This window comes from Lactuca serriola, chromosome 6 (assembly GCF_051521515.1).
Source record: "Lactuca serriola cultivar US96UC23 chromosome 6, Lser_US96UC23_V15, whole genome shotgun sequence".
NCBI lineage: Eukaryota > Viridiplantae > Streptophyta > Magnoliopsida > Asterales > Asteraceae > Lactuca > Lactuca serriola.
In genome coordinates this window covers 76,751,280-76,823,368 of record NC_136413.1, presented here as the reverse complement: position 1 = coordinate 76,823,368, position 72,089 = coordinate 76,751,280, and the positions used below count along the sequence as shown (strand labels likewise).

The window sequence follows — 72,089 nt, the reverse complement described above, 5'->3', positions numbered from 1 at the left end:
CCATGACTTCACTATACTGTGCATGACTGGGAAGGTCATGGGATCCTCTATTATCCTCACTATTAGTAATATACAAGGAATACTCTACAACTACTCTAAAATACTACACTAAATGCTAAACCACACCTCGAAGTAAGTAAGTATCTATCACTAAAAGAAGCTTGTACCTCTATCACTGATTACAGGCTTAACCTATTCTATCACAATTATTGTTTGGAGATTTCTCAATATACGTTTACAATAAGCTGTTTCAAAGAAATGAAGAATGCATATTTCTTACAAATTGTCACTCACAATGTATTTTCTGGAAAACACGAGATTTTTCTAAGTTTTTACTGCTTCAGAATTTAAATGACGCATTTTTCGTACTAATGCTTTGTATACAAAACTCACACTAAATTCTTATGAACTCACCAGCTTTATGTTGATAATCGTTTTCAAAATAACTTGTATCTTCAGGTCAAAGATAGACAGGTACAGACGCAACATTTTGGAGAAGGTGGAGCACACAAGACCCATCTCTTATTTTTGATTTACTTTTGGGTGACTGTTAAACATTACAAAACACACTTGTAATTAAATTCACTATGTAAATGCAATGGTTGTATGTTTCTTGTTTTTACTATTATGCAATTGTGATGATACTGTTCACTACGTCATCCACCCCGAAACGTATTCCGCCGTTATTGGTTTTGGGGTGTGACATTTGGGCTTAGAACTCTTAAATGGGCTCTAATTGGACCCACTTCCATTTATTTTAACATTTTGGGCTATATTGGGCCTAGAATGAAATAAAATACCCTAATGGACCTTATTGGGCCATAACTAATCTAATTAGCCCTAATGGGCCATAAAAACTCATACTTGATGAATATTGGGCCGTGAATTTCTCTAAAAGGGCCAATGGGCCGAAAATCATCAAAATGGGCCCATGATATGGACTTAAGAACAAAAGGGCCCAAAATCTTTCCTTCTTCTCTCTTTCTCGGCCCAAGAACAAAAAAAAGAGAATAATAAGGGTTGACTTCTATGTGCCACCTTTCTATTATACACCAAATAAACATGCATGGTCCAACATACATCCAAGACCAATCTCATGTTCCCATGCACTCATCTCACTCTTCCCCTCTCTCCTCTTATTTCGGCCGAGACCATCACACACACCCACACTCTTCCAAATTCTCTCAACCACTCACAAGAATACTCTACATTTCCTCTCTAATTTTCGAGAGTTTTCACATCTTCAAGAAGAGTTTCATCATCAAAAATCATCAATTCATGGTAATTCCTACCACACTTAAGTTGTATAACTTCATTTTCATGTTAGATCACTCATTCTAATTAAGTTTTTCATTATCTACTCCTTAGAAGCTTCTTAAGTTCGAAATCAACCCAAGAAAGCTTGCTAGGGCTGAAAATAGCATCAAACTTCTTTCATTTCTTCTTCAAAACCGAGATCCACAAGAAAAGGTGAGTTCATACCCTTCTATTTTCGGTTTTCACATGTTTTATGGGGGAGAATACAAGTAAAATGTGTAGATCTATGTGTATGTGCATGTTATGTGTGATATCATGTGTTTATGTGGTAGATGTGTAACAAAAAGAATAGAAATTCGAGACCTTTGGCTCTAAGAGGAAGATAAACATGATCTAAGAAGTATTACACTAAAACAAGTCAAGAAAAATTACCCTCTAAGATTAAAATATACATATTGCAACATAAAACCCATTTTTGGGCTAAAATTGTCAAACAAACAAAAGTTGGGTTGAAAAATTGCTATTCACGGTTTTCTCAAGGATTAAAAGAGTCAAAACAGTAAAAATAAGTGTTTTTATGAATATCATACTATTTTAAGGGCTAGAAGTGTAAATTGTAGCTTAATGGGCAAAATTTGGGCTTTTCGACCCATTAAGCCATAACTTGCGAAAATCTCAACTTTCATGGGGGTGAAATGATAAACTTCTCAAAACAAGGGGTAAAAAGGGTAAATAAAACTATTTCAGGGGTTAAAATGATGTATTTTCCAAACAAGGATAAAAAATGTAAACTTTTTGGATTTTGGGCCAAAATTGTAAAAGTTGCAAAAAGTTTGAGCTTTAACTGAAAAACACTTTTTTGGAAGGGATGAAACTGATAAAATTAAAATTTAAGCTAAAATCATCACTTAAACAAAGTCTATGGGTCAAAAATGACAAGAAAATGGTTTTAGGGCCTAAAATGTTTTTTTTTTTTTTATATATATATTTAAGGGACTAAAATTGTCATTTTTATTAAAGAAGGGCTGAAAAGGTCAAACCAATATTTTGAGTCAATTATTTATTATTAAGATATTTGGGTTAAAAATACCAAACCACAACTTATGAAAAATGAAAAGATGAATATACATAAATTTCCAAATATCGTTATAAACGACCGACCGGTCTCGTACCGATACAAATTTAACAATTGTTCAATCAAACATTCCTACAACTATACTATACCTAAAACAACTAAATATTCAAATCGTTGGGTTGAAAGTCTCCAATCATGCTTATTGGGCTTTCGTGACCCATTAACATAACTTTTGGGCCCAACGATAAAAGTAAATGTTTATTGGGCCTCCAGCAACCCGATTACATACTTAAGGGACCCTCAATGGCTTTTATGTGCTATTGGACCCCACTGGTCCATTAACATTGCTAGTAAGGTCTAAATAAATCATATGCGAAATAGAGCAACGCGTCTGTCGCATACTCGACAGTCTTGAATAACAAATGTGATTAGTAGGATCTCGTGGTCCTCTTCTTCTCGTCTGTTGGGCTCACTATCAATTCAAGTAATCAAATACAGGTCGATAATCAATAGTAAACAAATTGAGTTGGGATTTAGTGAGTAATAACGGGTGGCACCAACATGTGTTGGTCGTCTGTAGTTATAATCAAATCTCCTAGAGGGAGAGCGAGAGTTTGTGTATAGATCTATACGGGGGTGACTCCCCCACACCTCAACTGTTCGCTACAGTTAGACTCGGCCAGTCTAGGGTGACAAAATCTTAAAATCAATTCTGGCATTCACCAGAGTGCCAAGACAGACGAACTAGTCATTATAATGCATGGTTATAATGACTCACATAAATAAATCCAATACTAATCAAGTAATCAAGATAAATCAAAATCATTCAAGGGATGGGATAACAATACGAACAATTATACGATATTTTTCTTTATATTCGGAAAACATTGGGTTTTTCCGGGGAAGTTCAACATTTTTCACTGGTACTTTTAATACTAAGTGTTTCAGTTATACATGTTTTGAAATCATGATGCATATATTTACGGATCTTCACACTTTTATACTATTGGATTAGTGTCTAAGTTCATAACTATTTTGGTATGTACTTGACCCGACTATGAGCATGATCCTTTTGGGTTGCGTTCACCATAACAATATGTAGGATGAATTAAGGAGAGAAAGGTTTAAATATGATTTATTAATATATTATGAGAATAATATATTAAAGGAGAAATCATATTGTTTAATTAATATTAGTCAAGAATTAATTTTGTGGCTAAAAGAGATTAATTAAACTTAGGGGACTTGATTTGTAATTATAAGATAATTGCAATTGGACTATGGATTAGCTAAATAATATAGGTTGGACAAATTCTATGGGAAGCCCATTAAGAATTCGTCCAAGGGATATGTTAAAGGAGTCCATGGGCTGCTTAGGGCTTAAGCAGCCAGATTAGGGTTTCCTAGTTGTAAACCCTAATAGCCTACATGTATATCAAGGACCCTTATGCACCAAAAACGTGGTGAACACTTGGATTAGGGTTTCCAACCGTTTTTGGTGCCTCCCCTCTCTTCTCTTCTTCATCTTGTTGCTTAGTGGTGTTTGTGACTCCATTAGAGGTGCAACACTAGAGGCACTAAGCTTTCTGAAGCTAATGATTGATTGTTATTGCTATATAACAATCAAAGGTCAGATCTTAACCCTATTTTATGTTAATATGATTAATTGTATGCTAGATCTAGGGTTTATAGCTTTGGATATTCAATTGCATGTTCATTAGACAAACTAGATCCAAAAGCTATTAGGGTTTGCATGCACACCATAGGATTGATGTATTGCTCAAAACCCATCATATATAAACAATGGTCTTTCCAGAAAATATCAGATTTTCTGGGTTGTTTTCTTACAAACTACACAAAACATTTTCATATCAAACCTGCTTATGAACTCACCAACATTCCATATGTTGACCGTTTTCAAAATAACTTGTATTCTCAGGTAACAGGTAAGCTGCGGAGTAGTACCAAGTTATGTTAGGGTGTTGTGCTTTTGAAAACTATCAAACAATTTATGTTATGGATTTGTAATGTTAAAACAATGTACTTGATGTGAACAAAGCCAGTTGTAATATATTGACGCATGGTGATGCTTATGTTATGATTCATGTATAATCATTGTGATGATATTCAAATTTAGTCACGTGAGCCCTCAGACGTTTCCACCGTCTGGTACGGGGGTGTGACAGTAAGATATCATGGGAGGAATTCCTTATGCAATTGAAGAGATAATATTTCTCTAAGCAAGACCTTTTGGAGATTAACAATAAATTCCAGAATCTGAAAGGAGCAAGATTAGTGTAAACAAGTATGTTGTAAGTTTTACATAGAAGATGAAGTTAGTTCCTTACTTAGTTCCAACCGAACTCTCAAAGAACAAGTTTACTAGTAGACTACCAACAAATTTTGGTCTGACGGTGAAGCTTGCAACCACTTTGAAATCTGACATTTAGGAAGCTAAGATTGTTGAGACCCAAATAAGAGAGAAGGGTCTGGAGAGAGCTGAGTCAGGAGAAAAGAGGAAGTTTAAAGGGTCTTCAACATCCAACAAGAAGAGCATATTTTCAAATTTTGGCCCCAATAACAAGAGGTTTGGGGGTAACACTAAAGCAAAATGGTGCAAGAAGTACAAGAAGAAGCACTCTGGGAGATGTAGTAAGGAGGTGACGCACTACAAGTATAGAAGAACTAGCCATTACTCCAACGAATGTACATTCAACAAGAGAGTGTGTTATGGCTGTGGAGAGGATGGACATATTCCGAAGGATTTTCCGAATAAGAAGAAGGCTAAAAAGCCAAATGTGCCACCTAAGTCAATGGTGAAAGAATTCCAAATGACTCTGGAAGCAACAAAGGAAGAAGTGAATGTCACTTCACGTACTTTTCTAGTAAATGAATTGCCTGCCAATATATTAATTGATTTTGGAGCTAATTACTCCTTTATTTCGCATAATTTTGGTAGAAGACTAGCGTTGCTTGTAGATAGACTTGATAGTGCTCTAGTAGTAGAAGCTGCAAGTGGCAAGTTTGTACTTGTTAGTGAATGGATGAAGAACATCGTCATTAAATTGAATGGGAATAAGTTTCAGGAGGTATTATTTCCCATTGAGTTAAAAATATTCTACATAGTGTTAGGAATGGATTAGCTTAGTACGAACGCCGTCAAAATACTATCAAAGAAGAAGATAGTGAGAGTGAACCTTCCTAGAAGAGAGCTATTTTTTGGTGTACGGGGACAAACTCAGAGTAAATTCTGGAATCATCTTGATGATGAAAGCCAGAAAGTGTTCGGCCAAAGGATGTACATGATATCTAGCATTTGTAATCAATGAGAAGAAGGAAAATAAGGAGATACAGAGAATACCAGTGGTGTGTGACTTTCTTGAAGTCTTTCTCAAAAATATTCCTGGACTGCCTCCTGATAGACAAGTAGAGTTTGAAATAGACTTGTCTCCAGGAACCACATTGATAGCAAAATCATCATACTGATTAGTACCAAAGGAGATGAAGGAACTTGTGATGCAACTTTAGGAGTTGTTGGACAAAGGTTTCATCAGACCTAGTCCTTCACCCTAGGGAGCTCCGATGTTATCCGTGAAGATGAAAGATGGGAGCATGAGGTCATGTATTTATTATAAAGAGCTGAGTAAAGTACGGTAAAGAATAAATCCAGATTGCCTAAGATTGATGACCTGTTTGATTAGCTGCAAGGCACAAGCTACTTTTCAAAGATTGGTCTCAAGTTAGGGTATAACCAATTGAAGGTAAGAGAGAAGGATATTGAGAAAACTATGTTCAGAACGAGATATGGACATTACAAGTTTTTGGTTTTGTCATTCGGACTAACCAATGCTCCAACATTATTTATGGATCTGATGAATAGGGTTTGTAAACGTTTCCTTGATAGATCTGTAATAGTGCTCATCGACGAAATTTTGATTTACTTGAACAGCCAACAAGAGCATGGAAAGCATTTGTAAGAAGTGTTAGGAGTCCTGAAGAAAGAGAAGTTGTATGCAAAGTTCTCCAAATGTGTTTTTTGGATCTGAGAGGTGCAATTCTTGGGCCATGTGGTTAACCAAGAAGGCATAATGGTTGACCCAACCAAAATTGAAGCCATAATGAAGTGGGAAGTGGGAACAACCAAAAGTTCCACAGAGGTTCATAGTTTTCTGGGATTAGATGGATATTAAAGAAGGTTTATCCAAGGATTTTCTACAATAGTTGCTCCAATGACAACATTGATCCACAAAGGAGACACCTACACATGGAGTGGAAGCACGAAAAAGCTTTCAAGAAGCTAAAAAGTGATTGTGTGAAGCACCGATCCTTGCTTTACCCGACGGAGTTAAAGACTTTGCAATTTATAGTGCTGCATCTGGATTTGGGTTAGGTTGCGTTCTTACCTAGAGAGATAAAGTGATAGCATATGTATCCAAACAATTGAAAGATCACGAGAAGAACTACCCCACTCATGATTTGGAGTTGGCAGCGGTGGTTTTTGCGTTAAATATACGGAGACATTATCTTTATGGCACTAAATATAAGCTTTTCACCAATCATAAGAGTTTGCAGTATCTCTTTAATTAGAAGGATTTGAACATGAGACAAAGATGTTGACTAGAATTACTCATGGACTATGATTGTGAGATACTTTACCACCTTGGTAAGGTGAATTTCGTGCAGATGCTTTGAGTAGAAAAATAAACCTAGAGAGGAAAAGGCCAAGAGCATTGGGAGTTAAAATTGTCTCGAAAATTGTAGAAAGTATCAAGAAAGCTTAGGAAGATGCTTTGAAATAAGATAACCAAAAGGAAGAATGTTTGGGCAAAACATTAGTGTTCAGAACAAACAGTCAAGGATTGAAGGTGATCCAAAACAGAATTTGGATGCCTAAGATGGGAGGAATGATGGATATTCTTTTGGAAGATGCTCACAAGACCATGTATGCTATTCATCTAGGCAACACCATGATGTATAAGGATCTGAAACCTTATTACCGACGGCTGACAATGAAGCTTGATGTTGCTAAGTATGTGGCTAAGTGTGTAACCTGTGAAAGAGTTAAAGCGCAACATCAGAAACTGTAACATCTTATTTATTAAATAAATAAATAGATAAAATTGATTAACGAATATTCGCCCTAAATCCATATTATTTAGTGGAGTGTTGGTTTTAGGGAGCCGAATGTTATAATTTGGATTATCGGGGGTTAAAGTGTAATTTCGGGACTTATTTTGTAAAAAAATTTAGAAGACAGGCTGTGTTTGGTATCATTTGGACTTAATATGAAAGGATTTTGGATGGCTGGGGCTAAAAGGGTCAATTATGTACCTAAGTGGACAAGGATTTGTCATGGAGGGGCTATATGGTAACTTCTTGGACTTGAATTGTTATGAATCTTGGATTCTAGGGGCTGCTTTGTAAATTTAGCCTTAAATTGAAAAAGATCTCATGGGGAGGGACTAAATGTGTTAAGTGTTCATTATTTTTGAATGGACCGGGACTTTAAACCCGTCACCTCCCATTCTCATTGTTAGGATGCAAAGTCATGCTTGGATGTAATGTTTTAGGCTTTCCTCTTTGTATGTGTAAGTGGGTTGAGTCTTTTCCTATAAATAGGAAGTGAGTGACTCCCATTATGTAAGAGTCCATTTTGGAGTGTTAGACTAGAGAAAGAAATTGTATACAAACCCATTTGTATAATCTTTCTAGATCTAATAAGAGCTTACAAAGATTTATTTACTCCTTGTGTTCTTGATTTTGTATGATGAATCACTAGATCTTTCCTAATTCCGCACATGCCATCATAATCAACACCACTATAATTGGTATCAGAGCGGGTGTTTTTGATTTCATCAAGAATTGATCCTTGGGGCTTTCTTGATTTGGTGATTCATTTTATGATCTTGGATCTTCGTGTTTTAGAGAGTTTTTGGATTCTAGAAATCGAATTCATCTTTGATTCTATTCATAATTCGATTTTCTTCACTAGAATTCAAGTGATTTTTGCTTTCTCTCTCTAGAAAACCCATTCATAATCACTTTCTCTCTCTAGAAATCTTCAAGTTCTAGTGATAAAAAATGACGGTTTACTTGGAGCATGCTTCTTGGATTGTGATCGTTAAAGATGTCAAATACAAAATCGGTTTAGAACAATTCATTGGATTAATATTGAAAGGCTTAATGATTTCATGGGATACTTTGATTTCTGATGGAGGTTTGAAGGATGATCATGGAGGATTGATTTTTCAACCACTTTCAAAGATTGAATGCTTGACTAAAGTTTGCCATAACCTGAAGAATGAGAGAGATAAAAAGGAAAGAAAGGAAAAAGAATTGTTTGATGAGTATTTCATTTCTCTTGTTGAAAACCCAAGTGATCTTCATGCTCTTATGTTTGTTGAAGATGTTCTTGATGATCATCATGTTCTTGATGTTCAAGAAAAAGGAGTTCAAGTTTATTCTCATGATGAAAAAGTTTTTTGCTCGATTGGAGTTCAAACCGATGATAATTTTGTGTTCTTGTGATTCGTTTGAATGAATGATTCCTTATCGGAAGCCGGTGGTTCAAGAAATTCACAAATATCAAACTCCAAAAGATTTGATTCAAACTCAAAATGTTCATGTTGTTGAAAGTGGGTTTGCTCATGAAGTCAAGTCTTCAAGATGCAAAAAGACGAGAAAGAAAAAGAAGAAGAAGATGAATCGGAAGAATAAGCGGGTTTACTCACAAAAATCGTCATATGTTGTGAAGCCGAAATCCGTGAAGCAAATTTGGGTTCCAAAGCAACAATCTCCAAGTGTTGAATTGAATTTGAAGTCAAAACCCAAATGTGTTGGTAGTTCTTTTGAAGATGTTCTTGGATCGACGAAGAACACGAAGAACGAGTTGTACATCTCGCATGGTGGGTGGTACAATGTTCAATTTGGAGATTTTCTCATTCTGACAAAAGAACCAAGATCTTCCAAATTTGATTCGTTTGTTGAAAACGGAACTCGATTCGTCAAAAAGGTAACTCAAATTCTCAAATGGATTCCAAAACATCCATGATTTCGATTCGTGCTTTGCGTTTTTCAATTTTGATCGATTTGTCTCATTGGATCTAATCAGTTTCAAACCCCATTGATGATCCAATACATTTTTTTTAAGATTAAAGCCCAAATCTCAACACAATTTGTAAGCCTTTTATTGTTAATTTCAAGTCCAAACAAAATTGATCCAAATTTCTTATTTGTTACAATTCACGAAAAATCAAGCCCAAAATTTCACTGTTACTGTTCATAGATCCGATGACTGAGCCCAAATCAAAGCAAATATTAGATCCACTCACTGTTCATTTGTTTTATTCTTGTTTTTGTGTTCATCGTTCTTGAATTCAACTTTCACTTCCTCGTTCATAATAATCGATTCAAGTTGATCGATATTTTTTTTTCTCAATCGTTTGTTTTGAGTATCAAATGCTTGATTGAAACTTTTTTGTCGAACTAATTTTACTGATGTTGATTTCGATTTTGAAAGTTCGTATTGCTTGGATGATTGTTGAATCTTAATTTGAGTCTTAGTCGAAACTGAAGCTGTTATCAATGGTATTAAGTTCAAGTCAAGTATTAAGTTTGAATGATAATACATGTTCACGTTAGGATCGATCTGTGATTGTTCTCTTGGAATCGATTCAAAAGAGAAGTCAAACTTGAAAAAGTCAAAATCAGACTTTCAAGTGTTGATCCAAGGGATTAAAGTCTTGATGTTTCGTTGGGTTTGATATTGGTGTCAAAAAGCGAAGTCGTTGTTCACTAGAAATTGTTTGGTGAATCAATCAGGTTGATGACGATTTGAAGGTTGGTGAATCGAATCGACTTGGAAGATGCTGTTCGCAAGTTTAATTTTTGCGAGTTCGATTGATGATTGGGAGTCGATGGAACATGCTTAGGGTGAATGAAAAACGAATCACTTTGAGTCTGGGTGTGATTTTGTGTTGACGAAACGATTTTGGAGTTGCGAATTTGATTTTGAAAATCGATTGCTTGGTTTGAAGTCAAAAGCGATTGTTGATGTAAGGAAAACGCGAAGTATGGAATTTGTTTTGAGGAAGAAGAACTGTGATTTGTTCAAATTAACTGATTTTGAGGAAATCGATTGCTTGGATTTTGCATATGAGTGAATGCGAAATTTTTTTTAGCAAAGACAGTGAATTTCAAAAGCAGTTCACATTTAAGGTCAAACCGGATTCGCATTTGTGTAAATCAAAATTCAAAATGCGAAGGAGATAATGATTCGCATTATATGAGAAAATGAAAATGCGAATGGTTGAAGAAGATCATTGTTTTGTGTTCGCATGGGTGTAAGATGCGAAGTCTTTTACTGTGAAACATTCGTGAATTGGGGAAGAAAACAGAAGTTTCGAAAAGAGTCCCTGCAGTTTTGCATTTTTGGAAGTAAATACCCAACTTCGCAATAAGCTGAGAAATTGCAAAATTTTCAGTTCTGGTCCCTGCAGTTTATGCGAATTTACGCTTTATGCTCGGTTTCGCAAATGGGCTAGAGTTTCGCATATTTGACTGTTTTAGGCGCAACGGGTCCCTGCATGTTTCAGAAAGTGTGAATTTCTACCCGGTTTTTGAAAAATTTTCCAACTTTCACCCAAAAAATCAAAATTTTTCATAAATTGAAAATTTTTATGGCTTTTTCGTGATTGTTTTTCCGTGCAAGATTTTTAGTGATTCATTTTTGGTACACATCAAGGGGGAGTATTGTGAAGACTATTCCTCGGGCGCTTCTCATCCTTAGTGGGTTTTATAATCATTTTTTGATTATAAAAAGGGGGAGAATGATGGGTATTCGAAGCTTCTCGGGTTTATCGAATATTCATTTGCGTATTTGAAGACCGGTGTTACTTCGAGGGGGAGTTTGGTCTTGATCGCGCTAGCTCGTTGGAGATTAAAGCCGGACATCCAATCCTAACTTTGAGGGGGAGAATGTTAGGGTGCAAAGTCATGCTTGGATGTAATGTTTTAGGCTTTCCTCTTTGTATGTGTAAATGGATTGAGTCTTTTCCTATAAATAGGAAGTGAGTGACTCCCATTATTTAAGATTCCATTTTGGAGTGTTAGACTAGAGAGAGAAATTGTATACAAACCCATTTGTATAATCTTTCTAGATCTAATAAGAGCTTACAAAGATTTATTTACTCCTTGTGTTCTTGATTTTGTATGATGAATCACTAGATCTTTCCTAATTCCGCACATGCCATCATAATCAACACCACTATACTCATTCAGACCTTAACCCTACTTCACTATTCTCATCCGCCATCATACCATCCCATATCCTCCAGCCGCCGCCCCTCCACCATTGAATCCGGAAGCCGCCAAATTTTACCTTACCGATGAAGACGAAGAGCCACGAACCAATGCGTGTTAGTCGGGAAAAACGGGAGAGTAAGCAAGTTGGGTCGCCGACCTTCTCCTTCTCCATTTATTTTCCAGTTTCCACCGTTGCGCCATCGCTATTCTTGGCTGATGACGCGCCGCTATTGTCCCCTACAGTGGTTTTCTGCCGTGTTCAGTCGCCACCATAGCTCCAAGTGGTCATCTATTGCTCCGCTTCCGGCCCCACGCGACTTTTCTACTTTATTGGCTGCTCCGGTCAACATCCGCCACCCCGAGGGAGGCTGTTGTATGCGTTTCATCCGAGTATCGCAAGTATATGTATGTATCTGGTGTGCTGTTCATAGTGGGTGAGCTCGTTTGGCCAGAAAAACCCTGAGAAGACAACCATGGCTGCCGACCATGGTGGCTGCCGCATCTATTTTTGTTCTGCCACCACCAACCACAGTGTGGTGGTGGCTATGTGTGTGTTACATTAAGTGTGTATTTATTTGATATATTAAGTTGTGTAATTGGATTTTTGGCCGGAAAAACCTGTCACCACCACCTCACGTCGCGATGCTGCCGCCACCAGCTGCCACTGTGGGTGTCTATGTGCTGTTGTGTATGATTAGACTACTTCTTGAGATGTTTTGATGTGTTTTGATTTAGAATCATAATCACCACCACCACGAGGTAGTGTCCGCCACCGTGTGTCGCCGTTGACCACCACTACCCGAGGTGGTAGTGGGTGGTGCCTGACTTATCGAACCCTAATTGACCTAGTGAAACCCTAATTTGACCCAAAACTTCACAAATTGACTAATTGGAATGCTATTGGGTTGGAAACCCTAATTTTGGAAATGTGAGATTAGGAATTGTCGACACCCGCATTTGGACTGTTAGATTGGATTTTTTAATTATGTCCGACTAAATCATATGAATGGCCTAGTAGATTGATAGACTTAATGGATTAAGTCCTTAATGGGTTAATTAAGAAGCACTTAACCCTAATCGTCATTTTATGTGAAAAACTCTAATTGGGTTTTGGTTCTTGTTGGGCCATTTATTGGACTAAGCTATTGTGAGCCTTTGTGCGCCAATTGGGAACATGTTTATGGAGTAAGGAAATTATTCGGCTTTAGGATAAGTCCCATTAGAGAGGCTTGGGCCCAATTTGGAAAACTAGGCCATAAGTGGGCCATAATTAGGCCTTGATGATTATGAGATATTGGACCATCAGAATGCCAATTGTTTGGACTAGAATAAATGGTTGGGCCTCAAGATAAGTCCATGTAGAGGTTTGGGCCCAATTTGGAAAATTGGGCCATATGTTGGGCCTTGGATGATTATTGGGATTTTGGGCTTTCAGAGTGTGTGTTTGAACTTTAGTTTTGGACCAAGTTAGGTTAAGGGTAAAATAGTCTGTTTACACCAAGCATGGACTTATGGTTATATATTGGAAACCAATTATTAATTGGGTGTTGTTTTAATGTTGACAGATCAGGAATCTGTCAACTAACAGCTAGAGTTTTATCTGCGGGACTTCAGCAGGGCGAGGTGAGTCTTCTCACCATACCAATGGGTCTAAGGCACCAAGGCTGGCCCATTTTGTGATATGTGATACACTTGTTGATATAGTGATATATGTGCTATGCTATTTTTTTTATGTGATGTTTGCATGAAAGACCATTGGGGGGGGGGGATGCCTGTGGCACTTGGATATAAGACCATGTGGGGGAGCCCATGACTTTCTAGGTAAAGACCATGGGGGGAGCCCATGGCACTTAGGTGTAAGACCATGTGGGGGAGCCCATGGTATCATGGAGTAAGATCCTCGGAGGAGCCCACGACATCCTTATATGTTTATATGCATTGTTTTTGTGATATGTGGTATACTAGTCATTTATGTGATATGTGGTATACTAGCTGTTTATGTGATGTGTGAAATGCTAGTTGTCTTTGTGATACTTGCATGAAAGACCATGGGGGGAGCCCATGACGCTTGGATGTCAGACCATGTGGGGGAGCCTATGACTTTCCAAGTAAAGACCATGAGGGGAGCCCATCGCACTTAGGTTTAAGACCATGTGGGGGAGCCCATGACATCCTGGAGTAAGACCCTGGGAGGAGCCCACGACATCCTTGTATGCTTATATGATTGATATGGCTTATGTGATTGATATGGTTTATGTAACTGTTATAGCCAGTATGGATTATGTGGTTATGTGGATTGTGTGGGGTATGCCCTGGGGAACTCACTAGGCTTCGTGCTTACAATTTTGTTTATGGTTTCATGTATCATCTGTTTGGAAAGAAAGGGACCGGATTGATCGTAGCGCACACACCCATGTTTTCCGCAATGATGATTTTGGGATGAACTTTGATAAATGTTTTATCAGCGATGTTTTGGAATGTTTGGAAAAATGATATCTACGTTTTGGCTATATTAAAAATGAAAATTTTACCCTTGGTTTTTGGGTCAATACAGAAACCATAAGGGAATTTTGAACGTTTACCAGTACCCATGGGTAAGTGGGAGGACATCACCATGGATTTTGTGACCAAATTGCCCAGAACAAAGGATGGTCATGACATGATTTGGGTAGTCATAGACCAATTAATGAAGAGTGCGCATTTCATAGCAGCCAATGAGAGATGGTTTGTGGAAAAGCTCACAAAAGTTTACATGAAAGAGATAGTGAAAGCTCACTGTGTTCCTTTGACAATTGCGTCAGACCGTGACAATCGTTTTTCTTCTCGATTTTGTAGGAGTCTACACGAAGATATGGGTACAAAGCTGTGTTTGAGTACTGCTTATCATCCGAAAACTGATGGTTAAAGTGAGAGGACGATTTAAACACTAGAAGATATACTGAGAGCTTGTACTTTGTATTTTATGGGTAATCGGGATGAGCATCTACCATTGGTGGAATTTTCCTACAATAATAGTTACCATTCGAGCATTAAGACGATACCTTATCAAGCCATGTACGGACAAAAGTGTTGTACGCTGTGTTGTTGGATTGCATTTGGAGAGAAGAAGTTTATGTAAATAAGAAGCGACAACCGATTATATTTGAAATTAGAGACCAAGTGTTGCTTAAAGTCTCTCCATGGAAGGGACTTATTAGATTCAGAAGGCGAGGTAAGCTGAGTCTAAGTTCCATTGGACCTCCAAAGTTCTTCAGAGAATTGGAAACCAAGCCTACAAGCTTGAGTTGGCAGAAGAACTGGAAGGTATTAATAACACTTTTCATGAGTGTTATTTGAGGAAGTTGACGGGAGAAGTTACTGATGTGATTCCACTTATGGAGATGAGGATTGATGAAAACAAAAAGGCTAATTGAAGAGACCGAAGTGATTTTTGAACGTAAGACAAAGAAGTTACGAAGTAAGATGGTTGAACTAGTGCTTGTGAGATGGAAATATACATCTGGGCCGAACCTCACCTGGGAGACACAAAGCGAAATGAGGAGTCGCTATCCAAATCTGTATGCTGATGCATCATTCTAGGGCAGAATCATGCTAAGGGGGAAAAGAATTGTAATGCCCGCCTTTCCCCCTAGGCATTAATAAGATGATATACTTGTAATGGTCAACAATTGTAACCTTTTTATGAAATAAATAAAGAGAATCATTGAGTATTATGTGTTTTATGTGTAGTTATATGTAGTATACGTGCTTAAAGCGATATAATAAAATAGAAATAAAATATGTGTCTTAAATAGAATAATAGATAGGCTGAATAACCTTGATGAAAGAAGAAGTAGTCACGATGAGGATTCCGAGGATATAAGGAACACTTAAATCTAATAAGTTATGCTTGTTTGAAATTTCGTGTTCATACCCGACGATATAAATAGATGAGAGTGTTATGATTTTTAAACAAACTTTAACAGTCTAATTCTGTTTAAAATATAACTTTAAAAATAAAGTGAGAATTCGCTTACGAAGTCTATATGAAAGTTGTAGATCTAACCGATAGCTACGCGTGGATATAAACAACGTTAAAAACAAAGTTCGCATGAAGAAATTACGAATTTTTGAAGGTTCCTGAGTGCACCTTGTGCAAAAAAGACGTGACACACATGTTTCTATAAGGGCCACATCACACCATGTAGAATCGAACACATGTCAGCACCTCAGCGGCCGACCAGAGCCAGGGGTGGCGTACACCTAGTCTGGGCGCAGCGTACAATGTGGATTTTCAGCTTATAAATACTAAATTCGCTCATTTGATCTGCACACCATTTACAAACTTCTCACTCGAGTTTCTCTTGATTTTAGCCAAATTTTCCTTTAATTTTTAGTATTTTGGCGAACCCTGAGGTCCCTGAGAGCCCGACATCTAGTATCTAGCAGGTCAGAGTTCTGCCAGCGCAATTTCTATACTTTTGTCAGGAAAATCTCTATAAGTTAAGTTAAACTCAACTTTATCTTAGTGTAATTTATATTTATATTCATAGTCCTTATTATGAATCTATAAATAAGATTTATCAGTAATTCCAAGTCGTTATACTGATTAATCTACTTACATGGATGATGTCTAGGCTGGATTTAGTGAGGTGTTTAAAATGAGATTTCCAAACAGTATACTCTATACACCAAACAGACCCTAACTAGTTGTTCATTATTTGATAGATCTTGATGTAGACATTGGGATTGTTGAGAAATCTAGACTATCATTGTTCATAAGAAATGATAAACTAACAGTACTTAGAGATAATTGAACCTAAGTCACGTCAAAGGAAAGGCTAAGTGCTGAAGCCAAGTGCTGCCCAACTTTCCAGTCATCAACTTTAACAAGTGAGTGCATAGTTACTTTCAGCTTACACATAGATATAAAATACCTAGATGATTAAATGCTATGTGTGCCTATTACCTGAATTACTTGATATTTGTGTTAAAAGAATTATATGATTTCTACTTGATTTAATCATATATGTATTTTCATATATTATATGAAATATATTGGTAGTGATGGGTGATGAAAATGATAATATGATGATGAGAGGACTTGACTATTGATGAAACCAGTCATCTAGTTGATTATAGATAACTGTCACAGACTATTCTAGACACTCCAGTGAAACACTGGAAGACTCTCAACCTCTAGGTGTTAATGAAATATTTGTTTATTTGATGTACTTTATCCCCCCATGGCTGCCTTATTAACATATATTGCTAAGGGAATCCCCCAAGCAATATTGTCTACTAGGATAGGTCTCTTGAGATCAGTATTTTAGGATTAGTATGTAAGAATAACGGGAATAGGTAATCAGGTAAAATATTTGATGTAAAATTATAATTAAAGAATTTAATTATTATGAGTTGAAAACTCTATATGCTCACCAGGCTCCCAAACCCGACCCACTTAGTTTCTTTTTATTATGGGTAGCAGTACGACAACACATGGATGTTACATCTGATGAGAGATTTATGTAGATGTAGGCCATTAATATAATAAGATGTTGTAAGGCCTACTCAGTTTCTTCGGAAATGCTTTGACAATGTTATTATAATGTTTTGGAAACAAATTTCGCATTAATTTTTATTGTCTGAAATAAATAAAGCATAAAAAAAGTTTTCAATTGGTCGTGAAAATGGGGACACCACAATAGACCCTTCAACCATCGATTGATTTCCGACCGATCGATACTTAGCTACCCACGAAATCAATTCGGTAGTGGTAAATTCTCATTCTTTTTTTGTCGCTCTTCGGAAAATAAGGAACTCATGATTCATTTTCTGAAACCTAAAAAGCTAAATCCCATTTTTCAATTCCCCCTATTTAACGATATATGCGTTGTACCAAGCATCAAAGATATTTAATGTCAAAAAACTAATCCCTATAGAATGGCATATTAAACATATATTTAGGCCTGACAATCGTGTCGTGTTCGGGTTGGCGTGTCGCGGGTTGGCGGGTAAAAATATGCCAACCCAAACACGACCCATTTAAATATACAGGTCACAGGTTGGCAGGTTTGGAAAATAAACCCATATATGACCCGCCAACCCCTTTATTTATATAGGTTCACAGGTTGGCAGGTTCGTGGGTCAGATTCCATAAATAAAATTGACAATTAAACATGAATAAATTCTTGATGGTTGATGCAAACATATACGAATTTTAGACACTTAAGTCTTAAACATCCAAATGAAAATTAAAAACATTCATAGAAACATGTTCAAACTAAACATTAATACAAACATAGATAATTCAAGTGCTAAAGTAATAGCCACAATTTCCATTTTTTTTCTCCCAAAAAACAAAGTCAATTCTCCAACACCATTTCAATACCTGATTTCGATCATATAGTAATAAAGGGGAGGGTGGGACTGTGGGAGACCGGGAAAATGGAAGCCTGGAAGAGGGTTATACGCTCATACGCAATTTAGCCATACAAGTTACGACTTACGACCTTAGGCCATCCACCACGAGTCAAAATGTCAAAACAGTCAAATGGTCTATGAATCCATGGTACATATATTATATCTTATATCTTATACTATATATAAAACATGTTAGTCATATCTTGAATTTTAAGGGGTACAAAATACAAAACTTTTTGTACAAATCAATTATGCATAACAAACAATTAATACTTACCAAAATTTTAAAGACTTGAATTAATGAAGGTAAATAAAAGATTAATTTGGATCAAAATAACAATTTTAAAATATTATTTTTATCAATATAAGTTAATTACATTTCTTAAACTAGACACATATAATAATTAATTTATATCAAATGTGTAAACATATAATATAAATATAAGTTCTAAACATAAATATTTTAATTAAAAATGGTAATTTTTCTTATTACATAATAACTAATAACAAAATCTAATAATTATTTTCCCGTAAGAAAACTATTCGCCAAAATAACTATTTATCGCCGCTGCTTTGCGTGGGCACATATCCAGTTATATAATACTTATTAAATATTAATACTTGATACATAAATATATTTAAAAATAAAATAATTTTTTTATTAAAAATATAAACGGGTTGGCGGGTCAACCTGTTTACTTTTTGAGAAACCTATTTATGACCTGTTTAATAAATGGGTTGGCGGGTTAGCGGGTTGAAAAACTCAACCTAAACCTATTTATTTCGTGTCGTGTCGAGAATTATCAGCCCTACATATATTATCTTTTAGGTCCTTTGCAAGACTATCTATTGACTGTATAACCCGTCCACAAGATACATTTACTGCACGCATATTATCTTTTAATATTATTTCGATAGACTAAAAGTTTATTCTTTTTAAACAAGATACAATGATTAATAGTGAAAATGCAATTTGATGTGTACAAAACAATTTATATTTAGTCGCACATTAATATCCAACATAAAATATTTGTGGCTATATTTTTTTGGACCAACAAATGTAATATAATATTTGTTTCTATATAATCGTAATATTTATGGTATTATTATCGTTGCATAGTAACCATTTACCAAAGAAATTCTTTTTATCTTGATTAAATTTACATCAACATGTAAATTTAACAACAATGCAAGCTTGAAAAGGAATCAATTGCAATATGTACAAATGTTTGTCTCCACACAGGTGGAGCTTGCTCCTGTGACATAGTTTCTGGGCAAGTTTAACAGTCTCTTGATTTTGTAGGTTTTATAGTCGGAATCCAACTATCCCTATGAACATATGAGCTAGACGTAACAACCGGATAGCCGATTACAAAACCTGACGTAGCAACAGGTACATTAAACATAAAACTTTTATATATATATATATATATATATATATATATATATATATATATATATATATATATATATATATATATATATATATAATTGGATCCCTTTTTAACATGGGTCGTACAAGTGTACGGTCGCCCACCTAGCACACATTTATAGACGCTGCTGCCCTTATACTGTAAGGTTATACCTAGCATAATAGTGCAGTGCAAGTAAGTTGGATTATAGGCCTAATCGAGATGATATGCATGGAAACACATCGACTAATCGGGGGTTCTCTCTTTTGATTTTGTATTCAAACAGTTTTAGATACCAGTCTAAGAATCACTTAAATTATTAGAAATTAAAGGTTTCTAAAAAAATCAAACTAGTACTTTTTTCTAAAACAAGTTTCGGCGTAAAAGATAAAAGTTAAATGTTAAAACAATTCAAAATTTGCATATTTTGACTTTTAACCAGTAATTAATCAAGCTCTGACGGGTTATTTCTCCAAACACATTCTATATCGCGTAACCAACAAAAGTGCGGATCATGAGAATGGGCCCATTGAATTCATCTGAAATTCTGTTTTACCAAAACTTTCTGCACCTTTTCTTTCTCCCGCCACCGCCTATTGCCGCCCGTGCACGGTGTTTGCAGGTTGCTGCCGTCACCAGCTCTCGGTATCTGTTATGGTAACGCCACCACCATCCTTTTTACTTTTCTATTGCAATATTATTAGAGTTTGTCAGCAGTAACCGTTGGTATCATAATTCTTTGTTAAGGTTTCTTAGATGTTACTAGTAAAAAAAAGCAAATTAATTGCGATTTTTGATAGGGTTTTCGCAATGGAGCGACTATGGAGAATCTCCCAGGAGTTCTTTTATTAAACATATTCATCCGATTGCTTGCGAAACAGCTTGCTCAGATAAGGTGCGTTTCTAAATCTTGGAATGCACTTTTATCTCATTAAATCCCATCTGAATCATTCAATCCAAAACAACAACGACGATGGAATTCTACTCCTCTTTCCCCGCTTATTTTCTTTTGCTTCCAAACCATTCACAGCACATCCCTCTCAATCTCCCCATCTAGAACTCACCAGTGTCATCAAACTCCCGATTAAGTCTCAATCTGATAATTGTTGTGGTAAAGTCATTGGATCTGTTAACGGCTTAAAATGCTTTAAATACGGATCAAACCATGATTCTCAAGTCATTTACGGATCAAATCATGACCCTGAAGTCATTTACATTTGGAACCCTTCCCTTTCCACCTTGTTAACTCTCCCACCATATTATAATCCCTCCCATTCGATCCAACAGTTTTTTCGGTTTGGATTTGATCCCAAAACTGATGACTACAAAGTTGTTAAGATTACACGACGCATTGATCCGGTTGCAGCCAAGACTAAAATCTTCAAGAATTGTGGTGAACATGATGATGATGTGTTGATCATGATGATAGTACTTTTAAACTTGTTAGTTATGTCGACAGTCTTGTTTGGGTCACACCTGACGAGCAGCATGAGATGAGCTGCTGCAGCATCTCTCAATTTCAATTTTAATGTTTTCATTTGAGTTCATGTTTTTGATTTCCATTAAACTGTGTAGAAGGCAGATGAAAGGAGGTATAAGATCGAGAAAACGATGTTTAGCAATACGTATGTGTTATATATACGTTTTTATTAGAACTACATAACATCACAATGTTTAAGTTTCTGGGATTCAAAACTGAGAGTCAGTCCATTCAATGTATATAAATTCTAAGTGATCACTATTAGACCACATTGAGGATACATATAATTATAATCCAAAATGATAACAGATTAATAATTATTTGTAACATTTTATCTGAAATATTTGTTGTTATCGACAATCGACATAACTTAATAAGAGCAGTTTTATGGTGGTATACAATTTAGAGGGTATGATAAAAGCCAAACCTTTATATTAAGACGCTTAGAAAACACACCTTGTGTAGAACAAACATAACATATATAAAATACTAGTTGTTTGAACTTATACGGGTAAAGTAAAATATATATAAGAAGGTTTAAACAAAAATTTATTTAAATTTGAAATTTAAAATTTAAAATTTGAATTTAGAAGGAAATATATTAAATACAATATATAAGTAATAGTAATATTATAATTTATTGATTATTTTTAATTAAGACAATTATTAATTGATATGTAAATTTGATTTGTTAATTAAGAAAAGATAAAATATGAGAAAATGACAAATGGAAAAAACATTTATTAAAAAATACCAAAAAATGACATGTGTCGAAATTAATGTAAGAGTGACATTTGGCAAAAAGCCCTTCATTTATTAGAGATGATGGTTTGAGAATTTCACTAATACTACAAATGGAGATCCATTATATTACCGTTTATATGGTTAACAATAATATAATCGAGAGGGTATCATAAAAGCAATTGAGAGGGTATAACGTTCCAGTCATGCAAACCCTAATTTTTAGGGTTTGGCTCCTATTTAAATCCCCTTATAGCCTCATTTCCCCTCACCTCGATCATTAGCCTCCATCCTCTTAGAACGTTCTTGCAACCCTAATCCATATTGTGAATCATTTCTAAGCTTGAGTGGGGGTGTTTTGTGCCTTGGAAGAAGGAAAGGAGTGGAGACCATCTTGGAGGAGTGAAACTCTTTAGATCCAGAATCTCACCACCTTTTGGCATCATTTAGAGGTACAAAGTTCTAAAATTGGTGAAGTTTCATTTACATCTTGTGTTGGGTCGGTTTTTGGTTCCTTTTTGTCCCACATTGGTGATTCATGAACATAGCATGTTCTTGACCCATTAAGCTGTCCTTTCAGACCTTAGGAGGGGTCTTAAGTCATAAAAATGGGATCTAAGTGGTTGGTTTTGCTCCATGCATCATTTAGAGGGTCTTAAAGGATTAAGAAGTTGAGTTAAGCTCTTAATGGGCATGTAAAGCCAAAAAGTTGGAAACTTTATGACTCTAGAGGGAATTTTGCCTTGGATCTGGAAGTTGGACGAAAGGACTTATGACATTAAGCACTTAATGAAGTTTGGAAGATCTGGGCGTACGCCATGCGTAATCTGAGTACACAGCGCGTACGTGGTCAAGGCCCCTAATGACGGTCAATGATGGAGTACGCCCCACATATATCTGGAGTATGCCCAACTTTCGTGCTCTATGTCAACTCAACTTGGTTGACCCGGCTGGGTTGACTCAGTTGACTTATGGATTTTTGACCAATTTGACCTTAGACCTTGACTTTTGTTGACTCCGTTGACTTTTGACCAAGTTTTCCGTTAGGTTAAACTTGAGGGTTTGGTTTGGTGAATAAGGTTTTATATGGTTCTGATGTTAGTGGATCTGCAGGAGAAAGTAGTGTAGCAGGGAACGGATCACGGGATTCTCGGGTTTCTTCATTTCAGGTGAGTGTCACCTCATTATACTGTAGGTCGAAGGCACCAATGCCGACCCACTTGTTTTCAGTTATCTGTTAGTAGAAGGATGCCATAGGGACTGTATATAGTCATGTAGGGTAGACTGATGACTTTTGATCTAGGCTCTCTTACTTGTTCCTTGTTTGGTTGTGGTTCTAGGGTAGGGCCATCTATCCGAGTGGCTATTTCACCTTTGATTATATACGATCATACATTTCTTAGATTGTTTCTACTTAGTATGACACGATGTTGTAGTGATCGATTAGATCTGTATTCCGGTATCGAGTATGCTGATATGCTTTAGTGATAAGTTAGATTTGTATTCTGGTATCGAGTATGCTGATAGGCTATGGTGATCTGTTAGATCTGTATTCTAGTATCGAGTATGTTGATATGTTGTATTGGTCTAGTAGAACTGTATTCTAGTATTGAATATATTGTTATGTTGTAGTGATTTGTTAGATCGATATCCTGGTATGTAGGATGTTGCTATGCTATAGTGCACAGTTGGATCGATATGTTATCTGTACTGGTTATCATCTGGTGGAGTGCCCTAGGGATTGTCTATGGTTATGTAGGATAGCCTGAGAACTCTTGGTCTAGGATCTCTTTCTTGTTCCTTGTTTTGTTGTAGCTCTAGAGTAGGATCATCTTTTCGGGTGGATGTCTCACCTCTAGCTACTTATGGTTACGCATTTCATGGAGGTTAGCTGGTAGTGGGACTTTGTGCTGTGAGAGGACTAGTAGGCGGGAGTGATATGTATGATTGTTGTTTTCCTGTTTTATGTGCCTGCTTGATCCTTGTTTGTTTATATGTCGACATATGATGGTGGTGGGTTGAGGCGGTCGTGCTTTGTGCTGTAGGCCAAGATACCCTGTGCGGGCACCTATAAGCCGAAGGCATGGAGGCTTGGGAGGAGCGGTTAGGTTGAGGTGGTAGGCCAACAAACCCTGATATTCTAGCCCAGATAGACTGAAGGCTTGCGAGGCGGTCCAGTCAGGCCGAAGGCCGAAGAGCAGCATTTATGTATGCTTGTATATTTACCGTATAAGGTATTTTGAGGGAAACTCACTAAGCTTTACGCTTACCCAGTTGTTTATGGTTTCAGATATCATCGGTGGTTACGGGAAGGCGAAGATGGGACTGTACACACTCATCAACAATATTGAAGATTCCGCGTTTTCTACGATACTCTGATTTTTAATAAATATAATTTGGAATAAACGGTTTTCTTAAATAATGGGTTAATAAATTGGAAAGTTTTACCTTAATAAAAATGAAAAATTTTGGATTTGAAAATGGGACGTTACACTTATCCCAAGATTTTTGCTTTTATTAACATTTTTTAAACACTTAGGTTTTCAGGGAGTTGAGATTATTTCATGTATCTTGTTAATTTTTGAAAAAGCCTTGGAAACATAGGATCTATTATTAGTACGACATGGTGTGGAGATAAAGGGCTGACGTGCTGATGTACACCGAGATTTATCAGTGTCAGAGGAAGAGGGGTCATTAGTGTCATAATTGCTAACAATACAATTTGGGGAAGTACAAAGCATTTCATGTGTGGAGGGAAACTCACCATTTGATATAGGAAATTTAAGATACATGTTAGTAGTAGGAGTAGGAATATCAAAAGTAGGATTTCGAATTGTATGATCCAAAGTAGTTAAACAGGTAGTACACTCAGTGAGACCATCTTGATTAGTTGTGCAATGTTTATCAATGAAAGTTTGATTTATGTAACAATTATTGACAAAGATTGATCTAAAGTCTTCTTCAAGTTCACTGAGAGAGGATAATTTTGGTTAAGTTTCAACCCGTTTATAGATTTCTACAACTTCATCTATGTTTCCACCAAGAATTTTCTCATACTGATATATGGTGGCTGGGCATTTATTATTTCTTTAGCTTATGATGAGAGTGAGACCAATTATTTACAATGCATTGTAACTTATTTGCATGTAGTTTAGTGTTAACTTTTTTAGAGTGAAGATCAATATTGTTGAGAGATAGATTCGTGATCTTAATGTGAAGGGACAATATATTTGGTTTGGGCTAGGCATTAATGCATGGATGGTTTAGGGTTGTGATTAATGTGTTTTGGACATCTTTTGTGTTTGTTTGAGTTTTCGGTCTAGGTAGGTTTTCGGTCAGGCTGTGACCGAAAACCTGTTTTCGGTCTGATGTATGTTACTATATATTTTTGTCAGGTTGTCAGAGGTAGTGTGGTTGTTGTTCCAGTAGGTTTTCGCTCAATCCAAGTTGTATCCGACATTTCATAGTTGAATTGTATGCAAGCTTGGTTGTTTAATCTTCTTCTTCTTCATTTCTATTGCAGATGATTGATCATTAGATAGATCCCATAGATTTGGGACCTAACAATTGGTATCAGAGCACTTCTAGTGTCAATCAATTGTGTTTTCTGTTTTCGGTTCATCAACAATCTCGTGATCTTCATTTTCGGTTCATTGGCAAGTTCGAATCTGCTCTAGTTTGAAGACTGGATCGTTGTTTGCTTTATCAAAATCAAAATATGCATCAGATTTAAGTTTGTGATGGAATTCTTATAATTTTCGGTTGTATCTACACACACCGAAAACTCATTGTCATTTTTGTTTTGTTCAGATCTGTGTATTTGGAAGCATTTTTTTGAAGTTTTAGCTGTGCGAAAAATATTAATCGGATCAAGAATCAACGTTTTCACTGAAAAAATCTTTAGTTTTTGGTTCATCTTCAGAAACCGAAAACTACCTTTTGTTCATTCTTCAGAAACCGAAAATCCAAGCATCTTCAGTAACCGAAAACCTTTCATCAACCTTAAGAAACTGAAAACTCACTTTATTCTAGTTTTCGGTGTAACTTTTCCACCGAAAACCTGTCTTTGATCGTTTTTTTTTTCTTTCAATTTAATTTAGAAAAAAAAACAAAACAAAAAAAAAACAAATGGATTCTCAAAGCATGACAGTACATCAGGAACTTGACACCATCATGGGAACAACTTCTCGGATTCCCCGACTCTTAAATGCCGAAGGCTTTCCGGAATAGAAATACCGGATCGAGAAGTATATTAAAATGAAAGACTTCAAGATTTGGCACAGTATACTTAGGGGACCAATTCGAATTACTACTATAGTGGATGACACAATTGTTGACAAACGGGTTGAAAATTATATGGATGAGGATTTCGAAAAGGTCGAAGAGCAGGAGAAAGCCCTTGCTACGCTTACAATGGCATTATCTCCAGAAATCGCTCAGGGTTTCTGTGAGTATACATCTGCAAAAGCACTTTGGGAAGCATTAATACAAGTTTATGAGGGTAATGAGGATATGAAGCAGAGTCGTCAGGACATGCTTCAACAAAAGTTCAACATGTTCAACTATGTCCTGGGCGAAACTCTTGAGAACCAGCTCCAAAGGTTCATTACTCTCACTACAGAAATGAGTTCTGCAGGTGTTTCGGTAACAAGATCAGAAATCAACAAGAAGTTGTTAAACTCCCTTCCAAAATCCTGGGATATGAATGTCTCAGTGATCAAGAAAACAAAAGACTTAAACAGGTTGAGTCTAGCAGAAAGTATGGCTATCATCAAGGCTTGTGATCTTGATGACAAGCAGAGAGAGATTAATCATGTTAATTCTTATTTCACTGCAAATCTAGGGATCCAAGCCACAAACACCAATGCTTTTTCAAGCTTCACTGTTGCGCAAGCTCCTCAAGTTACCCCAACTCTACATGTTCCACAAGTTCAACCTTTCATGACTCATCAACCAATTCAACCTACATCCTATGTTATCCCTTCCATGCAACAAGTTCAAGTCTCTCAACCTCAGATTATTTCTCAATAAGTTAATCCCAGTGTTGGCTCATCTAATGTTGTACCTCCTAAGTCTCATGGTTTTAGTTCTCATATGTCAACCATGAAAGAAAAAGAAGAAAATATGGCTCTTGCCACGGGTTTGGTAAATTGCTACAATGATTTTGTGGCTGGAGAACTCTCCCCACAACTTTCATTTGCCGACCTTGATCATATTCATCCTGAAGATGTAGAAGAGATGGATATAACCTGGCAGATGGCTATGGCTGTGTTCAGGGCAAAGCAGTTTTCTAAGAAAACTGGCAAAAACAACTGGAGTGTGAATTCCGACAAAAAGGTCGGATTCAACAAAGGAAAACTTCGTTGCTACAATTGCCATGATCCAGGGAACTTTGCTAGGGAATGTCCAAAGCCTGACAGAAGGGAAAATGCTGATCGAACCGTGGTGCCAGTTACCTATGTCCACAGCAACAGTAGAGGATCCTCATCAACCAATCAACCTGCAAATCTGGAAATGGTGGCTCAATCCTTTGATTGGGAAGATCAAATTCAGGCCCTGAATATTTCAGTACCTGAAAATACTTATTCGGCGCAGATCGAGGATTGCAAAGAGAAAGAGGCAGAGATAGATTCTGAAGAAGATATGGTGAACCTCCAGTTTGCCTTCATGGTGCAAACCACTTCTGAGCCATCTAAGCCCGAGGTAAGTGAATCTGGTTGCTCTCCATCTCTTGCTAAAACTATGAAATTTTTGCGAGAATCAATAGAGTTAATCAAGAGAGAGAACGAGGACTTAAAATATGAGGGATACACACTTAGGAAAAACCAAAAGCCCTTAAAGACTCAACTAGAAAATAAAATAAAGGACTTTAGGAAATTACAAGAGGATTACAGCAACAAATGTGAGAACTATGACCATATCAAACGAAAATTTGAAGCTGTGACTGCTGAACTTGACTCATTGAAAACACGTTTTGAAAATGCTGAATTTAATTTTAAAAAATTTGATGGGTCAAGAAAAGTTGTTGCGAAAATAATAGAAAACCAAATGCAGTGGAAGGATGTCACTTGTGGAAACCAAAATAAAGTAGGACTAGGTTTTGAGAGTGTCCCTCCTCCTTACAATCACAATTATACCGCTATTCCATTATCTCAGGAAGAAATAGATCGAGAAACTTTTCTTGTATATGGAAAACCTGCTTTTGAACAAGTTACATGTTCAAACGATAAAGTTTTGGATACTAACGTTTCAAATTTGAGTGTAGATAAGTCCATATCTCAGGGGGAGCAGAGAGATGAAAAGTATGATGTTCTTAAGTCTAATAATGATGATGCGTCAAAGTTTGGTGTCAGTCTGTGTAATGAGTCTCCATTAAATTCGAATTTAAACAATTTTGTGTCTAGTGGTATTGTTTTTTCTGATGATAAGATTGCAACTGATAATGCTTTTTCTGATAATGTATCTTTGTCTGATTCAAATGCTTCTACACCTTCCACATTTGCTTCAAAATCTTGTGATTGTTCTTGCAAATGTGAAAGTGTTAGAAATAAAAATAAAATAAAGAAATCTGTTAAAAGCAGTGTCAAAATATATGATAATAAACAAATCTGTTTTAACTGTGGCACTGCTGGACACATTGCAAGAAACTGTTTAAACCGGATATTTGTATCTCACACATCAAAAAGAGGAGAGAATGAATTTCGGGGACGATCTTTAATTATAAAATCCCCCAGAATTCGTTCTCGGGATGGTGACTTGAGCAAAATCCAAACAAGAAAATGGCCAATTTTCAAAAGAATAAGCAGGTTTTCCATAAATTCAATAATAGTTTGTCAAAATCAACTCAAGCTAAGCCTAAGTCGATTTTGTCAAAGGGCAGGACCGGATCTTCAAACTCTTTGAATAGAAAATCCACCGGCTCAAAGCAAACTAACAAAGTTTCAAAACCTAACTTTAAGTGGGTACCAAAATTGAATTCAAATCAGTCACCATTAACCTCTAAACCTAATGAAAGGAAAGAATCAAATGAAAAATCGGTGAAAGTGAAGGGTTAACCCTAGATTGTGATGACCTAGGTTCCCAAATCTGAATAAATTCGCTCCTTGTGCAGGGACAGTCGCGAAGGAGTATCGTCATACCTTGGTATGTCGATAGTGGTTGCTCCCGACACATGAAATGAGATATCTCCCAACTACATGACATTCAAACATTTAATGGGGGCTATGTCTTGTTTGCGGGCGGTGAAGGTGGAAAAATAACTCAGAAAGGAACAGTGATGAACGGAGTACTTAGTTTTGAAAATGTCAACTATGCTCCTGAATTGAAGTACAGTTTGTTGAGCGTCTCTCAGATTTGCGACAAAGGGTATTCGACGCACTTTACCGACAAAGAATGTCTTATTTTAAAGTCGGGCATTGTCATTCGGGAGGAGTGGATTCTTGTAAAATCTAAGCGGGAAGGGAATGCCTACATCATAGACATGAACAACAATATTCCCGATGAAGTCACTTGCCTATTCTCCAGAGTCTCAGAACAAAATGCGATGTTTTGGCATCATCGTCTAGGTCACGCTAATGCAAAGAATCTGAATCGGCTTGCAAAGAACGAAATGGTCCGAGGTTTGCCTGTTAGAGATTTCATTACGTTTGAAAAGTGTGTTTCATGTACTTAAGGAAAACATCATCGGAAACCACACTTTCCAAAGCAGGTTAACTCCATCAGTCAAGTGCTCCAGTTGTTACATATGGATTTATTTGGTCCGGTTAACGTTCTCAGTATCAACCGCAATTCATACTGGCTCGTTGTGATAGACGATAACTCTCGTTTCACTTGGGTTTTCTTTCTGTCCAACAAAGCTGGGATCGCTGACCTCATCAAGAAGTTCATTGTGATGATAGAGAATCAGACCAAAAACCGAGTTAAAGCGCTGCGTACTGATAATGGAACGGAGTTCAAGAATGCTGTTCTTAACCATTTTTACGCTGAGAAAGGGATTGTGCGTCAATTCAGTTCTGTTCGCACACCACAACAAAACGGTGTTGCCGAACGGAGGAATTGAACTCTTAAAGACGCCACAAGGACGATGCTATGTGACTCCAAACTTCCTGTGTTCTTTTGAGCGGAGGCGATTAACACGGCGTGCTATGTTCAGAATCACGTGCTGATCAACAAAGCCAAAATGAAAACACCGTACGAAATTCTATACGCACACAAGCCATCTATCAGCCATTTCAGAGTATTTGGCTGCCCTTGCACTCTTCTCCACTTGGAATGCAACCCCAAATTCAATGCAAAAGCCGATGACTGCTATTTTGTTGGATACGCTGCTCGTACTACATACAAGGTTTATAACAAGAGGACGAAACAGATTGTGGAGTCTTTTGATGTTCGTTGGCTTGAAGAGAATGAGACAGACGCTAGAGTGGGTCCAGATTGGCTATTTGATTACACATCTCTTTTCAAATCATTTAATGTGTCGTCGGATAATCAAGTAGTGTCTACGTCTAGTTCGAAAATCATTATTGAAGACGAAGAGGAAGAAGTTGTCTACAGACCACCATTGGTTTCTTTTGATCCTCCGACAGTGTCTTCTATTCAAACTGATTCTTCTGAGTCCTCCCCTCAACAATATTCTCCTGATTCTAATGCTACTCCTCTAACTCTGGTAGAAAGAGAGTTCACGAACCAAGAGACTTCCGCTGTAACTTCAAATCTGATGGAACTTCTCTTTCCGGAAAGAATCGCTGATGAGTTTGTAGCAGATCCGACAAACATCCATAATCTTCCGGTCTCTATCAATGACATCAGCCACGAGATCCCTACTTGCATTCAGCGCGACCATCCTAAAGAGAACGTCATTGGCCATCTGGGCGACAGTGTTCAAACGCGAAGTCAGAGTTGATACGTCAATACGTGTCTCTACTCCTGCTTTATTTCTCAGATAGAGCCCAAGAATGTCGAAATGGCTCTGAATGAGCCCAGTTGGGTTGACGCCATGCATGATGAACTTAATTAATTCGAGAAGCTCGGGGTTTGGAAGTTGGTGGAGCTGCCCAAAGGAAAGAAATCTCTTGATACCAGATGGGGCTTTCGGAACAAGCAACACGACTCGGGTGTCATCGTGCATAACAAGGCGAGATTAGTGGTTGGCAGGTTTCGACAAATTGAGGGTTTTGATTATACGGAGGTTTATGCTCCGGTGGCATGCTTGGAGGCTATTAGTATCTTCCTCGCATATGCTTCCTATATGAACTTCATAGTATACCAGATGGACGTCAAGACGGCTTTCTTGTATGGCATGGTCAAAGAGGAGATTTATGTTGACCAACCTCCCGGTTTCGTTAACTCAAAGCTTTCCAACCATGTCTACAAGTTAGACAAAGCTCTGTATGGGCTGTATCAAGCTCCTAGAGCTTGGTATGCTACCCTAACTCAGCATTTTCTCGATCACGGCTATTCCCGAGGCACCATTGATCAAACCTTATTTATCAAACATGTCGGTCCGAATCAAATTCTTGTTCAAATCTATGTGGACGACATTATATTCGGGTCAACAAGCCAACAACTTTGCAAAGAATTTGAAGATGTGATGAAGAAGCGGTTCGAGATGAGTTCGCTTGGGGAAATAACCATGTTTTTCGGGCTTGAGGTCAAACAATCTTCAACCGGAATCCTTATTCACCAAGCAAAGTATGTGGATGATATGCTGGAGAAGTTCGGGTTCCGAGACGCGAAACCTGCTCTTATACCCATGGCGGAGAGACCCTTACTGGCTCCTGATCTTGAAGGCGAATCCGTGGATCAGACGTACTATCGATCAATGATTGGATCGCTCATGTATCTGACTGCTAGTTGCCCAGATGTAATATTTGCGGTCTGTCAATGCGCCCGCTACCAGGCTAATCCTAAACTTTATCATCTTATTGCCGTTAAACGGATTTTTCGGTACCTCAAAGGTTGCCCAAAATTAGGTCTTTGGTATCCGAAAAATCCCGAATTTGACCTTTATGCTTTTGCAGACAGCAACTATGGTGGGTGCGAGCTTGATAGAAAATCAACTTCAGGAGGATGCCAATTTATGGGAGATAGACTGGTCTCATGGTAGTGTAAGAAGCAGCATACCGTCTCAACCTCAACAGCAGAAGCGGAGTATGTCGCTGCGTCTGCCTATTGTTCTCAAGTTATATGGACCCAACATCAACTGTTGGACTACGATTTGAATTTTCAAGAAACCCCTATATTTTGTGATAATGAGGCTGCGATCCAAATCGCTAAAAATCCGGTCCAGCACTCAAAGACCAAGCACATCGATATCAAAGTGCATTTTATCCAAGATTGTTATGAGCGCTCGCTCATTCGGCTAGAACAGGGTCACACTGATAATAATGTGTCGGATTTGTTCACTAAGCCGTTTAAAAAAGCTCGATTCGATGTGCTGGTAAACTTTTTGAAAATGATTCGCTTTGTGGATTAATTTTTGTTTAGGTTAGTTTAAATTTGCACATTTTAATTTCATTCTCGCCCATGCACAAATTTAGGGGGAGAAATAAACAAAAACCAAAACAAAACAAAATTTAGAAAATTAAAAATCCAAAAACAATAGAAAATCAGAAAAATAAAAAAAATATAATAATATTTCTCTGTTCAGTGATGTGATGGGAAGTGATATCAACAAGTGATAACAGGCAATCTGAACCTGTGTAAGGGACTGAAGCTGAATTGTCTAGGCTCTGTGTTCGATGTGTTGGTAGGCACGGAAAGTTTAATGGACTTGACTAGGTGCAGATGAACTTAAGGAATCTAGAGACTTGATAAATCTTGATCTAGATAGTTCCGTTTAGCCTGACAATATGACCCTTGGGTAGGTTGAGCAGGGAGATATACATGAGAATCCACCAGTCACATTAAGAACCCGTATCTAGAACTGCGGTTTAACTTTTCCTCGATGTACGAATGGGGAATTCCGATAAAGTAGGTCTGTAGAAAATTATTTTCTTTCTTTCTTGTTGTTAGTCATATGTTGCCTCCTCTGTGTGATTTAAAGATCCGACCTGGACTACAACATATGCAACTCCGTCTCTCTGCATCTTCTATCTATGCTATTCTTTCTACCTGTTAGCCATATGCTGACTCCTTTACGTGATTCATAATCCGACCTAGTACACTGCATATGCAACCTTCTACTTCTCAATCTATCTAAACTTCTAGTTAGTCATATGTTTCACCCTCTACGTGATTGGAAGAGATCCGACCTGGGTGTACAACATATGCATTCTAAATCTATCATCTCTCCTAATAATTGTCTGCTCACCTAAAGTAAGGAGTATCTCAGAAGTCCTTGATTATTGGGGTATGTCAGGAAGCGGGAAACATGTTCTAGTACATCTAAAATTGAACAATTCTAGATTGTCTGTAGATCTCGCTGCTCAATTTAGGTGGACAACAATACTCTTGGTCGTCGTCAGATAAATGGTCCTTAGGAATTTTATCTAGTAACTTAGGATCAATCTGTCCTGTCACTGATAGCGTTCCTAAAATTTGTCATAATTTTTCGTGCTTAAGTGGACCACAATACTGGTTATCGACCAGATCTATTCATGAAAGGAGAGGTACTGATAATTGGCAAATGATTGTCTAACAACTATGATCCCAAAATCACGAAAATTATTAATTTTAGTTAAAGACTTAATTTTAGGTTTGAATTAAAATTTTAGCATTTAAATTTTATTTCAATTTTTATTTTATTTTTTATTTTTTTAGGATTTATAAATCTTAGGAAATTTTATTTCATTTAATTTTTCTGAATTAACCCTCAAAGAGTATTATTTTTAATAAAGTGTTGGGTATTGGACCATTTTTTAAATAAATTTTTTTGCAGCGGTTTGGGATCCGGGTTTGCACCAGATCTTGAATTGGGTATATAAAGGAAAATGGAATCAGTTTTCGGTTCCTTTTCTCTCACAGAATACCGAAACCTCTTTTCTCCTCTCTAAGTCTCGAAACTTTGTTGTGTCCTTTTGTTCAATCGACCTCAAAAACATCAAAGATATTGCAATTCCGACCACTGCTATGCATTTTTATTCATAAATCGACCATGAAATCAATGGGAAATCGCGAAAATGTGAACTGTCGGCGTTTTAAGTCCGGATCAGCTTTCGGTTCAAGCCGAGCCGTTTTCGGACAAGCCAGCTCAGACGGCTTTCGGTGCAGCTGAGAATTGCCCTTCTTGGCTTTCGGTCTAGCTCATTTTCGGTGTGAGATAAGGTTTTTGGTCTTGACTTGTGTGTTGGTGTTTAGGTTTTCGGTTTGACTTTCTTGAAAGAGAACCTAATCTTGGACTTATAAAATTAATTAAAATGGCCAAACTAAAAGAATTAAATTGAGAAATAAAATCAATGCATTTTAATCAAAAGATTTCTCATTTGGTCTGTTTTGTGCAGATAAAATGGCAAGTTTCAAGGTTGCAGAAAGTCATAATGTCTCCATTTTGCTTGATGATCCTCCTATGGCGCACAGTGAATTCAAGTCAATGATGTTCAGGTTGCGTGAATGCTGCATTTTCTCAGCACTCACTTGGAACCCCATAATCTACTTGGATTTAATAAATGAGTTCTGGAGTTCAGCTAGCATCAGAAATGAAAGCAACGAAGCGCAGACAATTGAAGCAACTGTCAAAGGACGTAAAATTGTCATCACTGAGCAGTTTATCAGAGACACATTGAAGTTTGATGACAAGGCTACTTATCCTACCGACATTGATCTACGAGTTGTTGATGAGTACCTTGAAAAGATGGGATATGAAGGCATTTTCCCACCGACCCTCAAGAAGCTGCTACCTCCATACTGGAGGTTTCTGGCTCATGTGTTTGTTAACTGTATATCAGGGCGTAAGGGTGGAGCAGACGAGATCTCTTCAAGGAATACTCAAGCTATTATTGCACTGGCAGCAGGAATCGACTTCAACTTCTCAAGATTTATCTTAGAAGAAATGGTCACTAATCTCAAAAAGAAGGTGAAGGACCAATTCCTGCTTTACCCTCGGTTCATCCAGATCTTTCTCAACTGCCTTTTTCCAGACCTTGCCAAGACAGGAGAGATTCTTGACATGAAGGCTTTTGGACCAAACACAATCAGTCTGATGAAGCAAAATCAAAAAGGGGAAATCATGTTCTAAGGAAAGTACCCTCTCGAGAAATTTGGAAAATTTGCCGAGTTGACCGACACTTCTGGATCCCATGGGTCACCTGAGCAGACTTCAACTGATCATGCATCATCAGATTATGCAAATATAAATGATGATGTAATCGACATTTCAGACCATGAGGAAGAAACTGTTGCTGCTCTAACTGGCATTGTGGTTGAGGAGCATAATTTCAAAAATGTGACAGTTCAAAGTGATTTTGATGGAGGTTCCACAGAAGAATTCATCGAAACTGAGGAAGGAGAAGAGAATGAAAGAGTTGATATGTCCGGCTATGACAAAGATGATATTGGTGTACAATTCACTGGACTTGAGTACACCTTGTCAAATGAAGATCTCGACGACATCTTCAATGATATCGATGATGGTGCCAATCCAACACCGGAGATCAGGAAAAATGTTGACAATCAAGAAGTTGAGTTTCCTGTTCCCATTCAAGCGGCTGATTCTTCAATTCAAACGGAAACCTCTTCAGGGATTCCTCCCCTTGAAAGGGCGATTCCTACATCTGAGCCAATTGTGAGTGAAGCCCAGACAGACCTGACCTCCCAGCCCATGATGAAAAGACGAATAACTGATCCAAGGGTGGGAGTTATTTTTCCTGACCTAATTCAAACCATAGAGACTCCTCCACTCACAACTGTTGCCCCTTCTTCATCCGTGCCCATTTAGGAAGGCCCCAGCTCAATTCATGAAGTTGGTGGCTCATCTGCTGGCTTGAGTTCGTCTCCTCCAAGCCCTTATCATGATGTTGCCTCTGAAAGGCTTGCCATGCATTTGGCTCAGAATTTAAGTCCAACACACTCCTCACGCGGAAAAGGTATATCCTTTGAGGAGAATATATCTGGAGATGATTACGCCTCAGTGCCTGATTTGAGAAAAGAGATTAGTGTGCTAAACTAGAAAAATATCGAGCTTGATATCAAAGTTGTAGATCTTCAAACTGAGAACGTCAAGCTCAATAATCAAGTTGCTGATCTTCTTAAGGAAAATGCTCAGAAAACAAAGCAGATCACCGATCTTCAGACGCATTTTTGTCTGTTGACCGCCAGCTATTATGATCTAAAGAAGAAGCTGTAAGAAGAATTTGGTGACAAGTTTAAATCATCCGTCAGTGAGCCCAAAATCTATCTTCCTAATCAAGAAGCTCCCGTAGTTCCACCTCCTACAAAATCAACCAAGGTTGTCAACTGTTTTGAAAAAGAACCAGCGTAGGCTCCAAGTGTCATGGCATTAAAACGTGCTAAGCTAGACAAAGTTGCTGAGAAGGGTCAACTATTGTTCAAGAAGAACTCGGATCAGAATGCTCCCATGGATCAACGAAAGATCACCCTTACGGACCTTGGAGAAAATCCTTCAGAGACACTTATGGTGATAGGTCTGGGATCATCCCATGGGGATTCCATGACCCTTTGAAAATGTGGATTGTTAGAAGGAAGAGTGGAAATACCAAACTGTATAAAGATGCTCACGATTTAAATTCTTGGACTAGGGTTGATCTTACGGAATTGTCTAAAGCCCCGTTTTCAAATCCAACAAATGAACCCAAGGCAACACAATTCGGGTTGTTTTTATAAGGTCAAGTGGCAAAGGGCTTTCCCTCTATGAAGACATCATTGTCTATCATCAAGATTTACCCCAATGTCATAGATCCCAAAACCAATTAACCTTTTCGATTTGTGATGTGGCCCGCAACCAATCAAGTAAAGCTGATTCCTATCCTTCAGAACCATCCAGATGGATCACTACAATCTATGGAATATTGGGTGTTTGATGAATCCACAGCTGCTGCTGTCATCAAACTCAAGCATGGGTGTATTCGTCTTTATGACAAGAGGGATCTGCTACAGTTTGGAAGGAGGGATATCCATGAGCTTTCTATTCATCAGATCAAGGTGGCTGAAGATATTTTTGAGCCTGCTGCTAAGGATTACACTTTAATGGGCATTCATTATTGAGAAGGAAATATGGAATGGAGCTATGGGACAGTCAGATGTGCTGGTGGTTGATAAAGACTGATTCATGCTAGCCCTAAACCAACGGGGAGATTGAAGGGCCAATATATTTGGTTTGAGCTAGGCATTAATGCATGGATGGTTTAGGGTTGTTATTAATGTGTTTTGGACATCTTTTGTGTTTGTTTGAGTTTTCGGTCTAGGTAGGTTTTCGGTCAGGCTTTGACCGAAAACCTGTTTTCGGTCTGATGTGTGTTACTATATATTGTTGTCAGGTTGTCAGAGGTAGTGTGGTTGTTATTCCAGTAGGTTTTCGGTCAATCCAAGTTGTATCCGACATTTCATAGTTGAATTGTATGCAAGCTTGGTTGTTTAATCTTCTTCTTCATTTCTATTGCAGATGACTGATCATTAGATAGATCCCACAGATTCGGGACCTAACATAATGTTTGTTTGAGCTAGAATTTCATCAACAACAACCAATTTATTTGTCAAAGACTCAATTTCTAGCCTAACAGATTGATTTTATTGGTTAACATAAGATAGTTTAAGATATAGGTAATCAAACATCATGCATTTTTCATTATGAGAATAGTTGACGAATTTACTTACCTAATACAGAGATGATGAGTGCCAGTCCATTATCTTTGAATGCTTAGCAGCTTTAGCTATACTGACTTCAAAAGAGCTAAACTTTATGCTTAGTTCATTAGTGTGTGCTATCAAACACTAATCCTTACCTTTATCTTCATTTTATGACTCTTCATCAACCACCTAACTCTCCATTTCAGCAACACAGATTTTCACATCAATGTTCTGCCTCGTCAAATAGGCCAATAACTTTTTATAATTCACATCATAATCTTCACTAGTATCCACCCTATTGGACTTACATTCCATGAAAAAGTGAATGAAACCTTCACATTTGAAGCACTTTAGACCATCTTTTTCAAATTTTTTACCAGCATCATAACCTTTAGACGATGATGAGTCAAGCTTTGATTGAAACCTTCTAGGTCCAGATGGTTTCTTGTCGCTTCAACTAATGTAGTGTTTGACAATTAGGGCATATGCCTTCAGATTCATCAGAGAATTCGATGTCACTATTTGGGGTGATTTCTTTGAATAGAGGGTCACGAAATTTGTTCCATTGAGTGTCTCACATGATTTCCTTGCGCAAGATCTTTGTTTCTTCATGACTAAAAAAATTGCCAAACAATGAAGAAATGTCCATTGTTGCAATCTTCGCATTATTTTTCAAAACATCAATGTCATGTTCCCAACTATCATTTAGTGAGTCGAGAAACTTGAGAACCAAAGCGTTTATTTTGTGCATATTGAGACAACACATATCATTCAGCAAACAGTTGAAACGACTAAAGAGTTAATTGAGAGATTCATTTTTCTATTTAAAGAAATACTCATAACGACAAATTTGGTTGTTCTAGTTGACAACCTTAACTTCATTAGTTCTATCATATGCAATCGTTAGCGTACTCATCATCTACTTGGCAGATATATAGTTTTGAACAAAATGATAAGTATTATATAGAAGAACATATCCAATGGCAGCATGAGCTTTGATATCAAAAGCAAAAAGACACTTATCTTCCTAATTGAATTCATGAACATGTTTTTCTATTTCTTCACCCTCCTTGATGTGGGCCGGTACATAGTGATGTAAGGACCATCATTGAAAACACTCAACATAGAATAGTCCATGGTTTCTAGAACCATCATGGCTTCTGACTTCTACATGGCGAAGTTTTTCTCATTAAACTACGTGATTTTGTGACTAGTAGTGGTTTTAGGAAGATTGGATGATGAAGAAGAACACATTGTTAATCAAAAGCAGTAACCTATCTAATATCAGTTGTAGGTTCCCTTGATTGTGATTAACTAACCGAAAAGATAAATACAAGTTGTAGGTTCCCTAATACATGGTTTCACAACAAAGAAAGTTTACGAGCATCCCTACAAGTCAGGGACCTAACTTAATCTATGTAAATTTAAAGAATATTCGATATCACTAAGATAATGGATCTGCTAACTAACTACACATATAACCAAAACTACAATGTAATACATTAACATGCTGACAAAGCTTTATAGATAAAATATTCATGCTGGCGCTGATGAGACACTAATGCTGATAGAAGTCAGCGTGTCTTGGTTTATCAGAATTTAAGTTTCAACCTTATAGATAACAATCAGAGTCTACCAACTATCGAAAGCTACAGTAGGCTCTAAAGGCTAGAAAATGGAAGGAGGACATGGAGAGCGAGATTCAGTCCATGTGTTTCGAAAATTGGTAGATCAAGAATTTGTCCTTAAATATTATATGTAATTGGATCTTCAAAATAAGACATGCATGGATAAGAGTAGATGCATTATCAAACCAAGAAAGGTTGTGAAGGATGGGTAAGCTTGAGAAGTTCATTTATGAGCTAAAAAGTGTATCTCGCAATTGGAATCTTTATGTCGATGAGAATGGTCAAAGAGTTTGAATTTTGTGAAATGAAGATAAGCCAAATATATGTCAAAGCTATTAGGAGTAATTGAAATCTTTGTTTCAATAAGGAAGTTCAAGGAGTTCGAATATTGAGAAACATAGATGATCTATATATATGTCAATGCTAGTGGGAGCATTGTGGAGACCATTTTATTATACATAGATAATGTATGATTCATATGAAACTATGTTCTAACTTAGAAAGTATAAAAGCGTTGGTTGGGATGGGGATCTTTTTCTCTAATACACATGGGAAATACAAGATACGTACATAATATAAGGATCTATGGAGATAGATCTATGTGATTTGTTGGATTAAGCAAAAGTACATAGAATCTTGAGGAAACTCGAGATGCAGAACTCAAAAAGGAGTTCGTGCTTAAAACAGAATGACATTGAGCAATTCTAATATACTAGTTCTACTATTAAGCTAGATGAAATTAGTCGTATTCCACATATATCAAATATGATTACTCGTATGCCTTGAGCATGGCAAGTCGAATTAAATCAATTTGGAAAGATTCAATGAAGCAAGATCAAGAAAATTCTAAGAGTCCTAGGAGGACATATGAAAGGATCTTGTTAGTATCGGGAAGATAAATTTAAAAGTTAAACTGATGCTAAATTCCATACTGATAATGAGGATTTTGTTCGCAGTTGGGATTCATGCTTTTACTGAATGGTGAAGTTTTAGCTTTGAAGAGTACCAAGTAATACATCATAGCGTATCTAAAAATAAAATTAGAGTATATTGTAGTTGGTTGAATTGAAAAGAACACAATATGACTAAAAGAGATTTATTAGTGACATTTGAAATTCAATCATTGATGGTCCTTCTGAGGTTCTTATGACTATAAGGGTGAACTAGCCTCAAGTATGGATCCCAAGTGACAAAAGATCAACTTACCCATTCTCTTTAAGTACCATAACATTTGATAGTTGTTAAAATGTGAATACGTCAAAGTTAATAAGTCATATTTGAAGATAGTCTTGTTGATCCACTTCCTAAGACAACGTCACTGACTAAGTCTGAGAGTCAGAAAAAGTAAGAAGTATTAGATTACAGATGAATTGGATTAACCACTTTTAGTTTAGTTTGTTTTAAACTTGATAACTTATGCAATATAATTTTTAATTCTATTTTGGGATTATTAAGTGGAGGTCTTAATATATGATGAAGATCAGTCATTTCAATTATCTTATTATTGTGTTCTCCTTTTGCATGTTTAGAACCCACTTCCCGAGTATTAATGTAATCAAATCTCCTCGATCGATCATACTCTTGGAAGTAAGTAATGTTTAAGATTGGCATAAGTATTAGTGGATTGTCCATTGTGATTGGGCATATCATAGAGACTGCTAACACTCAAGAGTACTTAATTGAAATCTAAGTATTGGAAGAACTCGCGCTTAGAGATTACTTCATGGATATAGTCACAAGTAAATCTAAGATAATAATATCCTCAATTCTTCAAAACAAGATGCATGTGGGTTTTTGTTCGATAATTATGTTATGTATTGGTTTACTCCAATGCTATCCATAATTGGTAGTCATAAACGGTGTATCCATGTAAGATATGATGAAGTAGACAAAAAATATGTAGCCAATGTTTCTTTTTCCCTTCTACCTTAATGGGATAAACGATATATGTGGGCCCTTTGATGAGTTGGTGTTAACGTCTAAAGTGCTTGGTCGGCCCCGACTGAAATTGATGTGTTCAATTTAGTAGTTAGATGCAGTCGTCACAAATCTATATTGGGAAACATAACCTTGAATTATGAGATTGACCATTATCCATGTCTCCGGTTCATACCGATATCATAGAACAAAAGAATAGTTGATAACTTATCTAAAGGTTGAATTTTGATAAGATCAAAGTTTGGTAGTTTCATTAGATGGCTAACTCTTTGTTTATTATTGGAGACGTATTAGACCGCGTATAGTTAATGACTTGTTTAAGTGGGAGACTATTGGAAAGAGTGCCCCGTGTTATTAGTCATTGACAATATTTCTATAGATAATAGGGTCCAATTGGGTTACCCTCAAGACCCAAATTGAGTAGACTAAATAAAGGAAAACTTAGTTCATTAATTACTATTATTAATAATTAATTAGAGACTAATTAAAAGTTAATTTTAGGAATTAATTAACAGTTTAATTAATTACAGGGTTAAATATTCTTTAATCATTAGCTGGTTAATCAAAAATGTTCTAGAACCTTTATGAGATTAGGGTTTGGACAAAATCCCTCTTGGATAAAAGGGAATTTCAAATTTGACTCCTTTTCCACATGGGATAGAGTACACAACCTAGGAAGGGATCCAAGGCTATAAATAGGGCCTTAGGGATTACATTTTTCCTTGCACCTTAGATCGGAGTTTCACCAACCTTTCTTCTTCCCCTCCCCCATAGGGACAATTTCTAACCCTCTCAGGGTTTGTGAAATTGACTCTTTTCCTAGTTATTTTATTCCACTTTTTGGTGTACTTGAGTGTGATACCATTAGAGGGATTTTGGTTTGGATCCTTGTTATCGGCGTGTTGCAACCGCTAACAAACAAATAATATAAGTAAAAATAATGCTCTAATGCACTTGGGGGGGGGGGGGTAGTACATGAAAGCAGGGTCAAATCCATAAAGACACGTCCTAAGATCTATACCTTTTTTGCATAAGCCACTCACTAGTTTAACGGTAATTAAAAATAGGAGGGATTCATTGACCATTAAAACTAACTTGGACATAAATCTATAAACGACAAATGTAACCTAAATGCTGGAATAAAAATTCATAAAGTAAAAGCATTTTAGTTTCCTAGTTCTCTCCAAATAATTCAAATAACCTTCAACACAATACTTGAACTGTGTATTGTTTAAACTGGTACTGAAAATTATTAATAAGCTCTAAAAATTTTCTTTACTAAAATGTTTAATCAAAACATGCTCTTTGAATTAAACCTTACTTTTTACTAAATTAACAAAATAAGATCTTAATTAATTTAGAAAAGTAGCATTAGACATAGTATAAAATTCCAAGTAAAGTCCAATACTTCTCACAAGCTCGGATGCTTCAATTCTAAAAACATGTTGCTTATTGCATCAGGAGGTGTTCGTATCAGTGATTAAGCAACAAATTACCATTCAAATTAGTTTAATCTAAAGCAAAAAATGATAAATTACCAATAAAAAGTAAACATAACCAACGAGGAAGATGATACAACTGATATCTATAATTGTTCATCAACAAAAAGTGATTCAAATAGCATACAACTTACGTGACAAGAATTAACAATACTCTGGGAGACGGTGGGAAACATTAAACGATCAGGAAGTGTACTTACGAGAAGAGAGATGCGGTGAAGAATTTAGTTTTATTGTTTGGGGGAAGAGGACCAATTGAGATGTAAAGTCGTGTATACGAGTAATGTTGCCTTAGCAATGACTTGGAGACCTCCTGATATAAGGTAGGGGATAGGGAAAATCGAGGAAGAGATAAGGGTTTTAGGCACCAGATTATAGTCAGGACGATGAGGAGGAATCGTCTGGCATTCAGATCGCTGGTTGCTTGATGCAGTGAAGAAGAATGGGAGGTGTAAGTAGTAACAACGTGATTGGGGTTTTGATTTTACCAAAATTTGTGGCGGGTTATACAATTTCTATGGCGGGATATCAAAAAACTTTACAAAAACCTAAGTCATACAAAATCTTAAAAAGTAAATGGGTGATTTTTTTCTAGGGTATATATTTCATTTCATTACCTCAAAGTAGCTTAAAATTTTCAAGCTTAGTCCTTTATATTTGTACATAAGTTTCAATTAATACCTTTTGCTTATTGACCTTTTAATATATATCCTTATAAAAATAATGTATTGATTTGACAAAAAAAAACATGTATTTATTTTTTTTGAAAACCCTTCTTTTATACGTACATGTCTCGAACCAGATTCGATTGGGAATCGGTCGGATGAGAACGAAGAACTGGAAACCGGTCCATTGAGTTAAAAACTTGGCTTGATCTGACGTCGGTACGGTATAGGGTCGGTTCGATGGATCCAAATCTTCATTCCTAATATAAAATAAATATGAAATTCAGCTCGATTAGCCGTAAACGAATCAAATTTCAATTTAGGACTTTTTTTTGTATAAAATGGACGTTGAAAATATTAAGATTTCTTTTTTGAAACATTATTAAAAGTAGGTCTGACAATCGTGTCGTGTTCAGGTTATCATGTCAAAATATACCAACCCGATCAGACCCGGTTAACTATACATAGGTCACGGGTTGGAGGGTCACGAGTTGAAGGGTTTGGAATAAAGGTTTAAGATGACAGTGAGGTGGTAAAATTGTTGTAGCCGAGAAAAAGAGGAGGGTAATGAGTGATAACATGGTATAGGGTCCGATTCTACCTCAAACTTTGTGGTGGTATATTGAATTTTCATACGGGTTAACTTAAAAAGTTTCAGCCAAAACCACTTTAATTTTTATATATTTTTGGCATAAATTTATGTTTTTTAAGGGGCAAATGATACCTTACCAATTTAGAGCCCATGCTTTTTTTCAAATTATTGTGTATTATTTTGTTTGTAACTCTAATTATTAGTATATTATGAATTTAAAAGGAAACTCTAACATAAAGATATAATATTTATTTATTACGATACAAGAAAAAAAATATATTGACAACATATTTCATTTCAATCTTATAAATATTTTCTCAAAGATGCATTATTTATAAGAACTTTTAACTATAGTATAATTTTATAACTTACGACATGTTGAAGTTAATTAACGAATCTTGCGAAACTTAGGATACCCAACAGGTTGACGAATTTCATTTTGATGATCAGTGTAATAATATAATTCAGATTAAGGATGAAATTTTTAACTAAAAAAAACAAACCGGGCCGGATAATGTAGTGAGTTTTTAAAATATAATTAGGTTATACTAGATTAATGCAATTTTACAATCATATTCATGTTTCTTATCGAATAACTTGTTTTATTTTCCAAAGTATGTGGGTGATAGATATGAGATTCAATCCCTAGGGTTAGAACCAATAGACCTTAATTCGAGAACAAGTAATCTCCAAAATAGTCTTTCACTAGCTTTCTTAATTGTATAAAAATAAGAAACAATGGTGCACCATATTTTATAGTGACATGCTAAACACCACCACCACCACCACCATCACCCACCACCACTACCACAACTGCCACAGCCACCACCAACATCGTGACTACCATCACTCATGACCACCACCAACACTGCCACCACTGCTACCACTGCCACCAGCCGCTACTACCACCACCAACACCATCACCACCACCAACCTCCACTGCTACCATCACCACAACGCGACAACCACCTGTAACGCCCCGATTCTCAGGTATTGATTTATGTATGAATCTTTTTGGTTTTTGGGTCTACTCGACGAGTTGGCCGCCCTATTTGTCGAGTAATAGCGGGTTGGTCCGCGTGTTCTAAAGGCATGATATCACTCTTACGATATCTTCTGATAGGTACCATTCAGTATCGTAAGCCTTCTCATTTCCTCCATTCACTCAGTGGGTGAGATTTGGATTCATAGGTTTGTGGGCCAAATTTGGGTTCGTGGGTCAGATTCCATAAATAAAATTGATAATTAAACATGAATAAATTCTTGATGCAAACATATCCGAATTTTAGAAACTTAAGTCCTAAACATCCAAATGAAAATTAAAAACATTCATGAAAACATGTTCAAACTAAAACATTAATACAAACATAAATAGTTAAAATTCAAATGACACTAAAACATATTAAATAATGACACGTCTCATCATCAATCATATATTTGTCTTGTCTTTGTCTGAGACCTCACCCAAATCCTGTTCATTTTGCCCCAGATGTGGGTTATGATATCCATATTCCTTCATTGTGATCTGACCATAACTAAGTGGTGTCATCGACATCATCATTTGAAGACGCAATGCTGATAGAAAATGGGGGTAGTTCATCAAACTGATCGTACTCTTCCTCGTCCACAACATCATCAACACCAAGTATATGTCGTTTGCTATTCATGACGATGTGCTTTCCCGATTCCTTAGGGTCCTAAACATAGAATACATGGGTAGCTTGTTTAGCTAGGATGAATGGTTCTGATACATATCCGTTCGTGGTAAGGTCAACAACTGTAAAACCGTCATTTTCAACTTTAACACCTCGTTAGTTGTCAACCCATTTGCATTTTAACATAGGTATAATGATGGAATCATATTTCAATTCCCATATTTCCTGAATGACGCCATAGTATGATTCTTTGGCGATCCTCACCCTTGTATCATGACTATCTCCATATACTTCAATTGAGGCTATTACTGTTACACCACTATTTTGAAGCGTACATTTTACATCTTGTTGATTAGTGTAAAATGCATAACCATTAATGTCGTATCCTTGGTACGTTGCTACAAGATCATCAGGACCATTCTCTAGATGTACTACAGCTTGATCCACACTATCGATGCCATAACTTGCTCTTATTTTATCTTTTAACCATTGTGAGAACGTTTTGTTATGTTCGTTAACCAACCATCTATTGCTCCTACCACGATTTGACAATTCTAGTGTTCTTTTGTGCTCATTTATATATGGAGCAATGATTGTCATATGTTGTCGGACTGTAAAATGTGCAAGTTGTAAGTCTTCTCGATTTGGAATGATCTTTTTAATCCAATTGTCCCACTCCCTACAAGTCTACCCTCGTGTCGAGATTTTGGAATGCCAATACTATCAACACCTTGTATATAGTCAGTGCAATATTCAATTATCTCCTCTGTTGCGTATCCTTCAACAATACTACCCTCTGGTCGATGTCTATTCCTTACATACCCTTTTAAGACGCCCATATATCTCTCAAATGGATACATGTATCGTAAGAATACTGGCCCACAATACTTTATCTCTCTAACAATATGAGATGTTAGATGAACCATGACATCAAAAAATGAAGGTGGGAAATACATCTCGAGTTGGCATAATGTCAAGATAATATCACTTTCCCATGAATCTAATACCTCGGGATCAATAACTTTAGAATGAATCATGTTGAAAAACAAGCATAGCTTTGTGATTGTGTGTCGAATGCGGTCTGGTAGTATTCCATAAATTGCAATGGGAATCATATGTGCCATTAAAACATGACAATCATGGGACTTCATACCAAATAGTTTTAGTTCTTTCATTGACACTAACTTCTTAATGTTAGCAGAATAGCCTGATGGAACCTTTACACCATGTAAGCACTTAAAAAATTTTGTTTTCTCATCCTTTGATATGGTATAACTGTTGGAATAGTGTCTAAAGCTGCAACTATATTAGACAAGTATTTGACCCGGTTGTGCATGGTCCTTTTGGGTTGCCTTCACCATAGCAACTTGATAGGATGATGTATTAAGAGAGAGTATATATTATTAGTATATTATGAGAATAATATATTGTTATTTGATTAATATAAGTCATAGAATTAATTGGAATTAATTTGGTGACTTAAAGAGATTAATTAAATAAGAGGGTATAAACTGTCAATTGTTTGATAGTTAAACTTTAGACTGTAAATCCATATAGATATGGATTGGACGAATTCTAGGAGCTAAAGGATAGCTCAAATCGTCCATTGCTTATCTAAGGAATGGATTTGGATAGCCTTAAGAGAAGATTATCCAATAGGGTTTAAACTGTAACCCTTAAGGAGTCTACAAGTATATATAGACCCTATGGGTGAGGGAATTCGACACTTTACCTAAAGTAGAGAACCTCTGGTCGAATTCCTTCCCTCTCCTCTCTCCCAAATCATCCTTTTTGCTTTTGGTGTTTGTAAGCCATTAGAGGAGTGACAATTGTGACTCTAGAAGCTCCAAGACAACAAGGTCAACAAGGAATTCAAAGGTATGATTCTAGATCTGTTTCAATGTTGTGATTTAACCTAAATAGTCATTAGAAGTCTTGGATTCAAAGCATGTTTAATTAGAAAGCCAAGATCCAAGCATTAGAGTTTTGCATGCGCACATAGGAAAGTTCTTATGGCTAAAACCCATCAGTGGTATCAGAGCCTAGCTTGGTTTTCATTAAATTGTTGCTTGATTGTCTGTAACTAAACTGCAAAATTCGATTTTTTTTTGGTTTCTGAGTCATGGACTCGGCGAGTTCCAAAGTGGACTCGGCGAGTTGGCTTGACTCGGCGAGTCCCTTTATGCACTCGGCGAGTCCAAGCGTCAGGAATGGCCAGATTCGGGATTTCTTCATAATTATCTTATGGAAACTTTCCTTAATCATATTAGATCAACCCTAATCCAATTTTTTGATATATATGACTATAATCTTGATCTAATTAAAGATATTTATCAACTAATAAAATATTTAATTTCCTTATATGATAATTAATTAATTATTTTGATTATTTTGGTAATTATCTTCAAAGAAATCTTGAATAAATTAAATATATATAATTAGAAAATTAATTGTTAATTGAAATTATTTGTTATTTGATCCTCCATGTTTTAAATGTTTAAAACTTGTCCTCAAGTTTTGAAATTTATATTTTGTGATTAAAAGTTTTAATTTAGACAACTTAAATTTCAAACCCTAGATTTTGAAAGGTTTAAAATACAACCCTATACTAATATAATATTACAAGAATAATATATATATGTATAACTAAAATGCTAGTCCTACCGTTAGTAGGCCTCATTCACGAAGCCGATCTATAAGGTGGGTATAAGGTTGCGGCCTATAAAATGGCGCTTAATGGGTGTACACTCACACCCACCGCTTGCTTGATCGGTGGAAGGTCGTTAGCCGAACGGGTAGGATAGGGCAACCTCATCCTCTCATTAAAAGTATAATAAGTAATACAAAGTAACTACACATTTTTTTTAAAATTTCCCAATCTTAGTTACTTTAGGAAAAGTGAATTGATGCAATCCCATGAAATTACACTTTGCACCCTTGCTAAGAAGTTAGTGGAGCGTGTGTGGTTTACCGGCACACTAATTGGTTCTAAGCAAAGGTGGCAAAGGGTGATTCATTGTTTATCATAGTTCGATGGAGCGTGTGTGGTTTACCGGCACATCGAATAGGTGATCGTTACAATGAAGGCACCATGTGAATTTGCATGGTAATTCACACCCGCTTTGTGATCCTCGGTATCCCAGTCACAAACAAGAGGGGCATATCGAGATTAAACATGTCATTGAATAGTTTCAATGAATCTCATCCGAACCTAGGAATTTTCAATACACTTAGGACTAATAGTTTAAGTTTTTGTGATGGAGAATTAGTGAATCGTCATTCACTTACCTTCAATTTATTTGCATGTTAGATTACGGCATCCCTTTTCTAGTATGTAAATGTTATTGTTGGATCCTAGCCCTAATTTTTCTTATTGGGTGATAATTAGGGATTCTTATTCTAATCTATCTTTGTCCTTTTTTCCTTTTGTAGATGTCGAACGCAAACAACGCTGCTGCTAGTTTTTTCACGTTGATGAGCCTTTGCCAAAAGGTCACCTTCGATGGAACGAACTTTAGCGAATGGATAAGATACATTCGCACCATTGCTCGCTATGAGGATAAGGAGTATGTCCTCGATGAGAAGCTCGAGAAAATCAACCCTGAAATCACTACTCCGGCTGAAATCACCGCTTTTGAAACTCATGAGCGAAATGCAATGAAGGTACATTGCATCATGATTGCCACCATGAACTCCGAATTCCAAAAGTCCTACGAGGACATGTACCCGTACGAGATGCATCAAGACTTATTGGAGAGATACCACCAAAATGCGAGACAAGAGCGTTATGAGATTTTCACTAACATGATTTCCGCTAAGATGGGTCATGGAGAATCTCTTACCGTGCACTTGCAAAAGATGCAAAGGTATGTCGACCGCCTTCGCAAGTTAAATGTTGACTTTGGGGAAGACTTGGCAATCGACATGGTGCTTCACTCTTTGCCTCCGATGTACAATCAATTTAGGATGACCTATCACATGAACAAAGAGGAGGTCACCCTAAGCAAACACTAAGGTCTCTTGAGGGTCGCTGAGAGCAACTTCAAAGACAAGTCTATTGCGCCAACTCCCAATCCACCCGCTGCTCCTATCTTGGCTATTGGTCAAGGAAAGGGAAAGAAGAGGAAAGCTTCGTCTAAGAACTATCGCAAGGTTAAAGCCCGAGATGGTGCCTCTTCTAGTGGGACCAAAGTTGATCCCGCTAAGCCCTGCCCTAACCCGAAGGAGGCAGAGTGCCACCACTGCCAAAAGATAGGACATTGGAAGAGAAGCTGCCCAGAGTACCTACAAGCCATCAAGGAAGGAAATATCAAGCCATCTTTCGCAGGTATATACACAATTAAATCTAACGATTCTAATCATGCTAATTCTTGGGTTCTTGATACCGGTTGCGGTTATCACATTTGTTCTAATGTGTAGGGACTAAGAAGAAGTAGGGATGTGGAGCAAGGAAGAATAAATCTAATCATGGGGAACAGAAGATCGTCGCATGTGACCAAGATTGGAGTGTATTCTTTAGTGCTTAGGAATAGTTTATCTTTATATTTGAACAATTGTTGCTATTCGCCAGAAATGGCTAGAAACATCATTTATTTTCATGGTTTGTTTAGACAAGGTTTTAGATTTTCTTTTAATAATGAGAATGGTTCTATTTTAGCTTATCTAAATGGTGTCTTTTACTTTGAAGCTATACCATGTAATGGAATTTATGAAACTGTTATGATTGTTGATAACCTAGGAAATGATGTGTTGAACATAGATTCTTCCACTAGTATGGATAAAGCATCCTTGTGGCATTGTCGTCTTGGACATGTCAACAAGAAACGCATAGCCCAACTCCAAAAGGATGGAGTGTTGGAGTCATTCGACCTTAGGGAAGATGACACATGCGAGTCTTGTTTGCTTGGAAAGATGACTAAGTCACCCTTCGCTGGTTCTTGCGAAAGGGGTGAGGGTCTATTGGACCTAATACATACCGATGTATGTGGACCGTTTAGATCAACCACGAAGGATGGAAACCGCTTCTACGTGACTTTCACCGATGATTATAGTAGATATGGGTATATCTATTTAATCAAGCAAAAGTCAGAAACCTTTGAAAAGTTCAAAGAGTTCAAGAATGAAGTGGAGAATCAATTGGGCAGGAAGATCAAGATGCTTCGATCCGATCGAGGAGGAGAGTACCTAAGTCTTGAATTCCACAATTATCTCAAGGAGTGTGGAATAGTTTCACAATTGACGCCACCTAGGACACCACAATTGTATGGTGTGGCAGAAAGGCATAATCGAACCCTATTGGATATGGTTCGCTCTATGATGAGTCGTGCTTCACTATCAATCTCTTTTTAGGGGTATGCCTTAGAGACTGTTGCCCATATCCTTAACCGAGTCCCTACTAAGAAGGTTGCCAAAACACCTCACGAGATGTGGACAGGGAAAGCTCCCTCGTTAGCACATATCAAGGTTTGGGGTTGCGAGGCTTTCGTAAGATGAGATACTCACGACAAGCTCGAACCTAGAAGTGAGCGATGTATTTTCATCGGCTACCCGCAGAAATCCTTTGGATATCTCTTCTATAGACCGAAGGACAATGTAGTCTTCGTTGCAAGGAGAGGAGTTTTTCAAGAGCAAGAACTCATAGGCCAAGGAGACAGTGGGAGGCAAATCGATCTTGAAGAGATTCAAGAGTCGATAGATGAAGGAACCTCTACCGCTGGCACTCAACCCGAGGAGGAAACTCCGGTTGAACCGATTGACGTATCGTTACCTCTTAGACGTTCCGAAAGAGTTAGGTTTCAACCCCAGTTATATTGTTTTCATATTACTACCGAAGGGGACACGTATATTAGTGATAGTACACTAGTAAACCTTGATGAACCTAATAGCTATAAGGAAGCCATGGCAGGCCCGGAGTCTGCGAAATGGAAAGAGGCAATGGACAGTGAGATCCAATCCATGTATGATAACCAAGTTTGGAATTTGGTTGATTATGTGCCCGGACGCAAGACCGTTGGGTGCAAATGGATCTTCAAGAAGAAGACCGACGTGGATGGAAAAGTACACACGTATAAGGCACGATTGGTTGCGAAGGGCTTTACTCAAACTCCCGGAGTTGACTATGATGAGACCTTCTCATCAGTTGCGAAGATAAAATCTATTTGAGTGATGCTAGCTATTGCCGCATTTCATGACTATGAGATTTGGCAAATGGATGTCAAGACCGCTTTCCTTAACGGAAAGTTGGCTGAGGATGTTTACATGGCTCAGCCAGAGGGGTTTGTGGATCCGAAGCATCCGAATAGAGTGTGTAAGCTTGAGAAGTCCATTTATGGACTTAAGCAAGCATCTCGCAGATGGAATCTTTGTTTCGATGAGAAAGTCAAAGAGTTTGGATTTGTACGAAGCGAACATGAATCATGTGTATATGTCAAAAACAGTGGGAGTATAGTAAGCTTTCTCGTTCTATATGTCGATGACATATTACTCATAGGAAACGACGTCCCGACGCTGCAAGAGGTTAAGTCCTGGCTCGGGAAGTGCTTCGCTATGAAGGACCTCGGAGAGGCTTCTTACATTTTGGGAATAAGGATAGTAAGAGAGAGAAGTAAGAGACTAATAGGACTTAGTCAGAACACTTACTTAGAGAAGGTACTAAAACGTTTTAGTATGGAGAACTCGAAGAAGGGAGAATTACCAATACAAAGTAATGCCAAGTTGAGTAAGACTCAAAGTCCGAGTACCGAAGCTGAGATAGCAGAAATGAGCCGAGTACCATACGCTTCCGCAATTGGCTCAATCATGTACGCTATGACTTGTACTCGCCCTGATGTAGCCTTTGCTTTGAGCATGGTTAGTAGATATCAAGGGAATCCTGGCAGAGCACATTGGATTGCGGTGAAGAATATTCTTAAGTACCTTCGGAGGACGAAGGAATGGTTCTTAGTCCTCGGAGGGAGTGATGACTTAAACGTGCGAGGGTATAGTGACGCCAGTTTTCAAACCGACAGGGACAACTACCGTTCGCAGTCGGGCTGGGTCTTTACCCTGAATGGTGGAGCAGTGACATGGAAGAGTTCCAAGCAGGAAACCGTAGCTGATTCAACGTGCGAATCAGAGTACATTGCAGCGAGCGAAGCGTCGAAGGAGGCAATATGACTAAAGAACTTCATCGGTGATCTTGGAGTTGTACCTGCCATAAAGGAGCCCATGGAGATTTTCTGTGATAATGAAGGAGCGGTTGCCTTGACAAAGGAACTGAGGGATCATGGTAGATCACGACATATCGACAGAAAATACCACTTCATTAGAAATCGTGTAGAAGAAGGACAACTCGTAGTGAAGAGGATATCATCAGAAGATAACCCAGCAGATCCGCTTACGAAGGGACTGAGTAAGGTTAAGCACTTGCTGCATGCTAGGAGCATTGGGCTGAAGGATGATATTAGCATAGATTAGATAGTATTAGAAACATGTAATAGATAAATGTAATTAACATTTGATGATTAAATAAAGGAGTTTTATTTGTGAGTAATGTTACTATCTTATGTTAATTAACTATTGTTTCACTTTGCATGTTTTGACTTCTAGAATAATTGAGTTTATTAGGAATAATCGAATTGTTCAAATTGTCCACAATCGTTCATATGTTGGAAGTAGATATGAATGAAGATTGTCATAAATTGGTGTGTAGATTGTCTAAATGGTGTTAGACATAGCAAAGGGTTGCTGCAACATTTATGAGTGCTTATGAACTGGTTTTGAACATTGGAACAAACCCGCGCTTGCTGGAATCACCTGATGGAATATGATATAAAAGGGTGATCGCAAGACGATAATATCATATAGTCTTAAAACCTAGATATATGGTTAGTTATTTGTTAATTGATTGTACATTGATAATGCGAAAACGCATCAGTAACTCGGTGTTATAAAACGCATTGTTGTGTATAGTTGGTTAATGAATAAGTAAATGCATATAAGTCGAAGTTTATCTGTAACTTTTATCTAAGAAGGTAAAAGTGATATCTCGGCCGCTCGATGATTTGATTTGACTTATGTGCCGGGCCCGGTCAGAACTGAATTGATGTGTTCGATTAAGTTCTATGTCGAATAAATCAGAGATCGAGAAACCTAAATGCTTGACTAACCATTCCATAGGACTGTCAGCATGATATCTAACAGAGGACTGTAAGATCCCTTATCTAAAGGACAAAATTGATTAGATCAGAGTTTGACAGCGTCTTTGAGAGCTACGATTGCAAACCAAATTGTACTTGTGCATATAGTTACTAGACTTATCCAAGTGGGAGACTGTTGGAATAGTGTCTAAGGCTGCAACTATATTAGGCAAGTATTTGACCCGGTTGTGCATGGTCCTTTTGGGTTGCCTTCACCATAGCAACTTGATAGGATGATGTATTAAGAGAGAGTATATATTATTAGTATATTATGAGAATAATATATTGTTATTTGATTAATATAAGTCATAGAATTAATTGGAATTAATTTGGTGACTTAAAGAGATTAATTAAATAAGAGGGTATAAACTGTCAATTGTTTGATAGTTAAACTTTAGACTGTAAATCCATATAGATATGGATTGGACGAATTCTTGGAGCTAAAGGATAGCTCAAATCGTCTATTGCTTATCTAAGGAATGGATTTGGATAGCCTTAAGAGAAGATTATCCAATAGGGTTTAAACTGTAACCCTTAAGGAGTCTACAAGTATAAATAGACCCTATGGGTTAGGGAATTCGACACTTTACCTAAAGTAGAGAACCTCTGGTCGAATTCCTTCCCTCTCCTCTCTCCCAAATCATCCTTTTTGCTTTTGGTGTTTGTAAGCCATTAGAGGAGTGACAATTGTGACTCTAGAAGCTCCAAGACAACAAGGTCAACAAGGAATTCAAAGGTATGATTCTAGATCTGTTTCAATGTTGTGATTTAACCTAAATAGTCATTAGAAGTCTTGGATTCAAAGCATGTTTAATTAGAAAGCCTAGATCCAAGCATTAGGGTTTTGCATGCGCACATAGGAAAGTTCTTATGGCTAAAACCCATCAATAACAAGCTACTGGCAGATACGTACGCTTTCCAGGATTCCTAATAGGAGCAAGCTCGGGGCGAATTCCCATTTCAACCATGTCTTCTCGAACATTAATTCTATCTTTTGACTTTCCCTTGATGTTCAACAATAAGGCTATCAAGCTTTCACAAACATTCTTTTTCAATATGCATAACGTCAAGACAATGGCGAACCTGCAAGTGCTTCCAGTATGGTAACTCCCAAAATATAGATCTTTTCTTCCAAATAACTTTGGGAGGATTTGTACCTGTACGTTTACGTTTACGTTTTCCTTTACCATTACCTTTGAATTTTCCGAATGTAACGTTTAGATTTTCAACACGAGAAAATACAGTCTCTCCTTGTAATGGTTTCCTTGTCGTCCTCTCCTCAGTTTTACCATTGAACACCTTTTTTTTCCTTGCGATATGGGTGATTTTTTGGAAGATATCTTCGATGATCCATATATACATTTTTCTTGCAATTTGACAACCATAACGACTGTGTGTCATCTTCACAAATTGGGCATGCATTTGCTCCTTTTGTGCTATATCCAAACAAATTCCCATATGCTGGAAAATCATTTATGGTGCAATAAATCATGGCCCGAAACTGGAAATTTTCCCCACTATATGCATCATACACTTCGACACCCGGACTCCATAATTTTTTTATGTCCTCAATTAATGGAGCTAAATAAACATCGATATCATTTCCTGGCTGTTTTGGACCTTGAATTAGTAATGACATCATGATGTATCTTCTTTTCATGCATAACCATGGTGGGAGATTGTATATACAAAGAAGAACCGGCCATGTAATATGACGACTACTTAGGCTTCCAAATGGATTAATTCCATCAAAACTAAGTCCGAACCGAATATTTCTAATCTCTCGACCAAATTCTTTAAAACTGGAATTAATATTTCTCCATTGAGGGGAATCAGCCACATGTCTTATATTTTCGTCAATTTTACGATCGTAATGCCATCGTATTAATTTTGCATCTTTGGCATTTGCAAACAACCGCTTTAATTTAGGCACAATAGGCAAATACCACAATACTTTAGCAGGTGGACCTTTCTTTTTCACATCGGTGGTTTGTTCTGTATGATTATTCTGCTTATACCGTGATGTACCGCATGTGATACACTTATCTAGATCTGCATACTGGTTTCTATATAACATACAGTCTTTTGGACATGCATGTATTCTTTCGATTTCCATTCCCATTGGACACATTAGTTTTTTTGCTTGATATGTTGAAATAGGTAACTCGTTATATTGAGGAAGCATATCATTCAAAAGCTTTAGAAGATTTGTGAAACTTGTATCACTCCAACCATTGTTTGCTTTTAGGTTAAATAGTTTCAAAACAACAAATAGTTTGGTATACTTCATACACCCGGTATACAATGGTTTTTCTGAGTCGTGAAATAATTTTTGAAAATGTTCATAATCCTTTTCAGCGACATTGTCCTCCCAATCATGTAACATTCCAGATAATTCATCATACTTGTCATTGTTTGAATCATTGTTATCATCATTAAACTCTGAAACAACCTCATTATGATTAACTAATGTCTCCCTGTGTCGTGACCAACATATAGAATCTCTCATAAACCCACAAATTATTAAATGTTCTTGTACTTCGGCAGAATCAGTGTACATACGACAGTTCTGACAATCTACACAAGGACACCATATGTAGCTTTCTCCTTTATTCACCCGATTTTCCTCTGCAACTTTAAGAAAACCACCTAAACATGCCAAATATTCATCACATGAACGTTTAATTCTATACATCCAGTAACTACCCTATCAATGTCTGCATTGTGTCTTTCATACTCTACCATAGTTACATATTAAAACCTCCGAAAACATAATCTCATATGGCAATCTTTTACCAATCAGTTGATTCCCTCTTTTAATCTGCCATATTTTGTATATTTTCCCCCAAAAGCCCAACTAGATATCTACGGTTGATAACCTTTACTATCCTAGAATGTGAGTCATCCCTGTTCTGCAACCTTCCACCATATAGCCCCTAAAGGCTCAGGTGATGGGTTTGCTAGCTTGCCACTCTCTTGTTATTTTTTCAGATTAGCATTTGAATGCAATTATTAAATTTCAGTTATATCTGTTCTTTACTTCTTATTTGCTGTTGCAGGGTTATTCCAAGGTTTGGAGAAGAAATAGGGAAAAAAGAAGAAAACGATGTCACCACTTAAGGTTTAAGGTGTTTCCATTGTCTATACTAGTTACTTTTGTTATGCAATTATTATATAACTATTTTGCATTGATCGTTATCAGCTTATCCTCAATGGCAGTAAATTTGAAAAATAATCAAGCAAATGTTTTGGGTATGGTGTTTTTGTTAGTGGTTTAGATACATGAATACCATAAACAAAAAAAGTATAGACGTATTTTAAGTATCAATATCTAAGAATTCTAATATTACAAGACTATTTATCACATAAACAATACCAATGAAAACCTTCAGAAAGGTCAAATGAAAATTGACTTAAATTTAGAGCTACTTTGATAACACTCTTGGTCATATAAATTTAAAGCTAGTTTGATAACACTATTGTTGATGCTTCTTTTTTTTTTTATAAAGAAAATTGAGTTACAAAATCTCGTTGACAGAAACTATAAATATGAATCGTTCATTCCAAATCAAATGGTCAAACAAAAAAAGGCAAGTTGATGACTACAGATGAATGAAGTTGAGCTATAAATGCAATATATAATTTGCTTGTGACTTTTAAATTTACGTCATCTATTTTAAAATACCAACTACATTTTAATTTTACAATTAAATATTATAAAAAAGAATAGAAAAAGATAAATAAATTCTAAATTGTTTATTACTGAAGGACCACAACTCTTATCATCTTTGAACCCATTTATTTAGATTGCCAAAATAGAATACCGGTGTGATACACTGCAATTTGTAGTTTATAAAAGCTAAACCAGAGTAAACACTATGGTCAGATTAGAGGTACATACCTGGACTTAATAAGGAAGAACACATGTGTTGTAGCTAATAGTTTCCATCCCAGTCGTATGTGATCTTTTGATTTTCTGCATGTATAAGGAAAAAATAAACTTATGAAAATATTTTCTCGTTTAGCCTAGTGGAACAGCAAAGAATTGTAAATCAATTAAAACAAAATTTGATTAGCATTGGAGATACATACCAAGCAGCTTCTACCTTCCTTCTCTTGATTTTTTTCCCGTGTATGCTTTGTCTGTGTTATGCGAGGAATAAATAGGAATGAACAAGATAATCTTAGGAATTAGTGGTAATTATCCTCCCAAATAGTTGTATCAATATCTGTTAAGTTTTAAAATTTAAATTTTGTTTATGAATGGTTATGTTTTTAATTTTATATATAATTTATTTTAGTGATAATCTTCTTTGTTTTTGGCAGAACCGCTTATTCTATGAAATGTTAAAAATGTAATATATTTTTCTTGATGATCTTCCTATCTGTTTTTTATTTTATTATATATATATATATATATATATATATATATATATATATATATATTGTGTATCTTCATCAGATCATCAGCTTTATAATTTAAATATATGATTTTTCTTATAATATTAGTTGTCCTTTTGAAACGTGAAGGCTAATCGATAAGGTTAAGATTAATTTTGCTTTATCATTTTCCCTCACACGATCATTATCAGGCTATAATAAATGCTCTTAACCCTCTTATATTCTTCTCCTACTTGATAGTAACATCACAATTTTTTTTCACTTTTGTTAATTTTAAGCATCATATCTAACTGTTTCAATAAAATGTTTGTATGCGTATGTGTGTGTGAACAATAGAACTTGTCAGACAAGGAGTTCCATTGCCAGTGTGGTGTAATTCGTGATTCTAATGTTGTATATTGTGAATTAAATCTTCATTTTGCTAATAAAATTAACACACAATTAGAGATGAGTAGTTAGTATCATTTCCCGATCCCGTAATGGTACCAAATTCATCGGGGAACCGCCTGATTACCGGTACCTTGTTTGTTTTGCTTTATTAGCATATTCCATTTTGGTAGAACATAAAAGGTTAACAAGTATGTATTGATGATGTATTTTTTAAGTATGAAGTAAGGAGTGTTTAGTGTTACAAATCTACATCAATGTTACCTCTGATTTTAACAACATAAAAGGTCACCAATTTGTTTTGACTTTTAAAGTTCATATGAGTTATAATTTTACTTCATATTCCTATAAAGTTACAAATTCATAATCTTTAATCAATTGATGACAACTAAAGTAGTGCAAATTTACAATCACTTTCACATTTCATATTGAATATAACTTGTTTTACTTTACAAAGTATGTGGAAGATAACTACGTCCATGGGGTAAAATAGCCTTTGATTAGCTTTATTAATTGTTCAAAAATAGCAATCAATGATGCACCATATCCATAATGACCTGCTAGACAATCTTAAATAAGATCTTATAAATTAGAAATAAGTATATCAGTCTAAACAAATAACTAAACAACCGGATAATAATCCTTATTTAAATAAAATACTCATACTAACTTTCCTATTTTATTGTTTAGCCTTGAAGCTACCCTACTTCCACATTAGATAGACCTGGCCAAAGCCAAACAGACCAAGCTTATCATAGTCCTTCATCATGATCTGGCCGTAAGTGAGTGGTGTCATCAACATCATCTTCTCGAAGACTAAACCTAAACTGGTCTTTTGACTTTCCCTTGATGTTCAACATTAAGGCTATCAAGCTTTCACAAACACTTTTTTCGATATGCATAACGTCCACACAATGGTGAGCCTATAAGTATTCATAGTCTGAACGTTTATTTCCATGTTTCCAGTAACTAGGATCCATCTGTAATTACATAAAAAAAATATTATGATTCAATTAAGTCTCAACAAATATTTGTGTGATATTCATCGTCTGGAACACTGTCTTAGATTTTCAAGTCTACTTAAATATAATGAAATTTTATCTTATCCGGAAGTTACCTTTGATTGTGTCGGCCAAAGATGAAAGGTAAAGAATTAATGATATCTATAATTCCAGGGGATATTTGGAAGGTTGCAGCAAGACTAGAGATAGCTTTGGTTGTTGAGGAAGTTGAACCTTTGCAATCGTCTATGCCGGTCACAGCTTCTGTTCTGACTCTGCTCAACTTTTATGTAAGTTTTCCAAAGTTAAACATTAACCGACTCAAATGTGAAAATCTGAGGCTAACCACCGACCTCAACTGTTAAAAAAACGAAAATTCTAAATTAAATTAACACACTACGTACAATAAGATTAAAGATACATACTCAGACTTAATGAAGAAGAATATGTGTGTTGTATCATACGATTTTCATCTCCTTCATACAAGATTTATCGATTCTCTGCACGTGTGACTTTCTGTGTATGCTAATTGATGAATAAATACAACTTTTTTCATATGGTCTCTATTTTTTTTTTTGTGCGTGACTGGAAGAAAAAACACCAATTAAATAGATAATCAGTGGTAATTATCTTTCAATCCATGTTTTTATCAATATCTCTTTAGCTTTAAAATTTAAAGTTTTATTCATAATCAGTTAAGTATTTGAATAATGTATATCTTATCTGTTTACCTATTTATTTCACACTGCATGATTTTCAACGTCATAAGGAAGAAAATATAGTTGTATTCATTTATTTATCTACTCAAATGCGCAGGCATCATCTATCTGGTGTTCTTTGGAGCTGCTGGCATACTTTTATTGATCTTCTCTGGTTCTATTTGTGCTCCTTGTTAATTTCTTTCTAGATGTTTGTGGGTTTTTTTGGTTTATTGACCGTTTTGCCCCTACTTGGCGTTTTTAAGTGTGGTGCTTGTTGACTCTTTCTGCCTCTATTCATCCATTTGCTAAAGTTCTGGTCTGCTATGCTCTCTAGGTTGCTGGTGGGATACATCTTTGCTATTTGACCTTTTTACCCTTGTGGGGTGTTTTCTTAATAACAAATTTAAGAAACACAACTAGGTATCATCCAAAATAAACATAAAATGTTAATAATAAATTCAACAAGCACACCAAATCATCATCCAACAAATCCATAATAACTTTAAATAGCATAAAAATGAAATATATTTTCTTCTAATCTTCTTTGCATACTTTCATCAATTATTATGTTGTTCGGTCTCTATGTTTGATAGTTGGATACAAAATATAACAAAAAAAAGGACACCATCCATAGGTTTCAAAATAGAAAGGCTATCATGAATTACAAAATATATCAATAACCAATTTGTTTCAAATACTAAAAAAAATCAACTTAACCCTCCATATAATCACTAAATAAAATAAGGAGAAGTGGAGACTAACCATTTCAGATGACAACCCAAGGACACTGGTGTCGATGATATGCCAAAGGAACACACGGCATCGGAGGAGGTGCATATGACGTCAAAAGAAGAGTAGACTTTGGAGTCGAGAAGCTTCAAAAGGCGACCACTGGCATGCTTCGAGGATGAGATGGATGTGCTTGGAAGGGACTGCAACGACGTGAATGGAAGAAGAAGATGTCGACGTCGTTAAAGGAAGAAGAAAATGTCGGCGTTCAGTGCATTCTTTCATTTGTTCAGAGAGAAAGAGGGGGGGGGGTGAGATAGAGAGAAAGAATTTCAAAAAACAAATAGACCGAATACGATGGAATAAAGGAACCCAATGAATAATTGTTACACTTTGATAGTTTTGCCCTTCAAAGTTTTTTTAAAATAATTTTCATTGACTTGAGTTGACCGATTAGAGTACCTAGACCCGATTATCTCTGGCTTTGACCACGTCCGATTATAGAAGCCGATTAGCTATAAATGTCATCGTACGTTGGAGGACCACCAAGCGCCTAGGCGCCGATTAAACAGCCTCCTAGGTAGATATTTGCAACGCTGGTTACAGCTGTACAATTGAAATCATCAGATACATCTTTATTTGTTTATGGCTTTATTCTGATGGCATCTTGATTTTAATATTTTTGTTACAATGGATAATCACACATGTGGGAATAAGTGTAACCAATCAAACGTACTATTCTTTCTTGGATGATAACTGAGGATTAGTTGCATATGCATAATTTTGATAGGAAATGGTTATATTTGCATTCAAGTCATTGTTTGGGGTGTGGTTCGTGTTAGTGTTGGGGTTGGGGTTTTGGTTAGTGTTAGGGATGGGGTTGGAGTAAGGATTGGGGTTGGGGTTGCTGCTTGGATTTGGGTTGGGTTTTTTATTTGGATTGAGGTTGGGTTCTGGTATGTCGGACGTCTCACAGCCACTAACCATGACGCATAATAAAAGGTTGAATGCTATGACCAGAACAACGGACACATTACTCTTCGATGCCATGTCAAAATCGGTTAGAAATTATTAGAAACGACATTCTTAATCATATGAAAATGTTTCTACGACGGTAATTAAAAGTTAATTATATGAAAATGTTGTTAGTCTAGCGAAATATATAGCAGCCAAACACACTTTAAATGTTTAATAGCATATATTATGAGCATTTTAAAATGACAGAATTTTGTTGGGAATCAACTATTAGTTAATGATTGTTATACATTTTCTATCTTTTGCTGGCAAGAAGGAAAAAGAATTAGTAACAAACCGGTTAGTAAACAAATCATATATATATACTCAAAGAAAACAAATTATTTTTATATTTGGTTTTATATGAACCATTTATACAAACCAATTTACCAAGGATGTCCAAAATAGAGAACCAAAAAATATCCTTGTAACATTTTACATTACCGGAGTGCAACTTATAACCATACATGTTTGAAACTTGTAGAAGTAGCACAAAACACCACATACATAGGTATTTTGATTAACGACCGATGAAATATGTGATTTGCATGGTAGACGAATTTCGGGAGATCTGATGGGTTGGTAATGGATTAATGCATGTGGCTAATCCTTCACATAATTTTGAATATTTGACATGAACTAGCATAAGATTTCAGAATAGATAAATTATATTTCTAAAGTTACTAGAAATGATACTAAATTAAATGGCTTGTGGTTGTTCTTTTTCAAATAAGAGAAATATATGCAAAACACGTTTAAAAAGTATACAAAGTTTAAATATTTTAATAGGTTATCGTGATCCGAAATTGATTATTATTATTATTATTATTATATGTTTTTTTATTTAGAGAGTAAGAATAAGCTAAAAGAAATAAAAAAAACATTAAACCCATTATGGTTTTTTCACGAACTATGAAAAAATAGAACACATTCCAACTTTGTTTCTTCTATGACAACATTCTCGTTGTTTTTTTTAGGATGATTGAATCATGTTACTACATCTTCAAAATATATCGAACAAAATTGTAATGATTCATTAGTGATTCATTAGTGACCCAACCATCAGCTATATAACCTTCCAACCACTCCTTATTTATGACATAAAAATTAAGTTTTTTCATATAATTTTCTAAGTGATACATCCATCTTATACATACCAGGATCTCCAAATATATTTGTAGGTCGATGAAAAACTAAATGAATCACAATGTTAAAATACCCAAGAAGATATATCACTTCTAATTCAAATAAGATTCTAATAAATGTTGCCTTCACTTCTCCCGTATTTTTCATCATCAGTGTTCTCGAGCAAAGTTGTTTAAAAACATACAAAGCTCTATTGTTGGTGCATAAGTATCCTTATCCAAAAACCTTCTAACTCCAATTGGTATCACACGTTGCATAAGAATAAAATTGTGACTAACAACCATATATTTTTAAATATATAATCATGTTAGATGTAAACCTATGAGGTCGTTCCAGCCAAACAATGTTAGTATCAATTTGTCTCGCATTCTTAATCATGTTAGATGTAAACCTATGAGGTCGTTTAACATTTAATAAATTCTCTAGCGTAGGATAATAAATCTAATTTTTGAATACGTTACCTCATATGTAAATGTGTATTACACGATTGGTTGTTTATGAATATTCAACAGCATTTCCCTTACCTTCCAAATGTGTGTGTGTCTATATATATATATATATATATATATATATATATATATATATATATATATGTGTGTGTGTGTGTGTGTGTGTGTGTGTATATATATATATACACACACACACACACACTCAACGAGCAAAAAGAAACTGACAACTGTATATTTCTTAAAATATAATCATGTAATACAACTTTACATCCTAAGTCCAGTAAATTATTCAAAAAACAGTATTGAAAATGAAAACAACTTGAAATTAATTTCTTAATCAATTTCGGGCAGGTATTTTGATGCTTTTGATGAGTAAAACAAAGATAGTTAATGTAAAAAAAAACCTACTTTTATATTATCGAATTGTACTTTAATAAATAACTTGTTAGATTTAGTGTCTTACATGTCAGATTTTTAGTTTTTTCGTATTATATTATATTATTTATTTTAAATATCATTCAAAACACAGTCGTTAGACTAAAAGACTCAACCATCGAACGGTTAGATGTAGATGATAGTTGCACAATAGGGCCAAATCAATAACACTGAGATTATTTAGCATGTAAGTTAACGTATTCACTTAATAGTTAACTCACATAAACAAGAGTCCCACAAAGCACAAAGCAAGCAACATTCATGTAGTAACACTCCAAGCACTACACGAATCTACCCTATGCCGACGACTTTTTTTATTACCCTATGCCGACGAAAAGTCGTCGGAATAGCCCCATCGACATAGGTGGAAAAAGTCATCGGTATAGATGTCGTCTGGATAGCTACTCCTATACCAATGACATGTCGTCTGCACAAGCTTCGTCAGGATTGATTTTCAAAAAAAATAAAGTTTTATTATTTACTTGAACCGACGATATGTTGTCGGGACAAAGGCAATATCAATTAGGGATGAAAATTTCACCCGACCCGATGGGGAACCCGGTTGACCAGCCCCAATCTTGCACTTATTTTTTTCTCCTAGTTATTTTTATGTGTTAATTGCAAGAAACAAACAAATTACTTTGTTATTTCTTTCGGTTAAGGTGAACAAATACATGTTATAGTGTACTTGTCTTCTTTTTTGTTATTATAGGAAGAAATGATGAAGTTTTTTAGAAACCTGCATTTGGTGGAATTAATAAGTAACAAGTTCGTTCTTTAGGGAATGCTTGGAATAAGCTTTATTTGTCTTTCATTATTTTTTGTGGGATTGTAGTAGTATGGAATGGACATTTAGTTTTTTTAGTATGTTCACTATTGTTGTAGTCAATTCTCAATGTTTTTTTTGCTAGTTGAAGTATTTCATTTTTATGACTTGTATTTTTCATTTGTGGTTTGAATTATTATGTTATAATATTTTTAATTAAAAATGGTATTTGAACACATGTATTCATGTTTACATCTTTATGTTTTTTATTTGTTTGTACACATTTGAACATTATTACTTGCATAGGTATTGGTTAATTCCCACACATAAAGTTATTTTTACCATCACATGTTAAAATGGACACCTATACATATGTTAATTTCACTACACATCAAAATACTTTTACCACATATATTTTATGACACTTGTAAACCAACACTTTTTACGGGACATGCCACATCATTTAACATGACATCATTGTACTCCAAGTCATAGTCGACATCACTAGCCATGTCATCTAACATTTAAAACAAATTATAATACTTCTACATACACATATTAAATAGTTTTAGCCACACATGCATGTGTAGATTTAGCTTAGTCTATACCTACACATATTTGATGTGTTGGTAATGATCTATATCTATAGGCATAAGGCAACATATAATGACACTTAATTTATGTGTAGTCAATGATGACTACCAACACATAAAAGACTTATAGCTACACATAGCCACAATTATGATCTATAGGGTATCTCTTTCGTGGCGTCGGTATTAGTGGCGACGAATGGATGATTGTGGAGGTAAATTTCATGTTTAATTATTTTAGAACATTATCATTGACTAGGAATGCCACTATTGACGTCACAGCAAATGGTAATGTACGACATGAGATGCCAGCTGTTGGATTGATCTAGGTATCTTATCTATAGATATGGTCTTTAGTTTAACGATCATGTGGATTGGAATAAATAGCTTTATTGATGATACATATAGCCGTGACATTTAAATATGTTGTTTGACATTTTTGTCATGTACGCATCCCTACATTGCATAAATATCATTTTCCTCACTTTGATGTAACTTGTTAAGATTTAAGATATAAGTTTGTATAATATATGTGAATACTAATACTTAGATATCTAAAATTCATTTATTATCATAACTAATGCCTTTTTTTTTGTCATTTTGGTATGTTTAAGTTTTAAAAATAGAAACTATTATAAAATTAGGTTTGTTACTTCTAATAGTAACCAATATGTTCCCAATTTTATTGCGTATTCACTTGATTATCAATATGATCAAAACGAGTTTTTTGTTTGACCACATCTATTTTGGTCTTTCTTAGACAAAAAGGGTTTTACTACTTTTCTCGCCAGACTTGTTATCACTTTCATTCTTGTATACTAAGTATAAAAAAGGCTTATTAAGCAATAACTTTTTTGTCATTTTCCTTTATTTTTATCTTTTTCCTTTAATATTCCTGATATTTCAAGTTGCCAAACTTTTGTCTAGTACTAGTATAATTCAACCCATATTTACACAACTACATGTTAGTTAAATCCTTATTCAATTTTTTTTTCTAATACACACAATCAAAACCAAGTATATATCAAACAAGCACACCCATACCATCATTTAATTCTATAAAAAACCGTATATACAAATTATATTTCAAACAAGCACACCCAAACCATCATTTAATTCTATATTTACAAAATATGAGTCAACATAAAACTCAAACTGAGGATTTGAGGAAAAAATTTGTTAATGAAGAATTTTTTTTTTGAAAAGAGTAAAAAGAGTTTTGAGACAAACAGAGCAGAGCCGTGTATACGATCAGCCAGCGCCCGAACGATGAATCCCAAAAGTACCCTTACATTATGTGTTATGAGATATGCTATGTTACATTATGCATGCTAGAGTAGGTTAGGTATTCATATTAGGACTAGAGTGGCCTGATTTGTGATGCCTTAGCTTAGGAGATTTTTGCTGCTGAGATGCTTTGAGAACGAGTAGATCGCAGTTAGGAGCTCATGAGAGGGCTATCGGAGGGTAGCCAATGCATAATGACAGTAGAGTACTCGTAATCCAAGATCCAAGGAGGAGGACTTGGAGTGAATGCTGATGCGGTGTGGTCAGTAGTATTGGGCCCATACTACTGAAGACACCGGATCAGTGGGCATTCCAAGTAAGAATCTGTTGGACAGCGGAGGACGAGTAGGGTTGCGTCATCGAGTGTGAGTATGCTCGATCGAGTATCTGATATTTATTGTTGTATTTCAGAGGCATTATGGTTGGGACTTTACACACACCTGAGAGCAGTGGTTTCAGCGACGAGGAGATCCGTCGATTGATTCATGAGGAGGTGGCTGCTGCCATTCAGGCTGAGATTCCTGAGATGTTTGGGGACATCAAGACCACATTGATTGAGACCTTTGATTAGCGGTATGAAGCACTGACTGAGGCTGCGGCAGCTGCAGCTACTGCTGCCAGACCTCAGGGAGGTGACTCGTTGTTGTTTCAGGAGTTCAGCAACACGAAGCCACCAGAGTTCGACGGGACGCAAGACCCGATTGCTGCGATGAGATGGATCTCTGACATCGAGGGATGTTTCTATACGTGTTCTTGTCCAGAGCACTTGAGGGTACGGTTCGCTCTGAACCAGCTCCGCTTGGGAGCGAAGGATTGGTGGAAGTTCGTGACTGCGAACTTCACTTTGGCAAAGATTTCTGAGGTGACCTGGGAGAGGTTCACCGCTATGTTCAGAGACGAGTATGTTCCCACGGTGCAGAGGGAACAGTTGATTTAGGAGTTCTTGACCCTCAAGCGGGGTACTGATTCTGTGGCAGTGATCACCAGGAAGTTTCATGAGAGGGCGATGTTTTGCCCTGAGCAGGTGTCCTCTGAGCAGGCTCGTATGAGCCGTTTTCTGAGTTTTCCGAGGAGAGATATTTGGGAGTTCATGGCGAACTCGACTTACCGGACATTTGCTGAGCTCCAGACAAATGCCTGGAAGAGGGAGATTGAGTTGGAGACTCAGGCCAGGGAGGAGGCCGAGTCACAGAGGGCGGATTGGCGACCGACTCAGTCTCAGCCGACAGCCAAGCGGGCTAGAACCGCTAATTCAAGATCTGGAGGCACGAAGGGCCGCACTTGTGGGAAGTGCGGCAAGAGTCACGAGGGGTCGTGCAGGGCTGGAGTATGTTACAAGTGCGGGAAGGAAGGGCATATCGCGAGGGATTCCCCCAAGGGATTTTCGGTTTATTTTCATTGCAACCAGACCGGCCATCGGAAGGCCGAGTTCCCTCAGCAACTTTAGGGATCAGCGCAGGGATCTGCGCCTGTTGCTAGGACTACCGAGGTTCGGCCGGTGAAGGCCGAGGCACCGAAGGCTCGTGGGAGAGCATTTCAGTTGACTGAGGAGGAGGTCCGCGCGGTGCCTGGTGTTGTGGCTGGTATGTATTCTATATTCATCTTTTATTTGAGTTGAGTTATTATGCTTATATGATGTTGTGCGTAGGTACTTTTCTTGTGAATTATGTGCCTGCTTTGGTATTATTTGACGCAGGTGCGAGTCGGTCATTTGTTTCCGTAGCATTTAGTCAGCACATTAGTATCCGGCGAGAGGCGTTGGATCGACCTATGCGAGTTTCCATAGCTGATGTGCGAGCAGTGTATGCTTCAGATGTGATTCGAGGATGTGTCCTTGAGATCTTCGGTGTGGAGTTTCCGACAGATGTGGTTCCGATTGCGATGGGGCATGTGTGTGTTATAGTGGGTATGAATTGGTTGAGCCGATATGGAGCTGTGATAGACTGCGAGGGTACACATGCTGGGTCAGCATTTTGTTCGGCCGCCAGAGCGAGACAGAGTCTACATCAGGCTGTAGGGGATTTGTGGCATATGTGATGGATGCGAGGGTTGATTCAGAGAGACCGAAGTCAGTTGATGAGGTCCCGATAGTGCGCGAGTTTCCGGATGTGTTTCCAGAGGAGTTGCCAGGTGTGCCTCCGGAGAGGCAGGTAGAGTTTAGTATCGATTTGGTTCCGGGAGCTGCGCTTATTGCCAAGGCGCCTTATCACCTTGCGCCTCCAGAGATGCAGGAGTTATCCTCGCAGCTCCAAGAGCTGGTGGGGAAGGGGTTTATTCGGTCGAGCAGTTCATCTTGGGGGGCGCCTATCCTTTTTGTCAAGAAGAAGGATGGTTCACACCAGATGTGTATTGATTACCGGGAGTTGAACAAGCTAACGGTTAAGAACCGTTACCCGTTGCCAAGGATCGACAATTTGTTTGATCAGTTGCAGGGAGCATCTTGGTTCTCCAAGATCGATTTGAGGTCTGGGTATCATCAGGTGAGGGTGCGAGATGAGGACGTCCAGAAGACAGCATTCCGGACTCGTTATAGGATTACGAGTTCATGGTGATGTCTTTTGGACTCACCAACGCACCGACGGTGTTGATGGATCTCATGAACAGAGTGTGCAGACCGATGTTGGATCGCTCGGTGATCGTGTTCATCGACAACATATTGGTGTTTTCGAGATCCAGAGAACAGCATGAGGAGCATTTGAGGGAGATCCTCGGAGTTCTGAGATCGGAGAGGCTTTATGCCAAGTTCTCCAAATGTGAGTTCTGGTTACGAGAGGTTCAGTTTTTGGGGCATCTTGTCAACTAGAATGGGATATTGTTCGATCCGACCAAGATTGAGGTGGTCATGAGGTGGGAGGTGTCGAGATCACCACCGAGATCAGGAGCTTTCTGGGTTTGGCCGGCTATTATCGGAGATTTATTAAAGATTTCTCCAAGATCGCCGTGCCACTCACCAAGTTGACCCGGAAGGGTGCTGCATTTTCTTGGGGTCCGGAGCAGCAGACCTCGTTCGAGACACTTCGCCAGAAATTATGCGAAGCCCAGTGTTGGCCCTTCCGGAAGGGATGGAGGATTTTGTGGTATATTGTGATGCATCGATATCCGGATTGGGAGCGGTGCTTATGCAGAGGGGGCATGTGATAGCATATGCATCGAGGAAGCTTAAGCCTCATGAGTCGAGGTATCCCACTCATGATCTGGAATTGGGAGCGGTAGTTTTCGCCCTCAAGATCTGGCGACATTATCTGTACGGGGTTCGGTGTACGATATACACGAACCACAAGAGCTTGAAGTATTTGATGGATCAGCCCAACCTGAATATGCGCCAGAGGAGGTGGTTGGATGTGGTCAAGGATTATGATTGTGAGATCTTGTACCACCCGGGCAAGGCTAATGTAGTAGCCGATGCACTGAGCAGTAGGGTGGAGGGTGCCCCGATGCGAGATGTTTGTCTGAGATTGACGGTGATGACCCCGGTGTTGGATGCTATTCGTGGGGCCTAGGCTGAGGCCATGAGGCCAGGAAGCCGGAAGAGAGAACGAGTTGTTGGGCTAGTATCAGAATTCGTTACCGATAGCCGGGGGCTTATGACATTTCAGGGTCGGATATGGGTACCGTCGGTGGGCGGAACGCATACCATTTTGATGGAAGAGGCACATCGATCGAAGTTCTCGATCCATCTCGGGCCCACTAAGATGTATTTGGACCTGAAAAGGGAGTATTGGTGGCCCTGTATGAAAAGGGATGTCACATGGTTTGTAGAGAGATACTTGACCTGTCGCAGGGTTAAGGCCGAGCACCAGCGTCCACATGGTAAGCTGCAGCCGTTAGAGATTCCCAAGTGGAAATAAGAACAGATTACCATGGATTTCATCACCAAATTGCCAAGGACTGCGAGGGGTGTCGATGCAATTTGGGTGATTGTAGACAGGTTGACGAAGAGCGCTCACTTCCTGGCTATCAGTGACAGCTCTTCCGCGGAGAGGTTGGCATAGGTGTATGTGAGAGAGGTGGTATCGCGGCATGGGGTGCCGATCTCGATTGTCTCAGATCGAGATGTACGTTTCACTTCCAGATTCTGGGAGAAGTTTCATGAGGAATTGGGTACGAAACTGCATTTTAGTACCGCATACCACCCACAGACTGACGGGCAGAGTGATCGGATGATTCAGACGCTCGAGGACATGCTCCGAGCATGTGTGTTGGATTTCGGCCGGAGTTCGGACACGTATTTGCCCTTGGCAGAGTTTTCCTACAACAACAGCCATCATTCGAGCATTGGTATGCCTCCCTTTGAGCTGTTGTATGGGAGGAGGTGTCGGACCCCCATTTGCTGGGGAGAAGTAGGGCAGCGTGTGATGGGTAGTACCGAGATTGTGCTTCAGACGATAGGGCAGATTCAGCAGGTTAGACAGAGGTTGTTGACCGCTCAGAGTCGTCAGAAGAGTTATGAGGACAGATGCCGGTCTGAGATTGAGTTTCAGGTCGGTGACTTCGTTCTCCTGAAGGTCTCTCCTTGGAAAGGAGTGATTCGATTTAGGAAGAGGGGCAAGTTGGGGCCCCGATATATTGGTCCTTTCAGGGTGATTGCGAGGGTATGCAGGGTAGCCTACCGTCTGGAGTTACCTACGGAGTTGGGTCACATTCTTGACACATTCCACGTATCGCAGCTGCGAAAGTGTATTGCCGACGAGTCGTCAGTGGTGCCATTAAAAGATATTCATGTGGATGCGAGCCTAAATTATGTTGAGAGACCGGTGGCGATTAGGGATCGAAAGATCAAGGTTTTGAGGAACAAGGAGGTGCCTCTGGTGCAGGTCCATTGGCAGCATCGGAAAGAGTCAGAGTTGACTTGGGAGCCGGAGCGTGAGATGCGGGAGCAGCATCCAGAGTTGTTTGTAGAGTGAGACTTCGAGGGTGAAGTCTAATTCTAGTGGGGGAGAATTGTAACATCCAGATTCCCAGTTATAATATTTTATTCTTTTATTTTTGGAAGTTGTGAGGGGACTCGGCGAGTTGGTGTTTAAACTCGCCGAGTATGGTCGCGGATTCGTATCCGGGTTCATAGCCAGACTCGGCGAGTTCATGAGTGGACTCGTCGAGTCCATGCTATTTAATGAAACCCTAATTTCCGGGGTTTGGGACCTAATTTAAGGCCCTTAAGGCCGTCATTTGCGGCTACCAAACCCCAGAGAGAAACCCTAAGAGATCTAGAGCGCTTGTGAGGAAGGAGTGGCCATTCTTGATCTTTTTGTGGGTGTTTTTGCAAGAAGGAGGTAACCAAGACAAGAGGAGGCTGAAGGAGGTGCGATTTTGGTGACTTAAGAGTTCATAGAGTCCATATTGAGGTATTTATTCGGACCTTCTTCAGTTTTGGTATTGATTCTTAGAGATAGGGTTTTCTAACCCCCTTTAGAGGATGGATAAGTGGAGCAATCGGTCCCTTCTCGAGTCTATGCTTTGGATATGGACACAAAGAGGTCCAGAGACCTTAACCCTTGTAGCTTTATGAGTTATTTTGGGAGCCATGAGCTTAGGATGTCATTTTTGGGGCTAAATCACCAAGTTAGACCATTTAGATGATATATGAGTGTCAAGGTCTGAACTTTACGTGATTATCA

General features: G+C 37.2%; 1 protein-coding gene across 1 annotated transcript; it reads right to left on the bottom strand.

Annotated features, from left to right (window-relative positions):
- Positions 1–45,984: 45,984 nt before the first annotated feature.
- On the bottom strand, positions 45,985–56,310 carry LOC145059920 (uncharacterized). The gene is made up of 3 exons (XM_079007680.1): positions 56,259–56,310; positions 54,926–56,214; positions 45,985–46,605 (listed from the first exon to the last, which is right to left on the bottom strand). The coding sequence occupies exons 1-3, from the start codon at positions 56,308–56,310 to the stop codon at positions 45,985–45,987; spliced, it is 1,962 nt and encodes a 653-aa protein (XP_078863806.1).
- Positions 56,311–72,089: the final 15,779 nt, after the last annotated feature.

Excerpts from the sequence above, each read along its gene's own strand:
- LOC145059920 (XM_079007680.1), bottom strand. The coding sequence starts at position 56,310 with ATGGTAGAGTATGAAAGACACAATGCAGACATTGATAGGGTAGTTACT. Across the intron at positions 56,215-56,258 it reads TGATAGGGTAGTTACTGGAT|GTGGTTTTCTTAAAGTTGCA; the intron begins GTATAGAATTAA and ends TGGCATGTTTAG. Across the intron at positions 46,606-54,925 it reads TGTCAAATTGCAAGAAAAAT|GTTCCATCAGGCTATTCTGC; the intron begins GTATATATGGAT and ends CATGGTGTAAAG.